General features: G+C 41.6%; 3 protein-coding genes and 1 long non-coding RNA gene across 4 annotated transcripts; 1 reads left to right on the forward strand and 3 right to left on the reverse strand.

The window, feature by feature from the left end:
• Positions 1–12559: 12559 nt before the first annotated feature.
• Positions 12560–23571, forward strand: LOC138958227 (proline-rich proteoglycan 2-like). The gene is made up of 6 exons (XM_070329331.1): positions 12560–13001; positions 14837–14907; positions 16123–16189; positions 17065–17216; positions 17500–17925; positions 22688–23571. Exons 1-6 carry the CDS (start codon positions 12672–12674, stop codon positions 22737–22739), a joined length of 1098 nt encoding a protein of 365 aa, XP_070185432.1. The 5' UTR covers positions 12560–12671; the 3' UTR covers positions 22740–23571.
• A 2570-nt stretch (positions 23572–26141) lies between these two features.
• On the reverse strand, positions 26142–40569 carry LOC138958228 (baculoviral IAP repeat-containing protein 5-like). Its single transcript, XM_070329332.1, has 4 exons — positions 40399–40569; positions 36412–36521; positions 34485–34602; positions 26142–33623 (listed from the first exon to the last, which is right to left on the reverse strand). The coding sequence occupies exons 1-4, from the start codon at positions 40507–40509 to the stop codon at positions 33537–33539; spliced, it is 426 nt and encodes a 141-aa protein (XP_070185433.1). The 5' UTR covers positions 40510–40569; the 3' UTR covers positions 26142–33536.
• Positions 40570–41115: 546 nt separating this feature from the next.
• LOC138958230 (uncharacterized) lies at positions 41116–44507 on the reverse strand. The gene is made up of 2 exons (XR_011453344.1): positions 43521–44507; positions 41116–43222 (listed from the first exon to the last, which is right to left on the reverse strand). It is a non-coding gene; the product is annotated as an uncharacterized lncRNA (long non-coding RNA).
• Positions 44508–44749: 242 nt separating this feature from the next.
• LOC138958229 (uncharacterized) lies at positions 44750–57590 on the reverse strand. The gene is made up of 3 exons (XM_070329333.1): positions 56689–57590; positions 48214–48366; positions 44750–46346 (listed from the first exon to the last, which is right to left on the reverse strand). Exons 1-3 carry the CDS (start codon positions 56924–56926, stop codon positions 46075–46077), a joined length of 663 nt encoding a protein of 220 aa, XP_070185434.1. The 5' UTR covers positions 56927–57590; the 3' UTR covers positions 44750–46074.
• Positions 57591–72089: the final 14499 nt, after the last annotated feature.

The following is a 72089-nucleotide window of genomic DNA, read 5'->3' on the forward strand; positions in this document are numbered from 1 at the left end:
CCCAGCTAGCCAAGTTGAGTGCCCTCAATAGCATACATTGAATATAACAGCACAGGAATGAATGTTTTCGTTTTGGTATGAAAATTGGTGCAATATATTTATTTTTGCACAGTTTAGGTAATCCACAAATTCTTCAACCCTGCCACCCACACCGTCCAATCATTCTCAGCACCAACAATACATGTATTGTTTGTTTAAAAATGTGTTTGTGTTAGTTTCTATTGCAAGAGAATGTCTTGTAGCATCAAAAATGCCTAAATACCCTTTTATTGGCGGCCATTTTGAAAATTGTAAAAAAACTACTGATTTCTTAATTTTTTCACGGTGGCTCTGTATCAGGTTTTGTTAAGCAAAAGCAAATGTCCATTTACGCCAAATTTGCTGTTAATCACATGAAGTGAAATATGCCTAACATACCCAACCGTTTATACTGGCGGCCATTTTGAAAAATTGTTTAAAAACTACCCATTTTTTTATTTTTTGCGATGGCTCTGTATCAGGTTTTGTTAAGCACATAAAACTCTTCATATTTGCTTAATTTGGTGTTTGTTGCATGATTTGAATGATTTTGCAACATAGGAGCCCCACTAATGAAAATGAGTTGGTTCTTGGTTTATACTTGAAACTGATTGATGTGTATAAAATAGATTTCTTGTCAGGATCTACCTAACTATTCCACACCTCATTCGCCTCACACGAGATGATCCTGGATTGGATCTGGTTTCAACGTATATCCCCGTCACTCGAGTCGACAAAACAAGCTGAATACGTATTGCTTTCCCCGTAAAAGAATAACACTCTATGTTTAAATCGAAACTGCACATGCGCTAATTTTATTCAGCACACGTGAAGTTTAAACTTACCTTTCAGCTAGATATGCGCCGTGGATTCTTGGACTTTTGGACAAGCCCGGGAAACAACAATATATTCCTGTTGACTTCTTCCGCGTTTCAAAATTTGGCATGCATGTGCTTGTTCGCATGAAAACCTTGAAAACACTGCTTTTCTTGAAGCGTCTCAGTGCTGTCATTTCTATACTCAATTAGGAATTTGACGAATACATGTAGACTTGGTGTTTTTGAAGAAATATAATTCTGTCCGTAGATTATGCCACATAACGGTGCTTCCTAGAAAGTCTATGGGTTTCTTTTTTTCATAATGTTTGGTGTTGTGGATATACATATTTGGTACTTGCTTTGAAAATCTCTCTCTCTCTCTCTCTCTCTCTCTCTCTCTCTCTCTCTCTCTCTCTCTCTCTCTCTCTCTCTCTCTCTCTCTCTGTCTGTATCTCTCTTTCTCTCTCTCTCTTTCTCTCTCTGTCTGTCTGTCTGTCTGTGTCTGTCTGTCTTTCTTTCTATCTCTCTCTCTCTCTCTCTCTCTCTCTCTCTCTCTCTCTCTCTCTCTCTCTCTCTCTCTCTCTCTCTCTCTCTCTCTCTGTGTTAACTCGAGTTTTGGTTTGATAATCTCTCCCTTTGTTTCTCAAGCAAAACAGACTCCATTTTCACTTTAAAACTGACCCTCCAAAAATACAGATTCAGACACCTGTACACGTATTTATATCATTTCATCAGAAATATTTATTTCATTATGATATTTGTGTATCGTTTCTGTAGATTTGATCGTTGCCTGCCTTTACTGTGATGGACAAAAATAAGTGGTATGTGTTACCTAGTAACTTGCAGTTGTCCCTAGTTATGCTTCCATGGTAAAAAATGTACTGCTTATTATTATGTAGAAAAAGTATCATGTATTGTTGAAACAGTTGGTAGCTGATTCAATTATTATTTTGATTATACTATTATGTTGATGAGCTGTTTTGTGCACAATTTGTTTCCATCATTTGCTCAGGGACAGATCTTGATGAGAATGTCACGTGGTGTTGAAATGTGTTAGCAATAATCCAAATACAGTTGGTTTGTTGGTTGGTGTGTCTGTAATTGTTGTTTTGCTGCTGAGATATTTACATTAATTATATACAGGGTGAACCCCCGCAAATGCCACCCACAAACATGCTAACTTTGTAACTTTATAAACTGTTCATCCATCATTGGAAGCTGATGTACACGAAATATGAAGTTATTCGCTTAGGCCACACACAAAAAAATAGTCTGTTTACGGTATCCCGACCGACCCTATTTTTTGGCGCGACCCTAGACTTTTTTTTTAGCATTTAGGAAAAAAAAAATTAAATAAATATAAGTTAAAAAAATAAAAAGTGGTTTTTTTGCAAAATAACTTAAAAATATGTTTTTTGGGGGAGAGAAACATTTTCCCGACCTACCGACCCTATTTTTTTTTTTTGCCTATGTTACTGTAAACAGACTTTTTTTGTGTGGCCTTATTAACACATGTAACAGTTATTAGCATTTGTGTGGGTGGCATTTTTTTAGGCTCGCCCTGGGCTGAGGCTGAGGCGCATGAACCGGAAGTTGTTGCCATCCAAACGGGAGAGAACAAACTGCGGGTTCTGATTCGTTGAAATCACAACACATCTCAGTTTCAACCAATCCAACACTGCGGGTGGCTCCCGTTTGGGTGGCAACTTTGTCGTACACCTCAGCCCTGTACTCCAGTCAGCGGAGTTTTACTTCTATGTTTGTTGTTGTAAATCACTCATGATAATCATATTACAATCATGTCCGTCGTATTATGTCCTTAAATGGTCTCCAAAATGTTGGAAAGTAACACATTCTCTCTCCTTTTCTCATTTTTTTTAATGGACAAATTGAAAGAAAAGGTCCAGCTTTACGTTCATCAAAGTCGCTGAAATTACATTAAAAGAGAAATGGGACCATCATTATTGGGAAGTATCTTCTAGTAGCTTCTTCAAGATATTCGTGACAGTGGTGGGACATGACTTACCACATTTTCGATAAATCATACTTCAGGCACTACAATCACGTTGTAAAATTGTTTTTATCCTGTCAAACATACTCTTTTTTGCAGTTAACAAAATCTGTTCTGCGGAAATTACATCATTCGTTCAATTTTCAAGTCAGCTATGATCTGGTTTTCAGTCAATCAAATGACATCTTTGTGAAGTTTATTGATGTGAAGTTACTTGGCGCATTCATTGTAATACATGTCCCATGAAATGAATATGTTTACATAATGTCAGACCAATTTGTGTTGTAATAAATGGAATTACGTGTGTTTGTTTAGCATTACCAATACTCTTTGCAGTCCTACATGTTCTTGCCAGTGGAATACCATCTCTTGATACTCATCGTATTCAAAAGCAAGGGAAACACACATCTTCCACTTGTAATTGTTTTTAGTTTGTTTGATTGATTGATTGATTGATTGATTGATTGATTGATTGATAGTTAACTCTGGGTGTTTATATAATTACTCCGCCACGCGTCATTAATAACATCAAATATCATTGTGTGCATGTTTTTTCAAGAACATCGCTATACCGTCGATTACTACTTTGGGATTCAACATTATTTTTAAATATTTTTTGAAGGCTCGCCAATAAAAGAACAGTTGCTTTCTACGTTAAAAAGTCACTGTACGCTGAGCAACAGCACCTTTCTCCATCACTATCTTATATATTTCATCCACTGCAAATATCCAGTGTTCATTATAGACGATGTTCGGAAATAACTCTGTCGGATTGGCGATACGAGTTGTGAAAGAGTGAATACTCTTCCTTGCATTGAGTCAAACTTTTCCACGTGACATTATAGGCTAGTCACTATGGGGGGGGGGGGGGGGGGGGATGGGGGGGCTTCGGTTTCCCGGTCCACGTCAATCATGCGGGGCGACTTAATTCTTGTTGCCAGTCAATCGTATTTTCAGAGGGACATCTTTTAGGTTAACATTGCTATTTCATTTTCAATGAAAATGTTAAAAGACTGGGGGGAGGGGGGGAGGGGGGGCTGGTATTGGAATGTTTTTTCTTGGGGGCGGGATTGGGGTGAGGGAAGGGATAACAGTTCTTCCTGCACCCCCCCCCCCAAATAAAAAAATATTAAAGGTCGTCGTCTGCATCAGAGCTTTTTTTTAAATTTTTTTTATCCCAAATTAGTTTTACGCGCCTATGATAAAATTCGAGTCATCATTTTTTGCTCACGTAAATGTAGCCTATGCGATGCTAAACTTTGTCTGTCTGTGCGTGTGTGTGTGTGTGTGTGTGTGTGTATGTGTGTGGTAGAAACTTTAACATTTGACTAAACACCGAAATACTAATTTTACCTGGTTATTATCCAAGCTGAACAGCTTCAAAATATTGAAGCAATGATCAACATTTCGTCGGCACGTATGTAGTTAAAGTGTGTATCCAAAGAAAACGGGTGGTGGGGAGGTTTGGGGGGGTAAAAACAGGTGACTGGTTTGTGTCGTGTGTGGTATGTAGACCAGGTCAGGGGTCAAGGTTAGGTCAGATCGCGTGAAGGATTGTGGTATAGATACAGTTATCACCGAGCTGCAGTTCGCCGATTTCACATTGTTCGGTTTCGTAGCTCCAGAAAAATAGATAAAGAAGATACCGAATGAGATTTCCTACAGGTTAATCTGCACAGCGTGTTTCCAGTGTCTGCGAGAGGAAGCGCTGTCGAAATCTGCACAGCGTGTTTCCAGTGTCTGCGCGAGGAAGCGCTGTCGAAACTGAGCGCAGTGTCGATCTGGCCATCTGGCTCGCACTCTTGCACCGTGTCATCTATGCTTACTGTGTGTCACACTGTGTGTATGCGTGACGGAGTGATTGAGTTTGTGTAATACTGTTTGTCGATTTCTTACGTGAGCCTTGAAGGCTTCGCCTCTTGTTCCAGATTATTTTCGGACCGATTTTGTCAGAAATTCGATACGACAGAAATAACGAATGCCTCGGGTTACTTATTTCACGATCGTCGGAATTCGCAGAAAAAGGGGGAGCAGAGTGATTGGATTTTAAATGTTGGACCCAACAGATCCCTTTGGGGTGGGGTGGGGGGGGGGGGGGGGTGGGTGGGCGGTAGTAGAAGGGGTGGTGGAGAGGAAGGGGGCACTGAGGAGACCCGATAAGGGGATTGACAATATTTGCATTTTAAAAAATACAATAATTATAATGGACACTTATTAATCGCCCCTTCTCCCCAGAGCTCACGGCGATGTACAATAGCAACAGCGTACACACACACACACACACACACACACACACACACACACACACACACACACACACACACCAAACACACACACACACACACATACACACACACACACACTAAATACAGATTGTGGCTAACAATACTATAAAGACGATCCTTAACAATGTAGGATGTATTTGTCAGTTTTAATATTCCTCTCTATCTCCAAGCCCCTCTCAAAGCCATACCCCTCCATCTCCCTCCCTCGGGGAGGGGGAGGGAGAGGGGGAAAATGGGGAAGAGACCCAAAACTGGGATTGTCATTTTTTTAAATTTTAAATATTTCGCCATTTATTGTTATGTTTCTATGTGCCTCCAAAACCCCTCTCAAAACAATACTATTTCACTAATAACCCCATCCCCTTTCCTCTCGGAGGAGCGAGTAGGTATGTGTGTTTGTTGAGTGGGGATAAGAGAGTGGGAATGACATTATTCACATTTAAAAAATGCTTATTTGTCGAATGTAGCCTATGCCCCAGTCTGCCCTCAATTTTATACCTACTCAGAATCATTCACCCCCGCAGATCTTTTTTATTTAAACATGCCAGTTAGCATGCAAAACGCTTTAAACTTCAGAGAAAAACTCCAGATGTCTTGCTTTTCAACTTTAATGTTCAGCGCCTGATGCTGCTGGTCGGAGGAGGAGGTGGGATGCAGAATATTGAGATTATGCTCATTCTCTCTTCTCTCTTTCCTTTCACGGACGTATTGTAAGAAAAGGACTGTCTTTAAAAATCGTAATCCCTATTACATATTAACTCCATCTCTCTCTATCTCTCTCTCTCTCTCTCTCTCTCTCTCTCTCCCTCTCTCTCTCTCTCTCCCTCTTTCTCTCTCTCTCTCTCCTTCACCACCTCCTTCGTCTTAAAACACACACACACACACACCTCCCCCCCACCCCACACACACACGAAGAGTAGGGCAGACAGCTACGTTTTTTTAAATAAAAAAATCTGCTTACATGCGAAACTCAGATCATTCAAAGAAAAAGAAAAATAGTTGCTTCATGGGAAAACGCCAGGGCTCACGCGGAATTGTCCAAGTTGACTGGCACTGCTTGCATAACATCGATGGGACCAGAATCAAATTGTGTCACTCCCAATAAAAGAGAGAGGAAAAAGCTCTCTGCGTTCGCTAACCGGAGAATGGGCCACAGAACCACCACGGCCGCGTCCCTTTCAGAATAGAACATTTCGCTCGTCTGAGGGAATTGGAATCCCTGGGTTTTGTAGTGTACAAAGACTCAATGATCTCAGTTCGTAAAGTTGTGGTGGTTTTCAATCCGCAGACTGCTTATTGAGGTTGTTCAGTCGCTGTGAATAAAAGAATGGTGTCTGCATTTTAAAATGTGCACTTGCCCATTCATTTTGAGATAAGAGAGAGAGAAAGAGAGAGAGAGAGAGAGAGAGAGAGAGAGAGAGAGAGAGAGAGAGATTCGTGTCCTTATCTTCGGGTGTTCAGTTATGATTCCCTAAAAGCAGAGACATAGCACAGGGCCGGACTAGGCGAAGAGGAGGGGGGGGGGGTTGCCAGTGGTGGTCCAGGGGGATGTTCTCCCTGACGGGGTCAAGGGGCAGAGCCCTTTGTGGGTGTCAGGGGGCAAAGCCCCCTGAAGCTGATGGGTAGGTCATATTCTGAGATAGGAAAATGGTCGCTCCTTGCATGAAACGGCATAAAATAAACAATAATAAAAAATGTTTTAAATAAGTGAGGTACATGTTTTGGCTAGGGCCCGGGGGGGTTGCGCAACCCCCATAACCCCCCTGGTAGTCCGGCCCTGTAGCACTCCGAACTGTAACACGGTCATGTGTGCTGAAAAGAAGTTAATCAAGTTCAGCGACTTCGTCTTCTTCTTCTGCGTTTGATATTTATGGCCGTCATATCGTCAGATCGGTGGCTGCCATGAAGTCCGCAGTCCTCAGCAGTTCGGCAGCGGGTCTCCAGAGCTTGGTGCCCAGCGACTGAAACTCCAACAGAGCTAAGATAACCTGCACTAATCATTTCAAAGCTACACGTTTGTGTCCACTTGCATCGTTCCTGAATAGCCATATTGGTACCGGCACGGTTGGCCTAGTGGTAAGGCGTCCCGTGATCGGGAGGTCGTGGGTTCGAACCCCGGCCGGGTCATACCTAAGACTTTAAAATTGGCAATCTAGTGGCTGCTCCGCCTGGCGTCTGGCATTATGGGCTTAGTGCTAGGACTGGTTGGTCCGGTATCAGAATAATGTGACTGGGTGAGACATGAAGCCTGTGCTGCGACTTCTGTTTTGTGTGTGGCGCACGTTATATGGCTCTTCGTGGTCGGCTGGGCGTTAAGCAACAAAAAAACAAAACAAAAAAAAAGCCATATTAGTTAAAGAGTCAACAGCCAACCCGACCGCAACCAACGTTTGTGTGCTTCTCTTCTCCGTTCATGGGCTGCAACTCCTACGGTTTTTACGAATAAATAAATACATTTGAAAATAAAGAAAAACTTATGGCTCAGATTGCACCAGATTGCTCCATTTTCCTTGATTTTTATCAACATTTTTCGGGGGTGGGGGGGGGGGCATGCCCCCAGAACCCCCTAGGAGCCGGCCTTTGTCTTCTAAGGGGCGGTTTGAGAAAGTACTTGGGTCACCAGATCGGTCAATTGGCTTTGTTTTGATCCAAATTTGATCTTAAATATACTTTTTGGAAGTTTCTTGGCTCAGATTGCAGCAGTTTGCTTCATTTTCCTTGCTTTTACCAAACAATTTCCGGGGGGGGGGGCATGTCCCCGGACCCCCCTAGGAGGTTCGAACGCTTCGCACCCTCAACTAAACGCTTCGCGTCGTCGAATTGTCCCTAAAAAGAAAATTGCCCCCCCCCCCCCCCTAAAAGTGATGTGATCCGCCCCTGCAAATAATATACTTGGTTAACCAAGCCTAAGTATTGGACACTGGACTCAATGCAGTGCCAAGGAAGACCCTTCAAAAGTACATCATTGTTTATGCCGCGATGACCTACTCGTCTGTGCCGTCCTAGTGCCCCTTCATTCTATTTTCAACGGTTTCGGTCGGTCGTCCATTTTCCCCGGAGGTCGGGCAATTCTCGGCGATGCAATTTATTAGCGAGAACCTTGGCGCGCATTTTCCCTTCCGGTTAGACAGCTTCAGCCAATCAGAAAGCGAGCTTTATACTGATAGAGACGCTGGCGCCGGCTAAACATTGGATTTCTTGGTGAACCTTGTTCATGTTGGGGAAAAGTTTCTTGTTGAAGTTGTTCGGTTTTTTTTTTTTTTTTTTTGGGGGGGGGGGGAAAACTGAAGACAGACTGACAAGGAAAGAGAAACAGCAAAGAGACACTGAGACGAACGACCAAACAGATTCGCCAAATCTACGAGAATTCATGACTGAATCTTGTATGACGTTGAACTTTTTACCATTTTATACGTAGTGCATGAAGCAACGACATACAAGCTCTCACGTGACGAAAATAAAGGCACGCGAACATTTACATAGACTCACCTCTCTTTCTCCAGCCGCCTCAATCCCCCCCCCCCCCCCTTCTCTCAGTCTCTCTCTCTCTCAGTCTCTCTCTCTCTATATATATATATATTTATATATATAGTCTTGCTCTCTTCACAGCCTCACAGACAAGAATCAACACAATCATATCGACCACTGTCTTGTTGCTCTACATCACGGACAGCACCCCACCCCCTCTCTCTCCGTCGTACGACCCCCACCCCTCCCTCTCTCTCTCTCTATCTCCACGGTCCTACGACAACAAGACTAGACTCCCCTTTAGGAGGCAAGGAACGTGTATAGGGCTTGATTAATCACATTCTGGGGCCAGGAATGGATGCCTTGGCTGCAAGGACTTGCGCTTCGGGGATCTTCGGGGTTGTGCTCTGCGGCGGTCTCAGCAAAAAGTTGCCCCAATAACGATTGTGACTGAGGGCGTAAGCAGCCACTAAAGGAGGAGGACGTTAGAAAGGTGGCGCTGGTGTGTGTGTGTCACTGTGTGTGTGTGTCACTGTGTGTGTGTGTCGCGGGGAGGGGGGGGGGTAGATATTTAAAGGTTGCAAAGCCATTTAAAGGTTATGAAAAGAACTTGAAGAAAACAACAACGACAAACTGAGTGACAGAGACAAGGAGAGAGTTCAAGTGTCAGTGTGTGAAATGGCAAAACTGTGGATGGGCAGGATGTTGGATAAATGCGTTAGAAGCCTTTAGAAAACTCTCCAGATTTATGTTATGTAAGATTCCTGTCAAAGAGCAAAATAGATCCAGGGGAAGAGGGGGGGGGGGTCAAACTACTGAACAGGAGCGTAACGTTTCGGCCTTTTATTTTCTTCAGCTGAGAGCATTAGAATGTATAGTGATGTGTCTGTCTGTTAATCGATCAATCAATCAATTAGACAACCAATCAATCGGTCAGTGCCGGTGTCATTCAGTGGCCAACCCATCGACCAAAGTGCTCGGTGGAATCTTTTAAACCCAGTCTGTAGGTCCGAAAAAGAACTGTGAAAGTTGTCCGGGGCTGCTGAAAAAGCCGCGGCCGGAACCGGAAAGGTGCTGTCCCGAAAGGATGGTGGGCGGTGGACAGTACAGTGGAACCCCCCTTTTAAGACCGCCACAAATCTGACAAAATCAGGTCTTAAAAGGGAGGAGTCTTAAAAGGGGGGTACTTTCTTTCTTTATTTATTTGGTGTTTAACGTCGTTTTCAACCGTTCAAGGTTATATCGCGACGGAAAAGGGGGGTACATATATAGAGGTTATGAATTGAAAGTCTAAGAAAACAGGGTCTTAACGGGGAGGAAGTCTTAAATTGGGGGTTCCACTGCAGTTGCTGAAAAGATGACAACACGCCGACAAAAATAAAAAGAACCTACTCTGAGCCCGGGATCTTGTCGAAAAGCACTTGTTCAGTCGCGGAAACCATGACTGGTGAAAGTACTTGCTTCTGATGTCCTGTCAAAATGCCACTGGTGTAGTTGTGGACACTTAACTGTGCTCCTGGATTCTCCTGTTTTTCAGTGTTTCCACCAACACCGCTGAGATGTATGTCGTCGGAACTTCTTTCACCTGGCTAAATGTCAGTGTACGTGTCAGCGCGCGCGCGCCTGTGTGTGCCAGTGTGTGCGTGCGCGCGCCTATGTGTGTCATTGTGTGTGTGTGTGTGTGTGTGTGTGTGTGTGTGTGTGTGTGTGTGTCTGTCTATCTGGTGAGTGTCTGTATAATGTGCTTGGCGGTGCAATCCATCCTGAACTCAGGTAAAATGAGTTCCTTCCCGTCGGGTCTCGACACTGAGCGAGAGCGTGGACCGATGATTATCAGAGTGCCGGTGTAACACGAGAAAATTACTCCCACGAGATTTTTACTCCGGAGTAAACATTTCGTACGAAAAAGTTACTCCCTTTACGAAAAAAGCACTCCCTCATTGCACGAGAAAATTACTCCCCAAGACAGGTGAGCTCCGAGTAAACATTTTGTACAAAAATGTTACTCCCCTGACGAATAAATAACGAATAAATTACTTCACCCCAACACGAGCAATTTAACTTCCCATGCCAGGTGTACGAAATTTTTACTCCCTTGTCCCCTGTTAGTCTTGGTGGTGGAAGGGGTGGAGGGAGGGTAGCGCGACATTCGTGTGCGCGAGATCACTTATTGGCATTATCCCTTCGCCCGCATCCCATTTTTGAATACGAGATTTTTACTGGAAGTAAAAAAAATGGGGAGTAAAAATTTCGTGGAGGGAGTAATTTTTTCGTGCCTTGGGGAGTTCTTTTCTCGTACGAAAAGTGTACTCGGAGTAAGAATTTCGTACGAAATATTTACTCCGGAGTACATTTTTCGTGGAGTAAAAATTTCGTGTTACACCGGTGCAATCGTGTTCGTCCGTAGATGCTTCTCACGATAGGTAATCAAAATCTGAAGTAGGTATGTTTGAATGTGCTGTCAAAAAATGTTTCTCAATGTTGTATAGAGACCTATAGCACTTCTTTAGATAGTATATATACTGCATGCTGAAACCTAATTTGTGATAGCAAGAGACGTACGTATAGTGTAGTCAGCTTCAAAATGTGTGCGTATAAATCATATCATCATATTTGATTTTTCTTTGAAAAGAAGTAGCATATTTCTTGTGCAATATAACTTAGCATTAATTGTGTCGTGCGAATCAGCTGTGTTTCTTAATTTAAATGTATGATTTATGGCTTTACATAATCGATATGATGTTATACGATTGGTTGTTGAGTGTATTTGGTTTCCTCTGAAGTGAAATCTTAATTGCTGGGTCGAGTTTCCTTTCATCACTTTGCTGTGTTGATTGTCTGATGTTTCATAATTATGCATGCAAGTGTTCAACTTTTATAACGCTCTGATGTTTTCTATAATAAAACAATCAAACTCTTACATTGTTTGCTTGTCACGTTTTGAGACGGATGGTTGGCTGGTTGGTTGTTTGAATGATTGATCGATGTGTTTGACTTTCTCTCTCTCTCTCTCTCTCTCTCTCTCTCTCTCTCTCTATCTCTCACACACACACACACACACACACACACACACACACACTCTCTCCCCCCCCCCCACTCGCAAACCCTTGCTTTTCGACAGGCCATAGTCCAGTGGCAGCGTGCGCGTGTTTTTGGAACCTAACTGATTCAGTCTAATCAACTGGATTATTTCAGTTAGTGGAACACCCATACAATTATTTCTCCGCGAGTTCAGTACGCAGAAAAAAATGTTCTTACTTATTACTCATTCAGTTGCTTAATTTTTCTTGTAAAATAAAGCTCGTCAGTTCGTTCGTTAGTTTGTTCGTTCTTCCAGTGTCCGTACGTGACACTGTCAATGACTCGAAAGAGATACTGAAATTGTCTAGTCAACTCAACCACCAGGTGCTGAGAGAGGAAATCTGGCCAATGCCGGAGTCCCTGCACAACAAGCTGTACGGGCCAGTGGCTGCGCTGCAGAGGACCACTAATTATATCTCAAGATCTGGACTCCAAGTCTAACCTTTTCATTTGCTAAAACAGCGGAAGTGAAGTTGTCACTGCAAACTCTTAAGATGAAAAATACGCGAAAAGAATGTTTCTCAAGTTGTTGCAAAGTAAGTGGAAAGCCTGTATTTCCAAAGCCAGTTTATGTAAATTAGTTTTGTTTCTGAAAAACGCATCGTACTTATAACACATACAAACACACAAATAAGTACAGCCTCAGTGTAAGGAAGAATAACTGCAAACCTGAAAAATCCGAGAATGCCAAGACAACGCACTTGTTTTCGTTCTCAATGGGCATCGTGCGATTCAAGGGAAGAAACTGCAGCTAAGCGACTGGCGTCAACAGTCCAAGGGAGGCAACTCCGCTACTGTCACACCTGAAGGAAAGGTGACAATCTCAGGTGTGTCCCACTCCGCATGCGCAGGTGATCCACTGGCCGCAAAGGTTGACGGGAAAGCAGGAAACGACCGCGACAACAATGCCAATGGCTTCCTAGCTCGACTAGGACAGCCTGAACTCTTACATTTCTTTTTAAGTTTCGAACCACAGAACCTCAGTCCAAAATGAAGGAAAAACTCTTGGACAAAGACACGATTGACGCGTACCATTCGTACGTGCAATCTCAGATCAGATGGGATTTGAACTCGATCTGGTTGGGACCAGGGAAGCTGCCGTGTCGCATCGGAATCGGCCTGATAACTTTCGGACTATGTAGTCTTCTGGTGGGGATCCTGCTGATCTGTTTGCGAATGCGGCACGTGTATTTCTGGGACTGGGAAGTGCAGTTCGTGGGGCCCTTCTTCATCATCCTCTTCCTCCTGTGCTTCTCAGGGGCCACCTACCTTATCCTCCTCGCCACGCGTCGCTCCAACCGCTTCAGGCGCGAGCTCTACGTGAGTGTGGGGTGGCCAAACCCGGAAATGCTGTTTATTTAACTTTATTTCAGACTGTTTTGAAGTTGAGAATAAACTTTTATCAGTATTTTGCCGCACACGGTCAACACTAGTGTTTATTAAATTAAGTGTAAACCTATTATCTGAAAAATGTGGAATGAATTAATTGCATTTGCAATAATACATACAATGATACAATGTCATGTACATTTTTGATGTTTTTCTTGGTCACAGAAGGAACTGCAGTAATGTCAACCCTAGAACTGTTATTTTATGTTAATAAACATAAGTTTAAATTTAGAATATAATTTACGTTGGACTTTGAATTTGATAAATAATCATTTGAATACTGATCAGAGTTCAGACCGCTTTTGAATAATTTCATTTTCATCAAATGGAATGCAGTCACTGACTGAGTTTGAATGTTTTATAGGCAGCAAGGCCTAGGCTAGATACGGAGAAAGAATAAGAAATGTTAATTTTTAAGCAAAATCATTATTAATTTGATGAAGATAAGATAAGAAAACTTTTGGTTTAAATTTAATGTCCCTTTTCATTGTGTCTAAACAAAGACATGTTTCTATTATTCACTGATTCGGTGTGCACTGCCACTGAGGTAAGAATGTGGTTTGGGGGGGGGGGGGGGGGGGTTAGCTCAGTAAGTCAGTTGGTAGAGCACTGGACTTGTGATCCTATGGTCGCAGGTTAGAATCCGGGCCGGGCCGGACACGGGTCAACTTGTTGTGCAGACTCAGACACGGTATCCATGTTCCACTTCTGTGGCACGTAAAAGACCTGCGTCATTCTGCCATAAGTGCACGTGGCTGAATACACCTAAACAACACGCAGACACATGGGTAGCGTAACTCAGTTGCTGCTAGCTTTCCACTGGGAGGAAGCGACCCAAATTTCCCAGGGATGGGACACTAAAGAAATAACAAGTCGCGTAAGGCGAAAATACAATATTTAGTCAAGTAGCTGTCGAACTCACAGAATGAAACTAAACGCAATGCCATTTTTCAGCAAGACCGTATACTCGTAGCATCGTCAGTCCACCGCTCATGGCAAAGGCAGTGAAATTGACAAGAAGAGCGGGGTAGTAGTTGCGCTAAGAAGGATAGCACGCGTTTCTGTACCTCTCTTTGTTTTAACTTTCTGAGCGTGTTTTTAATCCAAACATATCATATCTATATGTTTTTGGAATCAGGAACCGACAAGGAATAAGATGAAAGTGTTTTTAAATTGATTTCGACAATTTAATTTTGATAATAATTTTTATATATTTAATTTTCAGAGCTTGTTTTTAATCCGAATATAACATATTCATATGTTTTTGGAATCAGCAAATGATGGAGAATAAGATAAACGTAAATTTGGATCGTTTTATAAATTTTTATTTTTTTTTACAATTTTCAGATTTTTAATGACCAAAGTCATTAATTAATTTTTAAGCCACCAAGCTGAAATGCAATACCGAAGTCCGGGCTTCGTCGAAGATTACTTGACCAAAATTTCAACCAATTTGGTTGAAAAATGAGGGCGTGACAGTGCCGCCTCAACTTTCACGAAAAGCCGGATATGACGTCATCAAAGACATTTATCAAAAAAATGAAAAAAACGTTCGGGGATTTCATACCCAGGAACTCTCATGTCAAATTTCATAAAGATCGGTCCAGTAGTTTAGTCTGAATCGCTCTACACACACACACACACACGCACAGACACACATACACCACGACCCTCGTTTCGATTCCCCCTCGATGTTAAAATATTTAGTCAAAACTTGACTAAATATAAAAATGATGCTGACATTGACAGGTGTAATTTTGTTTCAGTTCCAACCCCTGGGTGACTATGGCATTGCTGCTGTCCACAAGGATGATCTCATCCACGAGCAGGAACTCAAGTGAGTTCTCTGTGTGTGGAGGACGGGGTGGGGGGGGGGGGGGGTCTGTCTGTCTCACTCTCAGTGTTTGTTTATGTTATCAGTGTGCTTTTGATCAAACGATTGATGGTTGCTGTCTTAAGCTATGAAATAAAGAATACAAAAACAAGAAAGGTAAGTTGTTGGAACGTTTGTTATTGACAAAACAATACATTACAGTCACAGATATTTCGTTGGCAGTCTCTTTGTTTTTGGATTGGCTCGTCTTAAGCTATGGTCACACCTGCAGTACAATCTATTGCATGCCAGACTTCCAAATAAACCGTAAGCCGTATCCTGTCACATGGCGCAAATTCATTGCGTCAGCTACCCTGCCCTGAAGCAGATTTTCAAACTGTTGTGGCAAAATTCAATCATCGATCTCACTTTTTCTGAAATGTATTTCAAAAGAATGAGAATAGTTAGATGTCAGGTGTGACAACGCAATCAGCAGTTTGTAGAGGGTTGCCTTATAGAATGAGATTTATCATTTAGATACAGGGGAACATCCTCCCCCCCCCCTTTTTTTAAGACTATCTCCTTTTTAAGACCCTGTTTCCTCAGACTTTCTGTTCATTAGGCCAAAAAAAAAATAGGTGTGGTTACGGTAACATAGCCAAAAAAAATAGGGTAGGAAGGTAGGCAATCACTTTTTTTTTTTTTAACTTTTTTTTCTAATGTGTACAAATTAAACCTACTTGACAGGGAAATAAGTGTGCGACTCGGGCGATTTCGCTTTCATTGCGTTTTCTGCACTCTTTTTTTTTTTTTTTTTTGGGGGGGGGGGGGGGGGACAAATGTAATAAAAAGTTATAGGGTCGGCCCCTAAACATAGGGTAGGTCGTTTTACCGTAACCACACCTATTTTTTTTTTAGGCCTTACCTCTGTACACTTTAGACTCCCTCCCTTTTAGGACCCGATTTTCTCAGTTTTTTGGAGGTCTTAAAACTACCAGTGTACTACAGAAACTAGCGAGAAAGGTTCTTATTTTCTTCATTTTTGTTTTGTTCCTTTTAGTGTGTTCTGAGTGTGTTGAATAAATGGTTTGGATGGTAATTAAAGCAATGTATTTCAAGTTTGTGGTTTTATGAATTTAGTCAAATTAGTGTTTGCAACAGAATTATATGCATTAGTCAAAACTCATTAAACTTCTCACAGTCACATTCAAATAATCCGTGATTTGCTTTCACTTTCAGGCATGACTTGAAATCTGGAACCACCCCACACAAGAACATCAAGCCCCGTTCGGAGGCTTACTCACAGGTAAAGTTGACAAACCCTACTAATTTTCTCTTTGTGTGAAAAAAACCAAGAATGGTTAGTTAATAAAAATGTTTAATTTTTGACAAAACAATAAACGTTCCATTGATTAAGTTATCCAGCCATTCCTGTATTTTTTTAATTCTGAATTTTGGAACGTTAGCAGCTAGTTTATCTGTTTTTGGAAATCTCTTCATGAGATCTGTAAATGCACCTCTGTGTTGTTAAGAAGACTTGCTCCATTATAAGACCTAGTTTTAAAAACACTATTTTTGGAGGTCTTAACCTTCGCCCGTCCGGGTTATCGACTACACACGGAAGTCATCGTGGGGCCGTGCGGACCCATGCTTCTCATTTCCTTTTTTGAGAAACATGGGTCCGCACGGCCCCACGGTGTTTGTAGTCGAAATATGACCTTTTTTTTTTTAATTACTTCTCGCTGAAATTTTAGGACATGAGCTTTTTAGATGCCTGAGGCATTCTTAAAAGCTCATTAAAAAATTCCAACTAGTTTAACTCATTGTCTCCCAGGTACGGATATATCCGTACCCACTCATATGGGTCTATCTGACCTGGTACGGATATATCCTTTCACACAGTCACTTCAGTCGCTTCCTGTAACGTCCATCTAACGCCTGCATTCCAGCATGTTGATACACAGTTACTACAATTCTGAGGTACCTGCTGCAGCACAGCTGGTCTCGGCTAAAAAAAAACTTGGTCAACATAGGTGGGGTAGAAAGTGTTAAGACAATAAGAGATATTTGCAATTAAACACCCTTCTGGGACCTATATTTTTTCCATATATAACTCTTGCTTACTCGATTACCTTTGGATATTGATCATTGTAAACATGTTTATTGTGATGATGTTCTCAGATGAACTTGCACAAGCCAGAGAAACGGAGCGGACAGAACAACCAAGCCTACCGTCACGGACCGAGCGACCCCCATCGACGGCCGCCAGATGGCCGCAGACCTCCTCACCCTGACGACAGACGCGGCAGGGGAGCTCCTCCGTCTGATGGGAGGTGTGTTATCATTGACCTGAACATCCAATCAACGGCCTTTGCTTTGACAATCCACGTTTCACCTGAAGCTCAAACCCATTCACTTCTTGGATTTGTCAAATTTGAACATTTTTTGTTACCCGGCTTGTTATGAATGAAAACTCATGAAAATGATGACAGTATTTTTAGTTACCCAGCTTGTTATGAATGAAAACTTGTGAAAATGATGACAATTTATTTTTCACTTATAACCAATGCATTACTGGAAGTTTCCAGTGAACACAAACACTGCTTAATGTTCCAGGAGAGGCCCACCCAGATACTCAGACGACCGACGCGGGCCACCACGTGGACCACCGCCCCCAGGTGAGTTCCGCAAAGGACCACCCCCCAACGACCGTCAACGCGATAATCGTGATCGCCGAGGACCTCCAGATGATCGTGATCGCAGAGGACCTCCGGATGATCGTGATCGTCGAGGTCCGCCACCAGACGGCTATAGAGGACCTCCCCCCGATGGCTACAGAGGTCCGCCCCAGAATGGTCAGCGAGGTCCCCCTCCCAATGGTAACCGTGGCGATGACAGACGAGGACCTCCACCTGATCGTCGAGGCCCACCTCCTCCCGATGACAAAAGAGGACCCCCTCCGAGCGACAGACGTGGATCCCCTCCTGACGACCGCAGACCTCGAGGTGTTCCGCGTTTCAGTGAAAGGTCACCGGATGATAGGTGAGTTGATTTTCATTGTTCAACAATGTTTCTGTCTTGAAATTTGCATCTAAGGTCAAACAAAAATACATGTTGGTTAAGGGTAACCCGACCGACCCTATTAACTTTTTTTTTCATTTCTTACAACAACAAATTTTTGGCACATTTTGCGAGCCATACCAAGACTAAGGGACGTAACCTCCTTTAAACTCGACTATATTTTTTAAAAAGCCGACCTACCGACCCTATCTTGTTTGGTCACGTTACCATAAACCAACATATAATTTTGTTTGGCCTAAAGAAAACAACTTTTGGTGCTGTTCACTGGATAAGAACTACTTCGGGATAGGGGGGTGGGGTCTGTATATCCCCAAATCAATGCTCAGTGCAGACTCTAAGTCTTACTGGAAACTTACCACCCTCATGTGAAAATGCATTCGATTCAAAAAGACAAATGCGTCTGAAAGATCCAGAGTTTTCAGCGAAAGTCTAGGGACTAGGAAACACACAGGTATCCAACAGCAACACCCTCAAAGACGGTGTCATGCTGCTCACATGGCAGGGTAAAAAAGAGTGTGGCACAAAAAGCTCTCACCATAAGGTGACCCTATGGTTAAAAAAAACTAAGGAATGCAGAAGATGAATTAATTTTGGATGTGTTTTGAACAATGAAGGGAAATGGGTACAGTCTTTTTACATTTAGTCAAGTTTTGACTAAATGTTTTAACGTAGAGCCACTAGAGAGGGGTCGCTTGCCATCGTAGCGCGCTGTGGGCCGGCTGGGGGCGGGTTGCTTGCGAGGGCTGTATTTTGTACATTGATTATTTGATACATGTATAATTATTAAATGCGTCTCCAGGAATATGTTTAGTTTAAATCTTGTGTCGATACTATTTAATTCTGCCTCGCTATTAGCCATTGAGTAAAACTGTTTTATCACCATTGCTTTATTGTTGTTAATTCGTCTCCAGAAATATGTTTTGTTTTAATCTTGTGTCGATACTATTTAACTCTGCCTCGTTATTAGCCATTGAGTATAACTGTTTTATCACCATTGTTTTATTGTTGTTCTTTGGCCATTTACGTTGAATGACTTGTTATACATTGACATTGATAGTTTTATTCTTCTTCTTCTTCGTCGTTCGCTAGATAGTTTTATTATAAGAACCTTTTTTTTTTTTTTTTTTTTTTTTTTTTTAATTCCTATTAACTCGATGTTCTTTAACTATGTTTGTAAATTGTTAGAGGATCTTTTAGTAGAAGTGTTTAACTGTCGAAGCTGCTTTTACCTAAGAGACCGACTGTATATTGTGCTGTTGTACTTGTCAGACTTGATTGTACCAAGTCCTTCACATGTTGTAATGCGCTTAGAGCCAAATATTTTTGTTTTTTGTAAGGGATAGGCGCAATATAAATACACTTTATTATTATTATTTAGAGGGGGAATCGAGACGAGGGTCGTGGTGTATGTGTGTGTGTGTGTGTGTAGAGCGATTCAGACTAAACTACTGGACCGATCTTTATGAAATTTGACATGAGAGTTCCTGGGTATGAAATCCCCGAACGTTTTTTTCATCTTTTTGATAAATGTCTTTGATGACGTCATATCCGGCTTTTCGTGAAAGTTGAGGCGGCACTGTCACGCCCTCATTTTTCAACCAAATTGGTTGAAAGTTTGGTCAAGTAATCTTCGACGAAGCCCGGACTTCGGTATTGCATTTCAGCTTGGTGGCTTAAAAATTAATTAATGACTTTGGTCATTAAAAATCTGAAAATTGTAAAAAAAAATAAAAATTTATAAAACGATCCAAATTTACGTTCATCTTATTCTCCATCATTTTCTGATTCCAAAAACATATAAATATGTTATATTTGGATTAAAAACAAGCTCTGAAAATTAAATATATAAAAATTATTATCAAAATTAAATTGTCGAAATCAATTTAAAAACACTTTCATCTTATTCCTTGTCGGTTCCTGATTCCAAAAACATATAGATATGATATGTTTGGATTAAAAACACGCTCAGAAAGTTAAAACAAAGAGAGGTACAGAAAAGCGTGCTATCCTTCTTAGCGCAACTACTACCCCGCTCTTCTTGTCAATTTCACTGCCTTTGCCATGAGCGGTGGACTGACGATGCTACGAGTATACGGTCTTGCTGAAAAATGGCATTGCGTTCAGTTTCATTCTGTGAGTTCGACAGCTACTTGACTAAATGTTGTATTTTCGCCTTACGCGACTTTTTTTTCTCTTTTTTTTTTAACTTGACTAAATGTAAAAATGAAAAAATTAGGCAGAAATAAAACCACGAGGAAGGGAAGCACGCAAATTAAGTGCGGGAAATATAAGCAAGTTCAATTAAAATGAGAAAAAAATATTCCCGCGAACCGGTACAGTCAGAATTATCATTCTATGTCTGGAAATGTCTAAACGAGTGAGATAAAAAAAAATCTGTTGTGGAAGGTAACTAAAGGAAAAGGTACTTTTTGAGATGTCTGCTTGAACAAGAGGGGGTCTGTTGTGGAGATTAGTACACTGAAGACTACTTCATAACGTTTATGTTAGAAAGATGAAAGTTGTTTTGGGGACATTGGTACTGATACAATGAGTGCTCCTTCTTGAGATATCTGGTACTAATGATAGAGTGGGTGAGCTTCGGTTTGGAGTGAGCTACTGCAGTATTAGCCCTTACACTGGTGCAATTCTGTAACACATGTCACATAGCCACTGGTGAATTAACAGAGAGAAAAATAAAGAAAAACGGTCATATAGGTTTTCGCATCCATGGGAGGTAATCGGAACCGACCAAACAGACTGAGCCAGTAGCGCGACATATGTCCTGACAACCAGGTGACAGTATACATAAAGTAGCGCGACATATGTTGCAACAACCAGCCTAAGGGTTAATGATGGCGTCTGGTAGAGAGATTAGGCAATTTTCACAGCAGTCTCCTAAATAACAGAGCTGCTTTGGAAAAAAACTTTTCATAGGATGTTGGCTGTTTTGTGGTTTCCCATAAAAGCTTTCCTTTACTGGAGTTTCAATTATTCCATGCCTTTTGGTACTGGTACTTATGTTTGAACGTATTATACAACACTCTTGATGGGCATACAATGATTCTCTTTTGTACTGCTGAAGAGTGGGTTTCTAAATCAAATGTGTGTTCATGTTCTGTAGTTAGTGTGTTCATCATGGTCAACTTGTCAATGTCAGTTGTCACTGTAGTGGGAACCAAGTCTCTTTTGATTACTACATTGGAACCCCCCTTTTAAGACCCCCCCCCCCCCCCCAATTTAAGACTTCCTCCTTTTTGAGACCTTGCTCCATCCGTTTTTAAGACCTGATTTATTAAAGATTTTTGAAGGTCTTAAAAGGGGGGTTCCACTGTATTAAGGTTTAAAAAATATATATATATATATCCCATGACCTCCCTTCTTTGTCTCTGTTACTTCAGTATGGGTATATATGTTGTATTTTTATAGCTCAATAAATACATCATGGACTCCAAAAAATATATGATAGTGCAGATTCCGATTTGGGCAAAGGACTACTTTCCTCCCGACCTTTGACCTCGCGCCGAACAATGTGACACATTTGTATGAAGTTCTAAAATCGTATTGCACGGCTCAGAAAACCATATCAGTTGCACGCAAAAATGAATCTCAGAACTGATCTGATGTATGAGATGCAATAAGCAAAAGTTTCTTTCATTATGAAAGCAATGCAGGTCGAAAAAAACGAACATTCAACTTACAAGATAACCAGATGCTAGCGAACCAAAACAAAAACACGAGTACCCTCCCCTTGCATCGTTAGCAGACGACTTTTGAGAATCTGTCGGTAGTGTGTTTTGCCGGTGTGCGCCTTCAGCTATCAAACATCGGCTGTTTCACGTGTTTTGCGAGCAAGTCTACTCTTTTGCCTGGCTCTGCAGTAAGTCCACATATTTTTCCGTAATCCAGTCATATTCCTTCAAAATGCAATCAATCGGCGGTGACAGACGTGTCGGTCGCGTTTTCCTCTCACCCATACCAGTTTAAGTTCATCCATGCAAACACACTCGCAAAACAGTTTATCACGTAGATACATTTCAAATAGGGAGCAAATGGTTAAATCTAAACCTACATATTTGTTCCCTAAGATTTGCTTCTCTGTCAATAAGCCTAATTACACACGTTCGAGAAAAACAACGTGGAATCAATTCTGAATCGAGTAAGCCAAATGGGTCCCAAACCCGTTTCGCCCGTTCTGCCGACCTGAAACGCAAAACAAAAGAATTGTGCGCTTCAACTAAATTAATTTCTATTCGACTTCATTACTTTCTTGCAACTTATGAACCTTTACTTAAAGCTTTTAAATGGTCTGAAAGTAGTGTTACCGCGTACTTATCGATGCACTCATTCGTTTTATTTTTTCAGCGACGGTCACTTAGTTTAAGGTTGCAAAAGGGCTAAGTCTCGCTGGCAACAGTTTTACCCTGCACAGATCGCAACAGTGCCGCTAGTAGTCTACACTTTGTGTTTGATGGTAGAATGGGATATACAGATTACAACACTCGTGGTTTTTTATATGGCTTGTATTTCAGTCAAGACCCAGCGGGAATATCAATCGAGAGACACTCGCCAGAGGCTCGTGTCTCCCGATGATATTCATCCGCTGGGTCTTGACTGAAAATTGAAATACAAGCCATATAAAAAACCACTCGTGTTGTAACCTATACACATATATATATATATATATCTGTTAATTTGCACATACATGTAATTGTTTTTGTTGCAGTTTGGGCAAGGTCAAACTGGAGGACAACAGGGATTCGGAGTCAGAATTATAGTCATTTTGTTCTGATCATGAACCAAGTCACCTTGCATGACACCTGCGAGTTTGACATTTTCAAAGTATGATCTGTCAACAGGATAGCTGCTGCATTTGTATTTGTAAAGAAACATTGGCTGACTTATTGTGGCTTTCTTTGATTATGCTGTAAATAGGTCTATGGATGATCAGCAGACATATCACTATATTTTTACATATCAAGGATCATTGATGAACAATGCTACATATTTCTTGATCTTTAACTCCCCAGATGACAGTTGTTTGCTTTTACACACATGCATGTAGTTTGCTTTTGTCTTAAAAGTTTTATTTAGAAAAGAGTTGTTGGTGCATGGCTAACTGTAGCATCCCATTTCGTTAATTTTAAGTTCAGGTCACATGCAAGCACACAGACATTTTGAGCCTGCCCTATTTGTAAATAATGTACCTGTACAAAGAAATGTATTCTTCTATTGCATTTTATTGCATGTAAGAAAGACTGCCATCTTCATATTTCAAAATTACAATCATTAGTTATTTAGTACCTGTCTTTTTTTCCTTGTCATAATTTTGAAACGCGTCATGTTCTAATCATTTTATTTTATAGAATTTTTTTACATTCCAAAATTGTTAGTATTTTTGTGGAGACAATATTAAATTTCTAATTTTTATCCCGTTTCATTCATCAGAAAAAAATCTCAAAATAATGTGTCTACTTTTGGGTTGAATGTAAGGTTGTATCTCAGTTCAAAAAAATGTTTTTATAATCGAGAAATCAACATATGACATGTATTTTTTTGTTTTAATTAACAGATTTTTTGATACTGAAAAATAAACTTTTGTAAACAAAACAGTCTTTGTATATGTTTGAGTATGGTATGTGTGTGTAAACCATTTTCTTTGCATTTTACATGTGTGTGTGTTATGTGTGTGTTGAGCTGTCTGCTTAAAACGTCATCAATAAATGTTGCCCTGAACTTAGTGATGACCACAGATTGAGATTTTCAGAACTAACAAAAAGTAACATGTGCTTACGTTTTCCTGATGAAGTTCTACTCTAATAACTGATGCTCTGAAATAGCATTGTCTGGATTTTCAAGTGCTGTGACAGAGTTGCACCCTCGACAGCGAGGCAAGCTGACCAATAAGATACACTGTCGTGGCAACTGGGTAACTCGTATGTGTATGCTATGCATTTGGCTCCTGATATAATACCCTTTTTATTTGAAAATATGCACAGTGGAGCCATGATTCGCTGCCGATTGCTTGCAGTGATTGCTAAGCTCGTGTGTTTTCTTAAACTCACTTGACCTCAAGCTAACCCACCTGACCTCCGTCGAACACGCCGTCAGCGATCACTGCGGGCCAGCGATCATTGCTTCAACGAACTGTGAACTCCGATGAGTAGAAAGGGTGTCATACTGAGTGCACACTGCATAATACATACATCAGTAAGTTTTAGCCAGTCGGCCATGTGCCGTCGCTTGCCTCACTCGTCTCACTGTCTTAGGTGAAACTCTGCTTCATCGCTTAAAAATCCTGACAGTTTTGACACAGAAAACATCTATTCTGATAAGAAAAAGACTGATTGAGTTTCCAACAATCGAATATATATATATTAAGCAAATACTTCTTTACAGAGCTCTTCTGCACCCTAAACCGCCTGAAAAATGTAGGCAACTTCTACTATGTATTTGCTACAATTTGCTTTTCAACTGTAAATTGAGTGCATAAAAATTATGGTTAGTGGGTCTCTCCGCAAGTGCAAGAATTTAAGTCCATTCACTACACAATCAAAAAACAAGAAAGGTAGGTTGTTGGAACGTTTGTTATTGACAAAACAATACATTTACAAATATATCGACCCAACGGTCTTTCAAGTGCACAGACAAACAATAACGAAAACTCATCTGGCTGATTTTTCAAGCGAATGAAATTCATTCACTACACTGTACACACACCTTAACCTTTGCCGGATGCCGCTTTTGACTACACACTCCCGACGATGCGGGTTTGTCTGAACCCATACATTTGAAAGAGGGTTTTTACCGTTTATTCCTCTAACGACGATGCGGGTTTGTCTGAACCCATACATTTGAAAGAGGGTTTTTACCGTTTATTTCTCTAACGACGGGGTGGGTTCAGGGAAACCCACAGCGCTACTTCAGTGGGTGCATCGAGTTTCTCCCTTCACCGACCTCTTGCAGGGGAGGGAGAGGGGGAGGGAGAGGGGAGGGAGAGACTGAGAGAGACTGAGAGACTAAGAAAGAGAGAGAGAGAGAGAGATTAACAAAGAGAGAGAGAGAGAGAGAGACTAAGAAAGAGAGAGAGAGAGAGACTAAGAAAGAGAGAGAGAGAGACTAAGAAAGAGAGAGAGAGACTAAGAAATAGAGAGAGAGAGAGACTAAGAAAGAGAGAGAGAGAGAGAGATTAAGAAAGAGAGAGAGACTAAGAAAGAGAGAGAGAGAGACTAAGAAAGAGAGAGAGAGACTAAGAAAGAGAGAGAGAGACTAAGAAAGAGCTAGAGAGAGAGACTAAGAAAGAGAGAGAGACTAAGAGAGAGAGAGAGAGAGACTAAGAAAGAGAGAGAGAGAGACTAAGAGAGAGAGAGAGAGAGACTAAGAAAGAGAGAGAGGGAGACTAAGAAAGAGAGAAAGAGACTAAGAAAGAGAGAGAGAGACTAAGAAAGAGAGAGAGAGAGACTAAGAAAGAGAGAGAGAGAGAGACTAAGAAAGAGAGAGAGAGAGACTAAGAAAGAGAGAGAGAGAGACTAAGAAAGAGAGAGAGATACTAAGAAAGAGAGAGAGAGAGAGAGACTAAGAAAGAGAGAGAGAGACAGAGAGAGAGAGACAGAGAGAGAGACTAAGAGAGAGAGACAGAGAGAGAGAGAGAGAGACAGAGAGAGAGAGACAGAGACAGACAGTCAGATAGACAGACAGTCAGATAGACGGATAGACAGATAGACGGATAGACAGACAGACAGACAGAGGAACTGACAACAGACATACAGACAGAGAGATACGGACAGACAGACAGAGAGACAGACAGTCTCTTGGAGACAAACAGGCTGACAGACACTGTTCTGCCGCTTTTGGTAATTATGGGTGTAGCAGAACCCACGCCGTCGGCAGAGGGATAGTTACAATCACTACTACTCTTTAAAAGTATGGGTTTGTGTGAACCCGCGCCATCGGTAGTGTGTATGTAAATTATCATAATCAATTAATTTTAATGTTTTGTCATGTACACACTAAAAATTTGCAGACAGAGAGCAAATTAGGTGTGTGAGAGATACTTAAAATTTCAAAACGATACCTTTAATGGTTCCAGAGTTACAATGATTTTAGTGTGTCTCTGGGTACAGGTGAACCCAGGAAGCACGGCAAAGGTTAAGTAAAGGCACAGGCATGAACATCTGACACAGTGTCTGCATTGTTTATTTGTTTGTTCATCAGAAATCTAATATCAATTCACAGTTTTGATACACATGGATTTACATTAAAAGCAATCATATTTAGAAATTAACACGAGTTTCTTGAGTATGAACTTTGATGCTCAACGGGTCACAACCGTGTACACCCCATATACCACTGAAGTTTATCCCCGAGTACGCTAGTACAAGGGTCCAGCAGACTTTAATTGTGTGTCTGTGTGTGTGTCTCGACTTAACAGCTTATTGCTGGGAAACTACTGGGCGCAGTTCGTTCAAAAGTTGATACACTAACTTGATAATAGGTCCAATTGATCGTATTAAAACTTCATAATGTTACCTGGGACCTAAATGCGAAATAAACCACAAAAAAATGACTTGGCGGTGGGAGGAATTCGCGGTGCAACAGCCAGCCAGGCAGTCTGATAGAACGGTGCAAGGTCTCGGCAAACCAAGACTATGCCATACTCGTAGCAAAGCCGCCGAATGGTACCGTAAACCAAGAATAGTGACGTAAGAAAATAGAATGTCGTCTTTTGATTTGGAACGTGACGTGTTTTAGAATGGAGATGTGGTAGTGTGTGTGTGTGTGTGTGTGTGTGTGTGTGAGAGAGAGAGGGAGAGAGAGAAGGAGTGAGGGAGAGAGAGAGTGTGTGTGTGTGTGAATGTCTGAAGAGTACTCGGGTCCAGCGCGAGCGTTTTTTATACTTAAACGGCATCAAAGTAGAGGCATTCTCTTTGAACACAAAGGTACAACAAGAAAAAAAGGAAAAAAACATAAATTCCCACCAGAGATACTTTGAAATTTGTCTTCTTCTACACTGCACACAAAGTCACACTTTCAAATGCAAGAGCCATAAATATGGTCGGTCTGAAACATCTTCTGCAAGCGGTTTAGTTTGCTCAAATATGCTGAGACCTAAAGCACACAATACAAAATTTTATAAGTAAATTTTAATTTAATTAATATACTTACCCAACTCACATATAGCAATTAACTCTAGTTCAGTGCTGGTTACGCTGTACGCGTCCCCTTGGTAACAAGGGAGACCACTCTAAAAAAGAGAGTGACCAATCCCATAAGGCCAGACCAACTACCGGTCCGACTTCCGTATGCGTGCGCATACGCCGCCATTTGTATCATTCCATCGAAGCCCAACTCACTCCCTTTTTTAGTCCCAAATACCACCACAGCGGGGAGGCGGGAGGGATTAAACGATGTGAGTTGGGTAAGTATATTAATTAAATTAAAATTTACTTATAAAATTTTGTATTAAATTACATACACTATACCCAACTCACATATAGCAGATTGCTACTATAGGTGGTGGGTACTTACCAAAATTCAACCACGCAGGACTTGCCCCGCGGCTACCATCGCTGGTAGCGCAGAGCTGCCATCCTGCCTCAGTGAAGCGACGTCCCTGAGGTAAAAGTTTATAAAAACATCCTCTGATCTCCAGTATGCTGATTCTAGCACTTCAGCCAGACGACCAGACTTGAGGACGGCCAAAGAGGCCGCCCAGGCTCTTGACTCATGAGTTCTTGCAGAGGTGAGAGGCAAGACAGCCCTAGACTCTCCTGACTGAGCCTCCCACCAGGCATAAGCCTGCTTGATCAGTGTAGATACCCACTTGGTCAACGTGACCTTCGCAATATCCTTATCCCTAGCTGTGTTTAAGGAAATAAAGAGCAGCTTTTGGGTTTCTGAGCGAATATGCCGAGTTCGTGACAGGTAGAGGCTGAGCGACCGGACGGGACAATTAGCTAGATCTGGATCTCCAGGAGCTAAAACCGTGCTTAACGGCAAGATATGCAAAACAGGCGAAACATGACCGGGCTTCTGATTCTTAGCGAGGAAGCCGGGCATAAATTTGAGAGACAACGAACCATCCTTTTCAAAGGAAATGTCTTTCCCTAGACCGGACAAAGCATGAATTTCGCTACCTCTCCTTGAAGTAGCAAGCAAAGTTAAAAACACGGCCTTGCGAGTCAAATTAAGCAAAGTAGCCGAACGGATGGGCTCAAACTCCCCCGAGGCTAAGAAACGTAAAACCAAAAATAAATCCCAGGCAGGGAGGTGCGATTTAACCCGAGCGGCTGTAAGGGAAGCGCCCTTCAGAACACTAGAGATCACCCCGCCAAGTGAGATCTTACGCCCCAACTGTAAAAGAGTTGAGGATATCGCCGACCTCCTTACTCTAAGGGAAGAGGGAGAACCTCCCTGCTCTGCCAACCACGCAAGGTGGTTGGCTACCTGCATGGACCTTGGTGCAAGGGGATTAACCCCGTTAAGCGCGCACCACCTAGCCCAAGCTGCCCAGTGCGAAGAGTATACCGAAGTTGTAGACTCTCTATGGGCGTGGCGGACGAACTTTACAGTAGACGCAGAGGCCCCCGCCTTAAGCAGAGCGCTTCGGATAGAATCCAGGCGTGAAGGCTCAAGAGCCGCGGATTTTCGTGGGGGATGCCTGACCGAGGCTGCACGAGGTCCCCCTTTTTCACGGCGAGAGGGATCGGAGGCCGAACTGCTAGACGCAGTAGGTCGGGAAACCAGTGCTGGCTTGGCCAAAACGGAGCGACCAGAACCAGCGCTGGCTTCTCTAAGTCTACTTTTCTGAGGACCTTTCCGAGGAGGCAAAACGGAGGGAACGCATACGCTGTCAGGTTTGCCCAACTGATTTCCAAGGCATTCACCCTCCAGGCCAGAGGATCTGGGAAGGGGGAGACAAAGAGAGGGAGCCTTGCTGAAAACCTCGTTGCGAAAAGATCGATCACCGGCTTGTCTATCTGCAACCAGAGACGATCCAGGGATTGGTGTGAGAGGGTCCACTCCGAGTGAACCACCTTGTCCCCCCTGCTCAAACTGTCCGCCAGGACGTTCAGACTTCCCTTCAGGTAAACAGCTGAAAGAAGGATGCCATGAGAGTTGCACCACGTCAGAATGAGGCAGGCTTTGTCTGACAGACTGGGAGACCGTGTCCCCCCCTGCTTGTTCACATACGACGCCACCGTCGTGTTGTCTGTGTGAATCCTGACATGTCTGCCCTCCAGCAAGGGCCTGAACGCCCGCAGAGCCAGAGAGACTGCCTCCAACTCCAGCAGATTGATGTGAAGGGAGCTTAGTGTTGAGTCCCACACCCCCGACACCATCTGCCCGTCTAGATGAGCCCCCCACCCTGACAGAGAAGCATCCGTAAAGAGCTCCTTCTCTGGCTGAGGGCACACAATGGGAACTCCCTGAAAGAGCACCGGGAGCAGCCACGCGCGAGTGGTCTCCAGAAACCACACCCCAAGAGGGATCTGAACGTTCCAATCCTGGACTGACTGGTCCCACCTTGACTGCAGAGCGACCTGAAACGGCCGTTTGTTCACTCTGCCCAGCGGGATAAGAGTTGCCATAGACTCCATTTGCCCCAGCACCGACGTAAGAACCCGAGCACTGGCCTGATTCTCTCCGTCGAGAGAGCGTATCAGTGCCTGGAGTTTGTCCACTCGTCTCTGAGACGGGCGAACTGACCAGGCCCGCGTATCGAACTCCATGCCCAGATACACAAAACTTTGGGATGGAACCAGTTCCGATTTTGTGCGATTGATCGAGAATCCCAGCTGCGAAGCTTGACTCAGAACCGTCTGAGTATGCAGATCGCAGAGATCCTTTTGCTGGTGCAGGATTAACCAGTCGTCCAGATAGGCTCTTAACCGGACCCCGTCCTTCCTTACAAGAGCGCACAGCTGCCGCACAACCATCGTGAACACCCAAGGGGCTAGCGACAGGCCAAACGGCAGAGCTCTGAACTGATACACTTTGTCCCCCCAGGGGAAGCGTAGCCACTTCCTGTCCGAAACGTGAATGAGGATGTGGAAGTACGCGTCTGTTAAGTCTACAGACGTCGCCCAGTCCCCCGGACGCAACGCCTCCCGAACAGAGGTAGCCGTCTCCATGGTGAACCGTATTGTTCGTAAGAACTTGTTCAGAGAGGAAAGATCCAAGACCGGCCTCCAAGCCCCCGAGGCTTTTGGTACTACGAACAGCCGCCCGTAATACCCCGGAGACCGCAGATCTATGACCTCCTCTATTGCTCCCTTGAGCAACAGAGCAGTCACTTCCTTTTGAACAGCATCTCGTGCTTCTAGATCCTTTGGCGCCCTGCAGGGCGGGATTATCCTGACCAGAGGAGCCTTCTCCTCTGACCAGAGCAGCCGGAACCCCGAACGCACGATCCCAGTAACCCACTTGCTGTCCACTAATTGTAGCCAGGAAGTGAGGGCCCTGGACGGGCCGCCCGCTACAACAAGCGCGGGGGCTACCGGGACGTGCTGTTCGGGGAAGTTTCATTGGGGGTGAGGCTTGCGCCCCGACCCCCTAGAGCCTCCAAAAGACTGCCCCCTCTTCTGATAGGGCGCTCCACGGCCCCTACCCCTAGAGGCAAAGGACTGTTTATGCGCCTTGCCACCCCCAGAAGAGGAAGCCTGAGGCTTGCTGGCAGCCTGAGTCTGCGTGCTGGACTTGCTCTGCGGCTTCTGGAACCCGTGCTGCGCGATGCGCGCAATCGCAATGTCTCTCGCATCCTGGGTCTCTTTCCGGAGAGCGTCAAGAGAAGATTGACCCAGCAGAGCACCCTCCGAAAAAGGCGAGACCTTCAGACCCTCTATGGTAGCCTTGTCCGAGATCTTAGAACCCGCCAAAAAGGCTGACCTCCTAGACAACACCGCATGGGTGTAAAGCCTTGCCGACAAAGCCATCTGCTCTCTCGTCACTTTAGCCAAAGTAGACAGGAGAGTAGTAGCCACAGCAGGAGAAGCGTCGAACCGAAACTCAAAAGGATCGAGCGAGGACGCAATAGATCGAGAGAGCGACCTCTGTAACGACTCAGAGACAGAGGACAACTCTAGAAGAGACCTACCGGTCTCCTCTATGGCCAACAGAGAACTTTCAGTGCAAGGGACAGGCTTGTCCTTCCTGTAAGCATCCTCTCTTAGACTGGCCAGTTCCGGTGAAACCGGAAGTGCACAAGATGGCAAAGCAAAGGATTCGATCAAGTTGACCGGAAACGGATTCAACCTAAAGCTGTGCGAAGAGGAAGCAGGACGATCCCCCTCTTTCACAACCCAAGGCAACACTTCCTCCGGAACCTCACCATGCTGAGCTAGCAGAGGGACCGGAGCATGCCGTTTACCCTTCAGGGTAGATGCCATCTCAACAGCAATAGTCGGCGATTCCCGAAAGCGGAAGTGAGGCTTCTGCTCCCTCGCACCCCGGAAATCGTCCAGTGCCGAAAGGGGTGGGGCAAGATTCATCTTACTTTCCACCACCCCTTCCGGGAAGAACTTAAACGCCGCTTCCGCTGCCAGTGCCACCATGGCTGGGAGCTTGAAGGGCAAGTTCAGTTGGGTGTCCCCCGGAACGGAAGGAGCACCCTCGTCAGTATCCCCGTCCTGCTCTTGAAAGCAGTCCGGAAACCGACCCTCGGACACACCGTGTTCCGACCAAGGATCGTCACCGACAACTTCCTGCCCCCTGGGCGGAAGAGGACTCAGCACCTCGCCGGCACTCTCTATGAGTTGCGGACCGAGAGCCTTACCCTTTCGCTGATCAGGGCCCAGACCCGCAACCGACCCCCTGTCACAGCAGGAGGGGCCAGCCGCGGTATCTGAGCTTTCGCGGTGCAACTTTCGTTGGCCCGCTACTCGCTCCTGACCACGCACACCGCTTTCGCCAGAGAACCCAGCTACTCGCGGTGTCAACATACCTTTGTCAAGTGCGGGCACGTTCAGCAAAGACACCCAGCGTGAGCCACCATCCTGCGGAGCATGAACATCTGCCTGAGTCACAGTAGCAGACGGCCGGGCGGAAGTAGAGGAGGAAGTCAAAGGAGACGACCCGATCCTGGCAAGAGAACAAACATCCGAAACACCGGACGGGAGGGAACGAAGTTCCTCCCTAGTAGAGGAAAGCTCCGACGCTAATGTCGAAACTTGCGCACTAAGTGTCAACAACAGAGAAGCTACCTCCGCATTAGCTAAACCTGGGCAAGGTGTGGAATCCGAAACACCGGAGGCCAAGCCAGAAACATTAACTTTATCTAAGGCAACTTTAGACAGAGGAGGGCTAACATGCTTGTCAGCCAAAACCGGTGACTTAGCGGAAGACGAATCAGAAGTCAAAGACGCGTCAAGTCCAGCGCTCTTACTAGACTTACGCGAAGATTTCCTAGAAGGAGTCGCATCAGCCGAGACCTGTCTCGAACTAGGCTTCTTCAACGCACTATCTTTGAGTGCCGCTTCCGCCATTACAACAACAAACTCACAAAAATTTTCAGTCAAAAAATTTATAAGTTCGAAAGCAGCGACAAACGTCGCTAAAGTTGCGATAAATCAGAAAGATCTCACCCCACACAGCGTAGGAACAGGTGTAAAGCTTCAGGCGGTACCAAGGGGTGCATCCGAAGTCCTAAGACCAAGGTGTAAAGCTGACAACAGCAGGAGCGTACATAAAACGCGACCAGACCCTTGGATCGCTGAGAGTGGAATGATACAAATGGCGGCGTATGCGCACGCATACGGAAGTCGGACCGGTAGTTGGTCTGGCCTTATGGGATTGGTCACTCTCTTTTTTAGAGTGGTCTCCCTTGTTACCAAGGGGACGCGTACAGCGTAACCAGCACTGAACTAGAGTTAATTGCTATATGTGAGTTGGGTATAGTGTATGTAATTTAATAGCACCTTTCATAAGAGTACAGCCTATGTACTGGCCACGTGTCCTTTCATGGCACGGACATGGTAACAGAACAACTAAAGATGTTACTCATCGAAGTTTAATCATACAGCAGGGCTTGAAAGACGAAAAAGGGAGACAATTTGGTGTGACCACTAACAAAAAAGTGAAACAAAGCAGAGTTGGAGGCTCCTTGAAATTTAAAAAAAAAGAAAGAAAGAACCAAATCTACAGGCTGATGTGCATGAAAAAGTTACCAACCAGGTGGGAGCTAACTTCTGGGTTGTATTGGCTAAAATCACAAACAAACCTCATTTTCAACCAATCCGACGCCACAGCTGGCTCCCATCAGGTTAGTAACTTTCTCGTGCACATTAGACACGATGCATCCTCTGCATAACTTTTGAGTGACACGGGTACAGTCTTCAGGTATTTTAGGAGGCATAAAGCCGGCTTTCATCGGAGAAACCCTTAACAAGGAGAAGGATTTAAGCCCTGATGCAGGTGTCCTCTCATCAAAGGAACCTTAAGTTAGAGTTATACTACAGGCACCACCGTACATTCATGTCAAAGAAAAGGGCATAGATTTCCCCCACTGCCTTGTTGCCTGCAGATAGTCTGCATATTTACATTTTGGGGCGAGTTTTGTTCAAACTGCCTTGTATTGTCTAGGATTGTAAGAAGGTCTCCATTTCTGAACGTACAGCTTGACTTTGTTCCCTCAGCTCCTTGGCCTTTGCGTCAAACAGCTTATTCTGCAAATGAAAAGAACAATGTTGGAGTCTGCAGTACAGTGAAACTCAAATTTTAAGACCCCCACAAAATCAGGTCTTTTTCTTCTTCTTCTTCTTCTGCGTTCGTGGGCTGAAACTCCCACGTACACTCGTGTTTTTTGCACGAGTGGAATTTTACGTGTATGACCGTTTTTTACCCCGCCATTTAAGCAGCCATACGCCGTTTTCGGAGGAAGCATGCTGGGTATTTTCGTGTTTCTATAACCCACCGAACTCTGACATGGATTACAGGATCTTTTTCGTGCGCACTTGGTCTTGTGCTTGCGTGTACACACGGGGGTGTTCGGACACCGAGGAGAGTCTGCACACAAAGTTGACTCTGAGAAATAAATCTCTCGCCGAACGTGGGGACGAACTCACGCTGACAGCGGCCAACTGGATACAAATCTTTAAAAAGAGGCAGTGGTAAAATGGAGGTAAATTTACAAAGGGTATAAAAAGAACATCTGAAAAAGTCAGGTCTTATAACAGAGGCAGTCGTAAATTGGGGTGGGGTCTTAAAAGGGGGGTTCCACTGTATAATGTTGTAAAATTAAAAAGTGAGAGGATACGAACTACCGCCAAAAAGCAAACCACCATGGCATTTTGGCAGCTAGCTCTGCTGCACTTTGTGACAAAGTTTTATCCTTCAAACATGTGAGCACTATTTTCCTGTATGAATTCATTTTCAGCTCTGATGGAAGTTTTTAGCAGCGTTCGTTTTAGGAGTTTCAGGGATTTTTTTCTCTCTTAATTTTAAATCAGTCTAATCTGTGTCTGGTACCTAGAGGTTATGAACAGAAAATCTGAAAAAGTAAGGCCTTAAAAAAGAGGAAGTCTCACTATTTTGCAGGTCTGTCTTTTGATCTCCAGTTTGAGCAGCTCCTGTACTGACAGTTCCTCCACAGGCACACCAAACTTGAGGAACGGACACTGTGCCGAGTGCTTCTTGTGCTCTGACCTGCAACACAGTGGGATTTCACTTTACACAATACACAATCTTCACCAAACTTGAGGAACGGACATTGTGCCGTGTGCTTCTTGTGCTCTGACCTGCAACACAGTGGGATTTCACTTTACACAATACACAATCTTCACCAAACTTGAGGAACGGACATTGTGCCGAGTGCTTCTTGTGCTCTGACCTGCAACACAGTGGGATTTCACTAAACACAATCTTTAATTGCCCAAGGTTGGGAATTTGTCTTGACACTGCGGTTAAGAAACATTCACTCCAACCAGACACACCCAACAAACGCATCTATAGAAACTGATCAACCACATCAATTCAATTTAAATACGACACTGGACAGCAATTAAAAATATGTTACTTGCACTAAAACAACCAACATACACCCTAAAGCTTCTTGACCTCATGTCAGATACACACACACAGCAAATGCAAACTCTCGCACAGGCGGACTTGAACAAATTCAAACACTTGTACCTTAAAGTGTAATTCACCAGCCTACATGGGCAAGAACAAATACAGGACATAATAAGAAACGAGAATGAGAAACTAAAAAATTGTTGGTAAACTGAGAGGTAATCACAAATTTTGTTAAAAGTTCTTATTTTTGTCTTGTTGGTTGCTTGGTACTGGCACAAGAAATGACCAGTCGACCGTGAGTCAATGATCTAACGATATTTCTGAATTGGTCTTGTGATCTGTTGCAAGAATTCCTGATATTTTAACTGAACGTGAAACTCATCAAAGTCTTCAAGTCCATTAGTTTTGATCCACACATCAAAAATAAATTCAGCGCAAAACTAATCTTTCTCAAGCACAAACAGCTAGACAAGAACAGACAAGTGTTTCTTTAAGGTGAGACATGCTTGCGGAGCTAGGAAGCGAGAGTGTATATGAAATGGTTTGATGGCTAGCTACGCAAGAATTGATTTAAACACCATTGGTTGATACCGAAAACGTTATCTGCACTGGTCGGTACACAGCCATGGACAGCCAATTGGATTTGCAGCTTCGCAGCCGCCATTTTTTCTCCGGTAGTGAGTGTGTTCAAGACATGCTAGCCTTCCCTTGCCAAATCCTAGCCTTTCTCGCAGCAAGAATTGCCCAAGAAACGGTACTTGCTCGCCCCATACGCCAATTCTCGCGTTAAAGAAACGGGTGTCTGATCACGATGTAAGCTCTCCTGATGACTCACTGTCAGTGTCACTCGCTCAGGAACCCCCTTTTTAAGACCCCCCCCCCCCTCCCCCCCCCAATTTAAGATTTCCTCCCTTTTAAGACCCTGTTTTCTTATACTTTCTGTTGATAACCTGTGTAAATTGACCCCCATCTTAAGACTCCCTCCTTATTAAGACCTGGTTTTGTCAGATTTGTGGAGGTCTTAAAAGGGGGGGGGGGTTCCACTGTACTACCAGCAAGATCTAGATGTGGCACTTTTTAGCACGTGTACCGGGTAACGTCATCAAATCTAGTGTTTACGTCACACGTTTGCCAAGATCTGCAGTCTTGGTGGGAGCAAAACAACGTATGATTTGGAACATTGGAGAAAAAAAAGTGAGTCACGGGTGACGCAAGATCTACACGTACGCGTACAGGTCTTTGCTACACGTTGGATCATCTAGAATACTGTAGTGTCTCACCAAGGGTCATCTAGAATACTGTAGTGTCTCACCAAGGGTCATCTAGAATACTGTAGTGTCTCACCAAGGGTCATCTAGAATACTGTAGTGTCTCACCAAGGGTCATCTAGAATACTGTAATGTCTCACCAAGGGTCATCTAGAATACTGTAGTGTCTCACCAAGGGTCATCTTCTGGTTCCCATCCGTCGAGCTCCTTGTAACAAGCAAAGCAGCGGGTGGCATCAGGGGACTGGTCACTGGGGATGTGGTAAAACCCTGCATCAGCCAGCTACAGTACAACAAAAGACATGTACATTATTTTGAAAATAAGTTAAATCTTGTTTACCATTTACCATTACCCACCAGGGTTTCATTGTTCTGTCAGAAAATCAACTCACTCTGTCACAACACATGTGAATTGTGAACGTGACGACAAGTGCACACCCCCTGTGAAAAAAATACAGTGTAAATTCATGATCCAATGATTCATAAAGTAACTTTAAAAAAAATCTGACACCAAGCATGTTTGGCAGACACAAATTTACATTATCTAGTTTTAGTACTGCAAGTTGTAACAAGTTTAAAAAAAACTAAATTACTCAATTTCCTGGCTTTGGCATTGGCAGCCCGAGGTCCAACAGGCCAGAATACCCATTTCAGTGACCGACAGGTCTTAAGTTACCTAGTCTGGTGGATGCAGTGGCCAAGGCATTCCGCTTGATTAAACAAGCCAACAGCAGACTGCATACCTCGCCTTGGTGTGTGTGCCTTTCTTGTGAACCTCTGTAAAGTCCCGTTATGTGTGTGTGTGTGTGTGTGTATGCGTGTGGTATTCACCTTTTTTCTGACGGTTATTTGGAAGCATTATTAGTTGCAATAATTTATTCCCACTAGCAATAAATCCTCTGAATGCAGATTACACGCACACACATGACACACACGCACACGCCGTAGCATGCGCGCGCGCATTTGTACACTTGTGCAATACAACTGAGCACATGGTGAAAGTTATGCAGTGCCATGCACTAACGCAACCGGTCAACCCAACTTCGTGTTGTAGACTGGAGAGTAGAAATACCCTCTCTCTTGGTGCAGAACCTGAGTGGAAACTCGCACCAACAATCGGATGCCAAGAACTTGAGGGACCATCTACAGAGTTAAATGTGTCACTGCTTTCTGTACATGCATGTTTGAATGTTTCACCCAAGACATTGGCGCCACTATGTAGCTCTGTGTCTTGGTTTTACAGTTCCCAAGGTATCAAGGTCGGTACCGTTTTCAAGACGAGTAGGTCAGTCTAGCCGGCTTTTGGAACAGTGGAACCCTTGTTACACAAACCGACTGCATTCTCTGAAGAAAATATATTGACCATTGTCTTTGCCATAATAAGCCAAATGTAAAGCCTGTGAATCTAACAAGTTGAAACTGACTTGTTAGACACCCTTATTTTGAACAAAAGATATAGTTTGCGGTTGTTGATTACGCATGTGACCGTTGGCTTCAGGTCAAGTTGACCAGTAAATCCAGATACATAACGGCAATGTGAGCGTGCATTTCGCTCCCCGAGCCCACATGTTTGGTTTTGTCTAAGACTAACTAGGTTACCAAAATTTGCGGGAAGAGGAGAAATTTGGTGGGAAAACTTGCATTTAGTCAGTCAAGGCATGGTCTCGCGTCGTGTCCGGAGGAAAACAGCTTTGTGACTAATAAATGTTTAATTAAATAGCAGAGCATCATTATTGCTGGATGTTGATGAATATGATATCTGTGACAGACAGGGATTACGACATTTGCTGCAGAGTCGCCTGAAGAATGGTGTTTTAGTGTGTGAAAAAGCGAAGAAAGTGTCTTTCATGAGTCATGAGTGCCTGGTTCCAACGTGCATGACTGTGATACGCGGTGTTCTACCGGAAACATCAAGCAACGCGTATACAATTATTTTCTCTGGAAAAATCTGCCATAAATTCAAGACATTGGTACCTAACTCACGATCGTTTTCATCCACCAAATAACTTCAGCTTCCCTTTTCAGCCCAAGAAGAAAACTTTTTTTTCGGTTGAATATGTTTCACTTTAAAAAAAAAAAGTAATAAATACCAAACTAACATTTGTAAAGTGCAGACTATCTTTGAAACGATTTATTACTTACAGAACGATTATTGAAAGTGTTTCACTCTCTGGCAGATTAGACAGTGGTGTCATGTAGCATCCATGGCGGCTGCAATAGCGCGGAGTGACCGGAACTTTGGGGTCAGGCAACATCTGGTAAACGTTATGTGGCGAGTGTGTGTTGCCGAAAAGGAATGAGCGGTGCGGGGACATTATCTTTCTCGTGTCTTTAGCTCCGCCCAGTCCACCACGACTGACAGCCGTTTGATTTTGAATTCAAATTTGGCGAGTGAATTTTTTTTATGAAAGTACGTTATCCAGGGGTTATTATAAACACTTTTTGGAGTGCATGTGTGGTGTACACCTTCAAATGTTTGCTTGACAAAAATGGTGCTTTTGAGTTTGGTATAGACAGAGTATTTTTGAAAATAATATTTCAAGTGAGAGCTCGTTTCCTGAAAAGGGCTGGACATTAGACTGAAGTGCCACGCGCCGCTCTGCTTTTATACCCGACCCTCGGCCTTTAAAAGAATAAAACACAAGCACCCTTGTTGTAAAAACATGCACAAATGACAAATACAGGGGTGTCGTTTGGGTCGGCCCTTCGGCCAATCGCCGATTTCTTTTTACTTTGGCCGAAACTTTTATGTCCCTATCGGCCAAATGTCCGAAGAGTATTCGCCTGAATCGGCCAAAGTTTGTCCAGTTTTTTGTATTGTTCAGGCTTTGATTGCTAAAACTGCTGCCGATGTACTTAGTCAACTGACTGACGTTTATTTCCTTCGCGAATACTAAAAACGAAACATCGATGATTTGAACGGAAGCCATTGACAAAAATTATAGATGCCAGAGTGGTTTCCCTTGGAAAACGGAAACCACACTCTCAGCGTTTGCGTACGCCAGTTCGCGATAGTTTATCAGTCAGTCAGTGCTTTCGATTTGGATTTGAACATCATGTCGCAACCAAAACATAAAAAAACTAAATTGGCCAAGGTTTGATACCCTTCGCCAGGGTAAGTGATTCCCGACAAAATGACAGGAACACCGCGAATATGGACAAAGTCAGTGTGAGTGGTAGTAGTGTTGTCGAGTCAATCGAAGCAGATGACATAGCAGACGATAGTCATTGCGAATCGAAATCTGCTGAGCCAGAGAATGAAAAGCGTCCTCCAAATCGTGGTTTCCAAGCAAAATGGCTCACCCTACACGGTCTTTTATTGGTGTTTTACCAGTCATGTTTCCCAAGGCTTGTCAAGATTTGCACAAGATTGGAAGAGTTTTACTTTCAAGAAATTAAAGTCAAAGGTTTGAAAATTTTTCAAAGAACTGGTGTCTGTTGTAGTTAAATCAGCACAGCTGATTGTTTCTGTTGCAGTATGCAACATATAATTCAGGGGCGGATTAGGGGGGGGGGGGGTGTTACGGACCTCACCTCCCACCCCCCACCTCCCCCAACAACAAAAAAAGATTCTGTTTGTGAATTGTTTTTCTTTTTGTTCTGTCTGTAAAGCTGGGGGATTCACAGTATGCGACAAGTCTTCCTTCTAACCACACTATATCATGATGTCGGGAGCAGATATCAGTGAAGATAGATTGCCATTATTTAATACTAACGATAAAACATTAATAGAAATAATGAGTGGCTGCTGACACCAGTTGATCATGTTTAAAATCAAGGATAAGCCACAATTGTTTATAAAATAGCTAATTTTCTTCAGCTTTAGGGGGGCTTAGCCCCCCAGACCCCCCAACAGGACCCTGGACCCCAGGTTGTAACGTTTTCTGACAGTTTCGGCCAAATGTCCTAACATGAAAATGTCTAGCAACACCCCTGAGATACACGTGTACACTGTGCACACGCAGACACGTACACACGAATCTCACATGGGAATAAATTGTGAGACAGGCTGAACGATTTTACCAACAACAACTATGGCGGCGACACCCAAGTCAGCAAGTCCTGCAGTGTACTGTAGTACACAACGATTCGAACGAAAACCAAGTGCAGACATTTGAGTGGCAACTGTTGCTGAGTGAGCGTGTTATTGTTAGTGTTACCTTTTCAGCATTGCAGTTTGCGTCTTCGAAAGGCCAGTCTTTAAAGGATTTCAAGCGCTCTTGTCTGAAATGCATACTGTAGTCGGAAACGTGTTCAAGATCTGCCATCATAACAAAGTAGAAGCTTGTAGATTTGAAATCAACTCCGAAACGCGGTACCGGTAGCGGAAGTTCAATTCATACGTAAGAGGAGTACTCTCCCTTGTTGTATGACCAGCAACCGGCTGAGCTGTCGGGGATACACAGAGTGGGCTGGGTCCTCGATGAAACTGCTATACCCGCACGAGTGACACTGAAGTAGTTTTTTTTGTTTTTTTGTTAAGGAAACAAGAGAGTTCTTGTGCAGCGTGCAGAGTAAAATATCATGGTAAAGTGCCAATTATTATTTAAAGAGCTTTTTGGAGTCTACCTGCACGACCTTTTATCTTATATAAAAACAAATTTCAATCAGTTTTCTGTGAAACATATAAATGAATGACAGGAGGTGAAAGTCTGAGAAAAATAACAGTTTGTCATCTGGTTTTAGACTTTTTTTTTTAATGATTATTTTGTGTGGTGGGAGTACATGACTAATTTATTGTTTTTATTTTGAGTGTTAATGTGTGCAAAAAAAAAGAAGTTTTATTCTGCAAAAAACACGAGTGTACGTGGGAGTTTCAGCCACGAACGCAGAAGAAGAAGAATACACACACACACACACACACACACACACACACATGTATTTTTTCTTTTATTCTGCACTCTGGCAAGAGAGAATATTCTTTGTTCTGTGCAAAAAGTAACAAATATGTAAAATAGCCGTATATACATAAACACTGAAAACAAACAATACCTGTAAGTACACTAAACACAAACAATAACCTCTGGAACATTTTTTTAACTTTCATTTCTGCAAATTGTACATGCGCTATATGCACACATGACCATGTGAATTTTTATCTAGCAATAGTGGCTGTACTGATTTAAGTACAGTATGAAACAGAACCTGAGTTTCCAATCAACACAATGTTGTTTTTTCACAAATATCTATTCTGGGTAGAAAAAAGTAAAAAAGTTGTGATCATTTCGCTAACTTAACAGCAACTTTTCCTTTATATCCAAGGAGGCCTAAACACATACAACAGATCTAGTCACTCCATCTATATATCTAAAAACCAGAACAGCAATATTATCAGCATCAGCGGTACTGTAATTGCAAGAGAGATCATAAGCCACTTTGAAATCGCAACAGCAAAGCAAGTACCAACAACAGAGATTCAAAGGCAAGCGATAACTATATATATACATAAACTGCATCACCAGCAAATGAAAATACAGTGGAACCCCCGTTTTTAGGACCCCCCCCCCCCCCCCCCCATTAATACTTCCCCCCTTTGAAGACCTTGATTTTTTTGTTCTTCTTCTTCTGCGTTCGTGGGCTGAAACTCCCACGTACACTCGTGTTTTTGCACGAGTGGAATTTTACAGGTATGACCGTTTTTACCCCGCCATTTAGGCAGCCATACGCCGCTTTCGGGGGAAGCATGCTGGGTATTTTCGTGTTTCTATAACCCACCGAACCCCGACATGAATTACAGGATTTTTTCCGTGCGCACTTGGTTTGTGCTTGCGTGTACACACGAAGGGGGATAAGCCACTAGCAGGTCTGCACATAAGTTGACCTGGGAGATCGGAAAAATCTCCACACTTAACCCACCAGGCGGCCACGGCCGGGATTCGAACCCTCGACCTTCCGATAAAGAGGCCGACGTCTTACCACCCCGCCACAGCGCCCGTCAGATTTTCTGTTCATAACCTCTGTAAATCTACCCCCATTTTAAGACTCCTTCCTTTTTAAGATCTGATTTTCTCAGATTTTTGGATGAAAAAAGGGGGTTCCGCTGTAGTTTAAACTCTTTGGTAAAGAAGTAAAAAATATAAGAAAACTAATAATTTTTTTCACTCAGAAATGGGCAGCTGCAGTCCATGCACAAATATGTAGTTCTTCACAAAGGCAACCAAAAATGATTCTTACTGTCACAAATAAAAATGTTGAAGACAAAGAAAATGTACTGTATGATTTTGTTACACCCCTTTAGCAAAAAAAAAAGAAAACAAGTCGCGTAAGGCGAAAATACAACATTTAGTCAAGCTGTCGAATGAAACTAAACGCACTGCAATTTTCACCAAGACCTCGTGGCGTCGTCAGTCCACCGCTCGTGGCAATGGCAGTGAAACCGACAAGCCAGAAAAGCGCGGTAGTAGTTGCGCTGAGCAGGATAGCACGCTTTTCTGTATCTTTATTCTTTTTAACTTTCTGAGCTTGTTTTTAATCCAAACATATATCTATATGGTTTTGGAATCAGGAACCGACAAGGAATAAGATGAAATTGTTTTTAAATCGTTTTCAGAAATTTAATATTAAATTTTCATATTTTTAATTTTCAGAGCTTGTTTTTTATCCGAATATAACATATTTATATGTTATTGAAATCAGAAAATTATGAAAAAAAAAGATGAAATTGTTTTTGGATGGTTTTATGAAAAAATAATTTTAATTACAATTTTTAGATTTTTAATGACCAAATTCATCAATTAATTTTTAAGCCTCAAAGCTGAAATGCAATACCAAAGTCCGGCCTTTGTCGAAGATTGCTTGGTCAAAATTTCAATCAATTTCATTGAAAAATGAGGGTGCCGCCTCAACTTTTACAAAAAGCCGGATATGACGTCATCAAAGACATAATTATGTCAAAAAAATGAGAGAAAAAAACCGTCTGAGGATATAATTCCCAGGAATTCTTATGTAAAGTTTCATGAAGATCGGTCCAGTAGTTTACTCTGACTAAGGCCTAAAAAAAAAATAGGTGTGGTTACGGTAACCCAACCTACCCTATTTTTAGGGGCCGACCCTATAACTTTTTATTACATTTGTCAACAACAAAAGACAAAAAAACAAAAACGAGTGCAGAAAACGCAATGAAAGCGAAATCGCCCGAGTCGCACGCTTATTTTCCTGTCAAGTAGGTTTAATTTGTACACATTAGAAAAAAAAGTTAAAAAAAAAAAGTGATTGCCAACCTTCCTACCCTATTTTTTTGTGGCTATGTTACCGTAACCACACCTATTTTTTTTTGTTTTGCCTAAATGTAAAAAGAAGAGAAAAAAAACTCAACGTCTAAGCTTGAAAAAAGTAACATAACATGATAGAAACAAAAACAACACCAGGTCGTGTCTCATTTCCCAGTTTTTAAAACAATTTTAGCAAAATAGCAACACTCAACCCAATAATATCAGATCAGGGCTAGCAGACATTTCTGTGTCTTACAATGTCAAGTTGTCATTTTCTGCTTCTTTAAAACTATAAAGCCAATAAACAAAAGGGTTGATATGGCCTACAAGCGTTTATTGAAAAATGTACATGTAACATTTCTTGCTAATTACATGGTCCAACCGACTCTAGCCTTGTAAATCAATCACAAATTATGCTCTGGTACATGTAAACAAAATCCAATATAGAAAGTAAATTCGATACAGTTGTCATCCTCAGACCATTTTCAATTACTGTGGAACTCATTTTCAGACCATGCACCTCTGTTTCAGACCTTTTCAGACCATAACCTCTGTAAATTTACCTCCATTTTAAGACACAATCATTTCTAAGACCTATTTTTCTCAGATGTTTTTATGTCTTAAAATGGGTGTGCCACCGGGCTAGTGGTCATGATTGCTTAAACGCCCAGTCAACCAGCCATACACAGAAAGTGTCACTCATGAATGAACATCCACACTCTACTGCTCTGCAGCGATCTCATCAAATGAAAAGCTGCTAATTAACACATCTTTTTTTGATGTGTGACCCTATAATTCCCCCTCAAAAGTATAAGCGATTTAAATTTTTGTGCCTTGATTTGGGCAGACCGGTTTGCAAGGTGATTGCAGATTCGGGCTGTGGGACCTGACATTACATTTGCTTCTGTTGATCACTGTAAAAACTGCCAGCCAGTTAAATTTTAATCATGTCCCCTAGCTATAACACCTCATTCCCTCCCCTCGCTATAACACCTCATTCCCTCCCCTCGCTATAACACCTCATTCCCTCCCCTCGCTATAACACCTCATTCCCTCCCCTCGCTATAACACCTCATTCCCTCCCCTCCACACAACACACATACAGCACAACTGTATGTAACTACAAACACACTCTTTTCCAATTTGTGACCATTTCTCCGCTCACAACAAAAGCAGTTTACATACAATAAAATATATACTCAAGGACGATCTGAACAGAGCAGTAACATGTACATGCAGGCATGGGAATTCCAAATTAGAAAAAACTCTGAAAATAGGCCAGGGGGACCGGGGGGGGGGGGGGGGGGGGGGGGGGGGGGGGGGGGTGAAGCCCCCCGGAAGGAAAACAAATTTTAGACCAATATTTTAATAGTTCTTGGGTAAGCAAATAATGGATAGAGAGACAATAGTATACATATAATTTAATTTACCTTTTTTTTGCCGCGGACAATTTTTTATTTTCGCTGAATGTTATTTCCTTTTCGATTTTGCGGACAATTCCCATGCCTGACATGGAAAGCCTGCTGAAACAAATGGTAAGTCCGCTAAACGAGTCTCAACTTGTGAGAACTCAGCTTCCATTACCATTTCTCCTGTTGATCGTAAAAAAGAACTGGTGGCCAATCCAGTAAGTATTGAAAAAAGTGCTGACAATGCTCCAAGCCCACTCACACACAGAACTAAACAGAAAAACTGCACACATGTACGCTCTTTTCCAATTTGTGACAGTATACATCCCCCCTCACAGCAAAAGTATTCAAGTGCGATCTAGACTGATCGGAACAGATGGCCAACAAGATCTGTATGTTCAAACTCAGTCACTGGCTGTTAAATACTCAACTAATACCCCCACCTGACCTGGGAACCCCTGTTTTGCACTTGTAGTATTCTCAAACAAACTTGGGTGTACTTTCAGAAAAATGAGCGTACTCCACACAGCATTTGAACATCCATGATTCCAACATGCTTTACATGCGGCCGTCGCACCGTTATTTAAGTTTACTAGTACATTTAAAACAAATGCTTCTTTCTGTTTACTGACAAAAATGTCATTACTTGTACTGTATGTGTAAAACTACTGGATCGGCCCTTGTGAAGAAAAGTAGTCCAGAATTTTTCTTGTTGTATTCTTTTTCACTGACCGTACTGATCGTATTCTAGACAATCATGCGTACAAAATACGGCGAAATCGAATGGGTTCCAAGGTCTGCGCTACCCTTCCTCACCGGAAAACCCTCTGACTATCTCTATAAAACGCCCTGTGGAAGTAACGTCGCATACCGACAGAAGAGTGAACATTTTGATATCCGTTGAGCAAGGCGTCGAACCACACATAGGGCTTATTCTGGAGATGGAACTTCCACACAAAGAAAGTTCCAACCATTTCCAGCCCACTCACACAAAGCACATAACTATATATGGCAGAGAGGAGAGAGACACAGACAGACAGACAGACAGACAGAGACAAATCTAACACCGCCCATGTTGTGAGAGCCACCAAAACAGACGAAATCAGCCCATCCAGGCTTTATGAACTCAATTAAACGGTGCTGATTTTTTTTCTTTGGCTGATCACCGGAAAAAAAACCTCAGTCTTATTTCCCCGACAGGATAAGATACAGAGATCTACACTGCCATGTTGCGAGACCCACCGAAAGAGACCGAATCATCCCATCCCCTGGCTGTGGGAACGGCAACGGCAGCGCTGACCAAAATGGTCAACACCGCAGACACAGCCTCCAGAGCAAAGCTGTAGCCCAGGTGTGTGTTTTCCTGCAGTATCTGGGCCAAGGCAGACAGGTCTGGGTTGTCATCACCGCCAAACATGCTCATCTGGTCTTGCATCATCATGGTGTACTCTGCTCCGTAGACAATCACGCCGATGAGAAGAGTGATACCTGAGATAGTAGAAAGTTGATGTAATATATAGGGTCACAAGTTGAAAAAGAGCGTATGTGTTTGCAGTTTTTCTGTTTAATTTTTTGTGTGATTGGACTTGGGACATTGTCAGCATTTTTTTTTTTAATGATGCGAGTGTAATGTTGTGTCTATAAATAGTGTATGCCAATGGCAGAAGGGGGCTTGGGGGTGGAGGAGTGTGGGTGAATAGGTGTGGGTGTGTGTGTATGTCTGCTTGTGTTTTGGGGTGGGTGTGTGGGTGCGCTTTTATTAAGATCATTTTCAAGAAAAAAGTTCACAGCTTTAAAAAGATTGTCTAGTCTAGGCCAATGGAAACAAATCAACCATGAGTAACAATAGAGAAATAAGTCGAAGGCTTAACTACAGGTTTATTTCATACTGAGCAATTTCTTCAAGACTAATTACTTAAAGGCTGACATATAGTCCTATTCAATTAGTTTAATTACTTCCAGGGCTTTTCCCATCGTTGCGGGATGTATAAATTAAGCTTCCTGCAAAGTTTTAGGTTTGAAGTCCTTACCAATTACGAGAAATAATTAATTCTTTATTGCTATGTTTAGCAACAGTTCTCCAGGACTTGGGCTATTTTTAGACCGTCAACACAGACAGTACAGCTTCGTCAATCCCCGCGTGAAGGAAATCGCTCACCTTCCACGTGCAAAACGTAGTGATATTGACACGCCAGATTAGCGCGGTAGCGTATTGTGCTAAGCAGGAAAGCGCGCTTTTCTGTATTCTTGTTAACTTCGCAATTTCCGGAAAACATCCACTTTCACTTTGAGACTGTTCTGTTTACATTCGACACTATCAACACCACTTTGCAATACTGAAATAATTTTTTCTGTGTTTGAAAGCTACAGCCAATCGTTATTATATCCCCTTAGGTACAGTTTTATAACATTATTGGCACATGTAAACAATATGAATTAATTAATGAACGCTACGTATATGGCAGCCTTTAAAAAAAGAAACCACTTCAAAAAAAGGACAAACAGAAAAGGAAAAGAATAAAACCCACAATAGACAATATTTACATTTTTTGAACAAGAAGAGCAAACGCTCGATCGAGTCACTTTCGCAGTTCTGAATATTATATGAGGCATCAGATGGACAGGAAGAAATTGCTATTCACAACACAATGAGTCACGTTCACATAAAATTTGAGCCCGGTCACTTTTATAGTTTCCGAGAAAAGCCCAACGTTAAGTTGTGTGTTGCCGAACAGAAAAGGCTAGTTATCTCCCTTGTTTTTCTGATAACGTTCGTAAAAGGCTACAGATGTAAATACTTTGATGTAAAGAATAATCCTACAAAGTTTCAATCACATCCGATGAACTTTGTCAAAGATATAAAATGTCTAATTTTTCCTTTGACGCTGACCTGTGACCTTGAAAAAGGTCAAAGGTCAACGAAACCATCGTTAAAGTGTAGAGGTCATTGGAGGTCACGACTAAACAAAATATGAGCCCGATCGCTTTGATAGTTTCCGAGAAAAGTCCAACGTTAAGGTGGTGTCTACGGACGGCCGGCCGGACGGCCGGCCGGACAGACTAACACTGACCGATTACATAGTCACTTTTTCTCAAGTGACTCAAAAAATATGACATTGGACACACTCAAGGCCATGCTAAATAACATGTTGGTATCAATCCATTTTTAGTTACTATTAATGTTATTTTTATGAGGCTCGACGGCCACCTGAGTTAAAGTTGCACTGGTACTCTGATGCCACAATTGCATGGCTCAAGAAAGGGAATTCCAACATTCAATTCATTAGTCTGCATGCAGAAAAGACACCGGCTGTTACTATTTGTCTCATGGATAATTAAATAAATTCATTCTTACCAGAGGCAAGGCAGATTCCTGCAATGATGAACGGAAGCAGGCGTGCGCGGTCTCCTTTGCTTTCGCCAAAACAGTTGTAGATCATGAACGCCAAAGCTACCACAGCCATGATCAGGGACAGGATTCCAAGCGCCTGTACTGCCTTCATCCAGTCTGCACATCAGAAGGAAACGGAAGTCAGAAGGAAACATAATGTCAGACTTTTCGTTTAATCATCCGCCAAGATCAGACCATCTTTTAATCATTAAATTAATTCAATCCAGGCGTTCACATTGGATTAGCCTCGCCATGCACTTGCAACCAGACCCACAATCAACAGCTGGGCTACGTTTTGCATTGAACTGGACATTTTCTTCTGAATCATATTTGTGAAATACAGTGGTACCTGTGACGTAAGGACACCCTTGGGACCAGCCAAAAGCGTAGCTAACATTGCAGGTGTCCCTTCGTGACAAGTATATTTTAATCAAATTTATAAACAAAGAGACAACAGAAGGTGTCCTTTATCGGGAGGTGTCCTCTCATCAGAGAGGTCTTACATTTCAGGTGCCAATGTATACCAAACTTACCCTACCAGCACAAGACATGATACGCAACATATTTCGATTAAAGTTATACAGTCGAGAAAATTATAGCAATATTTGTAATTTTCATCTTCATGCTCACATAATACAACCACAGGGCTCCCCACAGACACTACACCCAGAGACACTACACCCAGAGACACTACACCCAGAGACACCACACCCACAGACACCACACCCACAGACACTACACCCACAGACACCACACCCACAGACACCACACCCAGAGACACCACACCCAGAGACACCACACCCAGAGACACTACACCTACAGACACCACACCCACAGACACTACACCCACAGACACTACACCCACAGACACTACACCCACAGACACCACACCCACATACACCACACCCACAGACACCACACCCACAGACACTACACCCACAGACACCACACCCACAGACACCACACCCACAGACACTACACCCACAGACACCACACCCACAGACACTACACCCACAGACACTACACCCACATGCAGACACTACACCCACAGACACCACACCCACAGACACCACACCCACAGACACTACACCCACATACACCACACCCACAGACACTACACCCACAGACACTACACCCACAGACACTACACCCAGAGACACCACACCCACAGACACCACACCCACAGACACTACACCCACAGATACTACACCCACAGACACTACACCCACAGACACCACACCCACAGACACCACACCCACACCCACCACACCCACAGACACCACACCCACAGACACTACACCCACAGACACTTTGTGAATTTAATATCGACTTATGGAAGGGTTTTTTTAGCCCTTCAAAAACATCCATTGTTATAAAAATTTATATATCGGTTAGATTCACTCCGTAAATTTTGCGTTGGTATAGACGTGGAAGAACACTTTCTGAAAACAGTACCAGCAATTATGCATGATAACATATGTAGTGTAAGGGAACCCTCCACTAATTTCTGATAATTCAGCTTCTAATGTATATAGAATCCTATGGTTTCAGCAGCCATCCATGCTCTCTCTCTCTCCCACCCCCCCCCCCCCCCCCCTCTCTCTCTCTCTCTGGAGCATGATCTTATTTTCTTTGTTTATTCTTTTTCGTTTTCTGTGCTAAATTGACTTTTGTGCATTTTATATATGAGAGGGAAAAAAAGGTGTGGGGGGGGGGGGGGGGGTACTGGAAGAAGCCTTTCAGACAGTGCTGGGATGTCATCTGTAGGATTCAAAGATAGTTACTGCATCAAACCCATGTGTACACCATGTGGATCAATTGTACTGTTTCACTCTTGCTCAGGTTATATTTGACACATACCTCATTATAAACAGGTATACCCTAATTACGTGCTTATAACTTGTCATTCTGCCAAGGCAGACCTACCACTTCACCCTGAGGCTATAATGATAAACCTTGACTTACATTCTTTGGCTGTAATTTATGGGTGAGAAGACACCAGCAATAATAGAGTGTACCCTCTCATCATGATTTTTTTCTGAGCAAGAAAGGTTTTGTTCACACACAAGGCACTACCAAGTTTGATTGGTTGCAGTCAAGTCTAACTTATTGGAAGGTTAACTGAGTACAATGGAACCCCCCTTTTAAGACCCCCAATTTAAGACCTTCCCCCTTTTAAGACCTTGCTTAGGGCGGGGATGTAGCTCAGTCGGTAGCGCGCTGGATTTGTATCCAGTTGGCCGCTGTCAGCGTGAGTTCGTCCCCACGTTCGGCGAGAGATTTATTTCTCAGAGTCATCTGTGTGTGCAGACTCTCCTCGGTGTCCGAACACCCCCATGTGTACACGCAAGCACAAGACCAAGTGAGCACGAAAAAGATCCTGTAATCCATGTCAGAATTCGGTGGGTTATAGAAACACGAAAATACCCAGCATGCTTCCTCCGAAAACGGCGTATGGCTGCCTAAATGGCGGGGTAAAAAACGGTCATACACGTAAAATTCCACTCGTGCAAAAAACACGAGTGTACGTGGGAGTTTCAGCCCACGAACGCAGAAGAAGAAGAAGAAGACGACCTTGTTTTTTTCAGATTGTCTCTTTGTAACCTCTGTAAAGTTACCCCCATTTTAAGATTCCCTCCTTTTTAAGACATGAATTTCTCCGACTTTTGAAGGTCCTAAAAGGGGGGTTCCACTGTATAACGTTCGACAGTCGATGGACATGTCAAACTGCCGTGAATTCAAACCTTACTGAGTCTTCACAGTTAAAAGAGTTGATGTGGGCAAGCTTGTGCATGTTTTGTTTTTGTCTAGACGTTCCATTACTACCAATTTTTCTTTTTTTGAGAGCTGAAAGAGCAGTTGCTAATACATGTAGACAGTGTCAGTTCAGTATCATTCAAAGAAAAAGCAGTTCATTTAGTTTAAATGAAATGGGCTAATCAAACAGTGCAAATTACAGGGATATCCTGTAAATGTTCATACAAAGTGTATTCACTATTGTACAGTCATATCCCATGCAGAAAAGAAAAGCCAAAGCAAGGTCGCAGCGACCTCGCTGCGATCTAAGCAGATCACATCAGCAGGATGTACGTAGTCGCAGCTTCCTGTGATGATCATGATGTTGCCGTGACTTGGAATAACCCGTGAATAATGTCATCATCCGTGAATAATGTCACCATCCGCTAAGGATAGCTGGGAGGGGGGAGGGGGGGGGGGGAGAGAAGTGAGGTCATCATTCTGTCTATGTTTACGGAGGACTATGGAAAGCTAATGAGGAATGTTGTTAGACCACCAAACCCACTCCATGGAATCAGAATCAGCAGCACACCCTGTGTGCACTTTTGCTCCTAACCCTTCATTCCCAATCTGCTTAATTCCCAATCTAAGTTCTTCGCTGAAGAAGTGCTGCCAAGTTTGAATGTCTGTGCAGAGAGAACAAAGTGAGGTCAGGGGTCAGGGGTCAGTCAACAAAAGGCCAGTGTCCTGTCCTGGCCCAGCTACAGTGGAACCCCCCTTTTAAGACATTCAACAATCTGAGAAAATCAGGTCTCAAATTTAAAAAGGAAGGAACTTGTCTTAAAATGGGGGTAACTTTACAGAGCTTATGAACAGACAATCTGAAAAAGCAAGGTCTAAAAAAGGAGGAAGTCTAAAATTGGGGGGGTCTTAAAAGGGGGGTAACTTTACACAGCTTATGAACAGACAATCTGAAAAAGCAAGGTCTAAAAAAGGAGGAAGTCTAAAATTGGGGGGTCTTAAAAGGGGGTAACTTTACACAGCTTATGAACAGACAATCTGAAAAAGCAAGGTCTAAACAAGTCGCGTAAGGCGAAAATACAACATTTAGTCAAGTAGCTGTCGAACTCACAGAATGAAACTGAACGCAATGCAACGCAGCAAGACCGCATACTCGTAGCATCGTCAGTCACCCGCTCACGGCAAAGACAGTGAAATTGACAAGAAGAGCGGGGTAGCAGTTGCGCTCAGAAGGATAGCACGCTTTTCTGTACCTCTCTTTGTTTTAACTTTCTGAGCGTGTTTTTAATCCAAACATATCATATCTATATGTTTTTGGAATCAGGAACCGACAAGGAATACGATGAAAGTGTTTTTAAATTGATTTCGAAAATTTAATTTTCATATTAATTTTTATATATTTAATTTTCAGAGCGTGTTTTTAATCCAAATATAACATATTTATATGTTTTTGGAATCAGCAAATGATGGAGAATAAGATAAATGTAAATTTGGATCGTTTTTTAAAAAAAAAATTTTCTTTTCAATTTTCAGATTTTTAATGACCAAAGTCATTAACTAGTTTTTAAGCCACCAAGCTGAAATGCAATACCGAAGTCCGGGCTTCGTCAAACATTACTTGACAAAAATTTCAACCAATTTGGTTGAAAAATGAGGGCGTGACAGTGCCGCCTCAACTTTCACGAAAAGCCGGATATGACGTCATCAAAGACATTTATCAAAAAAATGAAAAAAACGTATGGGGATATCATACCCAGGAACTCTCATGTCAAATTTCATAAAGATCGGTCCAGTAGTTTAGTCTGAATCGCTCTACACACACACACAGACAGACACACACACACACACACACACGCACATACACCACGACCCTCGTCTCGATTCCCCCCTCTACGTTAAAACATTTAGTCAAAACTTGACTAAATGTAAAAAGGAGGGAGTCTGAAATTGTGGTGTCTTAAAAGGGGGGTAACTTTACACAGCTTATGAACAGACAATCTGAAAAAGCAAGGTCTAAAAAAGGAGGAAGTCTAAAATTGGGGGGTCTTAAAAGGGGGGTAACTTTACACAGCTTATGAACAGACAATCTGAAAAAGCAAGGTCTAAAAAAGGAGGAAGTCTAAAATTGGGGGGTGTCTTAAAAGGGGGGTAACTTTACACAGCTTATGAACAGACAATCTGAAAAAGCAAGGTCTAAAAAAGGAGGAAGTCTAAAATTGGGGGGTCTTAAAAGGGGGGTAACTTTACACAGCTTATGAACAGACAATCTGAAAAAGCAAGGTCTAAAAAAGGAGGAAGTCTAAAATTGGGGGGTCTTAAAAGGGGGGTTCCACTGTATTTCTTCAAGTTCAACTTCCACTCAGGAGGCTCACTGCTAGTGTGAAGAAAGGTGGGAGTGGTATGGAGCAGTGGAGACTGTAAACAAAGCAAGGAAAACCCCATTGTGTAGTCTAGTCTCATTATGAGACCAACTAACTTAACCAAAGGCCTCAAAAAGGTTAGGCCAAAAAAAAAAAGGTCTGTTTACGGTAACATAGGCCAAAAAAATATGGTCGGTAGGTCGGGATTTTTTTTTTTTTTTTTTTCCCAAAAAACCATATTTTTACGTTATTTTGCAAAAAAAACAAGATTTTTTTTTTTTTTTTCCCCAAATGCCAAAAAAAAGTCTAGGGTCGCGCGAAAAAAAAATAGGGTCGGTCGGGTTACCGTAAACAGACCTTTTTTTTGGGGGGGCCTTAATGAAAATACTAGATTGCAGGGAAAAAAATATGTACATGTAGCTGGAGAGAAAAACACCAACCGAATATCAGTGAAGCCACTGAAGGGCACGCTTGTTTTGACTGTTTATCAACCTCTACAAGTTGCCCCATGTGAGCTCTGTAATTGTCACACTGATCTAATCTTTACATTTTCGTTCTTTTTTCAGTGATAACACACCCACAGGCCTTTATTTGGAGCATGTCATCAACTTTTCACCGTTTTTGTTGTTTGTGAGTTTTTTGGGTGTTTTTTTTCCCTAGTGTTTTTCACTACATTGTACACCAATCGATTCTCAGTAAATGGACTGCCACATATGTTGCAAGACCACTTTTATTTCACTTGCCCCCCCCCCCCTCCCCCCACACTTTTGGATTTCTAGGCTGGAACCCCAATGATGCTTCATGTTTCACCACATGTCATCAGAATGATCAGACCAAACAGCCAATGGGCGAACTAGCCTTTAGGGTTAACCTGCTTTCCGAGAATTATCAGATCTTGGTGCAATTTTCTAGATGGGAATGCGGTTTTCCCAGGATTGGGTTCTAAAAATGGAGACTTAGGTGTACTTTTAGTAAGGACAAAATAAAAATCCTTGACATTGAGGGTCGAACACAACCAACCCTATTTTCTTCTGCCGATCCCAAATATTTTTTTCCCCACTTTTGAAAAAAAAAATTAAGTTCATAAACTAATGGACATGATTCAAGATTGTGTGCTGCCTTTTTACATTTAGTCAAGTTTTGACTAAATGTTTTAACATAGAGGGGAGAATCGAGACAAGGGTCGTGGTGTATGTGTGTGTGTGTGTGTCTGTGTGTGTGTGTGTGTAGAGCGATTCAGACCAAACTACTGGACCGATCTTTATGACATTTTTCATGAGAGTTCCTGGGTATGATATCCCCAGCTATTTTTTCATTTTTTTGATAAATGTGTTTGATGACGTCATATCCGGCATTTTGTAAAAGTTGAGGCGGCACTGTCACACCCTCAATTTTTCAATCAAATTGATTGAAATTTTGGCCAAGCAATCTTCGACGAAGGCCGGACTTTGGTATTGCATTTCAGCTTGGAGGCTTAAAAATTAATTAATGACTTTGGTCATTAAAAATCTGAAAATTGTAATTAAAATTATTTTTTTTATAAAACGATCCAAAATTACGTTTATTGTATTCTTCATCATTTTCTGATTCCAAAAACATATAAATATGTTATATTCGGATTAAAAACAAGCTCTGAAAATTAAAAATATAAAAATTATGATTAAAATAAAATTTCCGAATTCGATTTAAAAACAATTTCATCTTATTCCTTGTCCGTTCCTGATTCCAAAAACATATAGATATGATATGTTTGGATTAAAAGCACGTTCAGAGAGTTAACAAAAATAGAGAAATAGAAAACCGTGCTATCGATATTCTCCTCGGCGCAACTGCTACCGCGCTTTTCTGGATTGTTAATTTCACTGCCTTTGCCACGAGCGGTGGACAGACGATGCTACGAGTGTACGGTCTTACGGAAAAAATGCAATGCGTTCAGTTTCATTCTGTGAGTTTGACTGAGCTTGACTAAATGTTGTATTTTCGCCTTACGCGACTTGTTTTTTTTATTGCACTGAACATGACAGTGTATGAATCAGCAACCACAAATAAGTGTACTTAAAAAAAAATTATATATATATATATACATGTACAGTGATGTACATTTTTCTAGCAGCCTTTAGGACAATTGTCCTGAAGACTGAAAATCAATAGGACACAGTGTCCTGAGATTGCAATTTCAATAGGACAAAAACACGACTCGTAAAACCGCATTTAAAAAGATTTTTCAGTTTAAATTCTTCCACCTTCCGCGACTGTCATGACTAGATACTCAAAGGATTGAATCACATTTCAAAGTTATTTGAACAGTTGTCGGTTTTTTTTCACTGCCCATCTGTCGACAATGTTTTTCAGGTAGGCATCTGACCGTTCTGCGGGTCCCTCAAGTTTTGCTTTCAGGATCATATGCATGTCCTGGGTTTTGACACACAATCGGTTTCTTCGAGCCGTACACACCAAGTTCTGTACACTGAATCCTCTCTCAATGATTTATTGCTGAGCCAATGAATGCACTCGAGGCAACATATGGGTTCGGTTTTCTTTTTTTCTTCTTGATCCAACTTGAGGATAAATTAATTCAAAGAATCAGATCCTATATGGTGCCTCGTTCACTCAACAAACTAATCACACGCAGTGCATACTTTCGCTTGGCAAAACCGAAACCAGCTTTCCTCACGCAGTGTTTACTTTCACTTGGCAAAACCGAAACAAGCTTTCCTCTTGAAAATTGAACAGTCCGCATGTCCGCTTCATTGTCAAAAACGATCGGACCCTTGACCACTTCTTCTGTAGGTTAATCGGACCTGTGTCCTGCTGGGGTTAAAGCTATAGGTCCTGGGGAAATTGGATCGGTCAGAGACCGGAGACCGACTAAAATGTACATCACTGCATGTATAATACATGCATAAGCTGATATATAATCATATAATATATATATAATATATCATACATGATAAATATATATATAAAAAAAATTGTAAAGGTCATGTATCATGAATTCTGTTTCAAGATGTTTCCTTCATAATCATGTAGGCTTACTCAGCAGCTTCAACCCCAGTACATGAAAAACCAAACTGCGGAATTACATTAATTTTTAGTGTGTGCGTGTGTTTTGCCCAGTTGTTCTTTTTCTGCGTGTTTTTTTCCTTTCCCAGTCAATTGCTTGGTTGTTGTTGATTGGTTCGTTTTTTGTTGTTTTGTTCTTTTTTTTTGGGGGGGGGGATGATAAAAAAAAATCGTTTTGTTTTGTTTTGTCAAATTTAACGTTCCAACAACTTACCTTTCTTGTTTTTTGATTTAATATGATAAAAACAAAGCTTCCTACCTGGCACAGAGTCAGAATCCGGTTTCAGACAGAAGGAAGAAGCGCTGTAGAAATCGTCGCCCTGACCACCCGGAGAGTCCGACTGTCCGCTCTGGTCAGCACCACCCTCCCCCTCACCGCCCAAGTGAGTGGCACCGTCCGGAGGGCCGCTCATCTGTCCCGTGTTGCGTTTCAGGCAGACCTTCCACAGTCCCATTCGGATACTCATGGCCATTGGACCGTGGGTTTGCAGGGACATCCACGCTGATCCAGTTGTGTGTCACGAAACCTACCACGTGTAAAACTACCGCTACCAGCAGAATGCCGAAGCCTAATACTCTGAAGACGGCAACCATTTTTGTTTCGTTTCAAGTTAGTTTGTTTTTTTGGGTCGATTTTCTCGGACGTCCAGCTCTCTGGAATGACGCAGAAAAACACACCGCCTCAATTCTCCGAGGGATAGAACTCAGCAGGCGACTGATAGTTTTGTTGTCAGGTCACTGAAAACTGAAAATTCCTTATCTGTCGCTGTATTCTTGTGTCTTGATTCTTCACGGTGAGCACAAGGATGGGCTAAGCTTAGTGTTTTCGTGCGGGTGCAGGTCAGAATACTGCGGCGGCGCGCTTTGAAAGCGCTAGCCAATCATTTCACTCCGCTAAAAGTGCGAGATTTCTCAGCAATGCATTTCTCCGCGACGCATGGGAGAGTCAGCATATGTAGGCACATGAACTTGACAATTTTCGGAAAACGTTTGTTTTGAACAAAACAACAAGTCGCGTAAGGCGAAAATACAATATTTAGTCAAGTAGCTGTCGAACTCACAGAATGAAACTGAACGCAATGCCATTTTTCAGCAAGACCGTATACTCGTAGCATCGTCAGTCCACCGCTCATGGCAAAAGCCGCATATGACGTCATCAAAGACATTTATCAAAAAAATGAAAAAAACGTTCGGGGATTTCATACCCAGGAACTCTCATGTCAAATTTCATAAAGATCGGTCCAGTAGTTTAGTCTGAATCGCTCTACACACACACACAGACACACACACGTACGCACATACACCACGACCCTCGTTTCGATTTCCCCTCGATGTTAAAATATTTAGTCAAAACTTGACTAACTTGACTAAATATAAAAAGCAACAACAGACAAGGGTAATGTATCAATGGGTTAAAATCATTACTATACACCAGTTGGTTATGCTGAGGGTTGTGTTAGTGTCCTTTTTTGTACTTCTTTATTGATGTGTATTAATTTTTTCTTTCATTTGCCGAGGGTTGGGCGTGAGGTCAGAGAGACAGTGGAGTCTACTTTATGTAATATGGACCTTTAAAGTTCTGACGTTCTACATTTTTTTTCTAAAATTTGAAATTTAAAATACCAATTTCATCACAAATGGCTGTACATGTGACCAACTGGCATGCATCTCCTATCCTATTAATGAATAGCATGAAAATAGATTTCTTGGATCAAAGACTACAGAGACAATGCGATATAGTGGAAGAAGAGAATTTCAGGTGCCTATGGGTTTGCGCATAACTGCTCCGCGAAACTTGATTGACCCCATGCTCCCAGGTCATCAAGGGAAACCAACGTGACCGGCATTGGCATCATTTGGCGATGAGTTGTTTCCCTTCCACTGCGGCACCAAACCACTGAGTTATCTCAGTGCACCAAACAAGCGCATTTTGCTTTTGACAGCTGAAGTTGAACTGTCCAGTTGCATTTTTTGCTTTTTAAGAAAATAAGTTGTTTTCTTTCTGATGGTTCATTCTTTGTGTGTGTCTTTTCACACAAAATGTCAGCCAAGGGTATATACACCTGTATACTGTCTACAGAAATTAAGATTCCTAAATGTGAACCAAAAGATTGTATCATAGACCTATATCCCTGATTGTATGTACTTCTTACACTAGGAGTATTATTGAGTCTGTTGTAACTTTTGGTTTTGTTTGCTGGTTTGTGCACCCAAAACAGGAATGTTCTGGACAGAGAAAGGGAGAATGTACGTTCTGGCTCACCGATTCCGACAGACCCTAAATATTAACGCACAATAGGCTTCTGGACTAAACTTTTACTAAAATGAAACATGCGACAAAATCAGAAAAATACTGCATAAATCCATACAAAAAAAAATACAGTAAAGTAAGGTTGTTTTGAACCAATGCCGGGTCTGTCGGAATCGGTGACCCTGAACGTACATTTCCCCTTTCTCTTCATACAACGCTAAATTTCCATAGCAGACGATACGATGATGCGCGCGCACCTTGCCGGCGCAAATTCTAATAAAATACCTTTCTTTATATATCTACCTAACTTCTATCTTTCAAAGTCCCTTTTATCTTTGATACGGTCCTAATTATATTTAGGTTTGCATAGAAGTCACTGATTAGGCTGGATGGCTGCATATTATTGTGTTATTTACGATAATGCTTCGAACTGACCAAAGCGTCACTCTGACCTTGACCGGTTTTCATGTATCGTCGAGAGAAATTGATTCTCACAAACTCATCTTTGTCTTTTCAATCATTATTTTGTCATTTTTGTATCACTATTACATATCCCGTACTTATGTTGCATATGATTTTAGTTTGTTTATAAGGATTTGGTTGTAATGAGTGATGCTTGGTTCCTCTGCAAAGATTGCTAATTTATGCAGACAGGTACTCGCGCAGGAATTTAGCCGATTCCATTTACTTTTGGACTTTACCGCTTCGTACTAAGTCAATGTATAATTTTCCCCCAAGTAACGCATATCATGATGTTTGTCTAGGGTTCTTCTTTTTATCTGTATGATTTATGAGTTTGTCCATTATTCCAGTTTAGAGAGTTTTGTAATTTTCCGCACTGAAGTTGGTTCAGTGCCTTCACTAGGACCATTGTTTTTGCATCCTACTAAATAAATATAAGTTTTTCCGAAATGTTATCTATTGCAATGGAAAGCTAAAGGTCGTAGCTTTAATTTGATGTATTGTTTGTTAGGATTGGTTATGTATTTGTTTAAATAACGTAGGGTAAAGCAAGTGTAAGAAACACAGATTCCGTGTTTCTGGCCGTATTCAGGCGATTTTTATTCTCGGCGGAAGGCGCTTTCGCTGCAGTCCGCGCCGGGGCTATAAATACAGGCCGGACACCGGCAATAGCATGCATTTGCTCTTAGCAGCTGAACACGGCACTACACTTGCTTTGCTGTCTACGGGTTTCGCCTTCGGTCTCTACGTTTCCTTGCATTGTTTTCTTGAATAAAAAGTTGAAACAAGACGCTTGGACTTGGGCTTCGTGTATCTACTACCCTTCCACTCCTCCACTACAATCTAGCAACGGGGCTTGGTCACAGTGGTTGTGCTGTTCAGACTTGTTGGAAGCGGTGGCAGTTTTCTGTGAGAGAAGTGTTTGACTTTGTGTTTCTGTTGATTAATATCATGTCTCAAGACAGTATTTCTTCACAAGAATTAGCTCAGGAAATTAGTGAAGCGCAAGCAGCTAACCAAAAACTGTTAGATTCAGAAAGTATGGCTTTTGAGCAAGCTCAGGAAATTCCTCTTCCACCACCAACACCATCAGAATTTTGGACAGAAGAAGAGAAGAAAACTTTGTTAGAGAATCGGAAGTATTTTGAAGAAATGGTGCAAATTGTAGATAAAGCTGTAAAAGAAGGGCCGATAGAATTACCTAAAAAGCCGAAAAGAAAGATTGAGCAGTTGTTCAAAGAAAAAACAGGAGTAAAGAAAAGCAGAAATGATCTCACAACTCCACAGGCATTACACAATTATCTGATTTCTAATAAAGCTGATATAAAAACAACGATTTCCAGAGAAGCTGCCTTTTTCTGAGAAATTATTTGAAAACCCATCAAATGAAGACGAAATGGTAGAAAGATTAAACAAAGGAGTGAGAAATTTAGCTAGACAAGATGCACAGACTATGATGATTTACATTCAGTTTGGCAACTTTTTAATTCTGTGTAAAAACTGGCAGGAGAAGGAGAGGAAAGAAGGGAGAATAACAGAAACTTGGGCTGACTGGTTGAAAGCAAAAACAGGCTATTCCGATGTTCATGCACGGAAATTACGAGCCGTTGCAGGTGTTCTTTATGGATATCCTGGATTTTTTGCTGTTGGTCTCCCCTTTCGTTTTATTTACAGCAAGCTAAATAACATTAAGAGCATGCTGCAAGTGCCAGAATTTGCTTCCATCTGGAAACAAGATCCTCATGTACCAGAAACAAGCCAGCTCCAACATTCTCAAGAATTCTAGGATTCTAAAAATAGTACCGTTCACGCGTGAACGGTAGGTCTTGCTGGTAAACCGGCGGCTTGGGTCACTCTGTTTCAACGCTTCGCTTCACTACGCTTCAATATTTAGGCTGCCTTCGGGCGGCCGCCGAGTGTTAACTTATTCAATTGACTTGTTTATTGAATCAAGCTTTGACAAGTGTACTTGGTGGCTGCTTTGAAACTCAACAAAGCCTTCTCCCCTTTCACAAACACTCCCCTTTCACAAGCAACGTCCTTTTCCCCGCTGCAGTCAAAACAAAGCTGTCATAGCGGGTTTTCCCGATTGACAAAAATTCTTATTACACACTCAGACTATTTGCGTTTGTTCTCCAGTGCCCAATTGCATAAGAATATTCTGGTGATGAATAAACGCGCTTTGTGTCATTAGCATCTAAAGATTTCTTGTTTACAATAGTTGTGTTGATCTGATGAAGCGCGGAACTGATCTTAGGGTTGTCATGGTGAAACACTCGCTTCTGAAACAGTGCTTCCTTGTAGTTATCATGCGATATGCTCGACTTTACAACCTGTTTGCTTACACCCTTTGCTTTTTTAACCACCCCTTTCTCACTTGCAACACTGTACATCTTTGCACGCAATCCAACATACTCCTTAATTATCTTCCCATTCATTTCATCTTTCATCTTTCCAATAACCTTCTTGTTAACATTTGAGTGCAATGGTGATTCTTTAGGGTAGTCGCAAGTGTCATAAAAAGAATCTTTTCCTTTTACTGCAGGACTTTCAGCTTCTAGATCTTTGTAAATGTCATCCGCTGGAATGTCAAGTAAGAATGAATCTGTGTCTGTGTAAAGTACTCTCGATTTGGGATATCTTGGTTTCAAATAATCATACAAAAACTCAAGCATCAACAGTTTTGACAACTCTAGCACAGTAAAGCCTATGAATACTGGTTTGTCAAGCTTGACTACAAGTTTTTTCATTAAGATACCATACAGCTGTTCATGAAAGTATTTAAAGTCTTGATACTGTGGTTTGGATGTCAGCTTGATGGCCTCATTTTCTCTTGTAACAAGTCTAACATCCTTTCTCTTGTGTGGGTTTTCCATTGTCTTACCAAAGCAACTGTTGTTCATCAGTTTAAAAAAGTCTTTCTCTGATGCATCAGCGGCTTTGGTTCTCAGTTCTGTGTTTTTCATGATGTAAGGTTTCATAAACTGTTCTTGATCAAATAAAATTATACGATGAACAGCCTTCAAAATTAATCCATGTCTAATGTAAAACTGTAACAGTCTGTAGTGACACACATACTTCTTTTTGTGAAACAGATTGGGCACCAGCTTTGGAGGTTCTCTTGGGTTTACTTTTAACCTCTCAGCCGCTAAAGGATAATCATTATGTAGATCATGAAGTGATAGTGGATAGTCTAAGTCAACTTCTAGTATCCATCCCTTTCGACTGTCTGGGCCTGCTTTTAATATTGTCAGCACAACACATTGTGAAAATGGTCCTGAATAGATCTTAAAGTTCCGAAGTGGAAGCGTCTGACACATTGCCCAACCATACAAATTGTTTGCATCTAGATACATGATGTAATTAGAAGGTTTCATAGGATTAAAGTCGTCCAAGTATTTGTTGTTGGCTTTGCAGTAATTGTGTGAAGCCATACTGATTCCTCCACGTAGTCCATTTTCAATCATCTGAAGTGTAGGTAGATCTGATAGCAAGTCAATCTTTACTCCTGTAAATCTAAGAAATGCATCCCAGCTCATGCCTGGTGCAGATATGTAATGTGAAGGATCTAGATTGTAGTGCTTCATACATGTTCTTCTGTAATTCTCAAATATATCTGCAAGTAAACAAACATCAGCCAACAAATATTGATCATGATAATCACCCATTGTATTACATCCTAATTTATTCCATGCAGTCTTAGCGTGTTCATAGTCTTCGTCACTTATACCTTTACCCTTCAGCCGTGAGAAGTAAGCATCCTTTGGTGGTAACTCATCTTCATCAAACCTCTCCCACGAATCCATGTATTCATATGGATAGACTCCCTTTCTAACTAAGTCACTGTCAAAGTACTTACATGTGATTGGGAAAGCAGTTAGTGATGAAGATAAAGACTCAAGTGTTCCCATCAGATGTTGAGCAGAATCGTAGAAGTATAAACTATTCAGAGTAAAGGCCATGTACTTTTCTGAAGACTGCGCAATGCATCTTGCTTTGTATTCATCAGTTACTGCCTGCATGATCAGATGTGAATCATAACCGCGCAAGTTATGGAAGAAGATTGGAAGCTTCCAAGTCTTAGGATCAAACTTTAATTGTAGATTACATTTGCTGTGGGCTGCTCCTCGGAACTGCCCACTTACATGATCATGATCTCTTACTATTGGATTGTCTGTGTTTGGTGTTAGACTTTGTTCGCATATCCAACACTGTGTGGTAGAGTTAAACTGTTCTTGGTCTTCAGGTTTCATAACAATGTCTGAAAGATTCAGTTGTTTGGAGCAGTCATTTCGCACTTGGTTCATTTGCTGTAAGAAGTTCTTTGCTGCATTAGGTCCTCTGTACAATTGCGGTTTAGAATGTTTACCATCTGAACTAACAACAATAAATGCATATGAACAGACTTGATGATTACTTAGAGTTACTGTTTTAGGTAGGTCTTTTGGTAAAGGTCCTTCATATGGCACAATGATAGATTCAAAGTCAGCATAAACAACATAAGGACTTTTCTGTAGTTTGCATACATTCTTAAAATACACTTTGCTGTCTGGCGGTGGTGTTGTTAACTTCACAACCGCATCATCAACGCTCTTACAATGTTGCTTGTGTATAAGTGCTGCATGAATTGATGGAATACGCAAGAGACATCGCCTACAAAAGTCTTGTTTACTATTGTGATTGCTTGTGCTCGCCATCAGTCTACTCATTGTACGAATCAAAGTGTAATGATATTTTACACCATCAGTCATTAGTAACATGTCAACATGGTTAGTATCACAATCACCAATCGTTGGTGAGTTCTTTGATATTCTGACTGGTTTCAGTTCATCTTCCTCATCCCACGTGTAAACATTTACGGTGATGGGTTTGTTTTGCTGTTCAAATTTGTCAATGCTTGTAATGCCGACAGGAAATTCAATACCAGTAAAGTTTAGTTTATTTCTGTATGCATGATAGTTAGACACTCTTTCTGCATTTTTCTTTACACTGTACAGTCTTGCCAGAACACACCACATAAAACATTTGTCATCATCATTCTTTATGTTCAGCACAGCACGTTTTTTGACAAGAGCAGGAGGTAAAGGTATGTAACTTCTACCTCTGATGGGGGCAAATTTACTTAGCTTCAATTCTATTTTTAGAATTTCACCTTCTGACCATCCGGATCCTTTCATCTTTGCATCCTCTGCAGCTTGCTCAAACCGTTTCATCATTTCATCTGCCCAGTTTCCATTCAATTCTGCCATAGAATTAAGTGCTAGTTGTCTGGTTGAAACATGAACTTCTAGCACCTCATCACTGACTGTTTTGTATTTTATTAAACTGACTATCTGCACTTTTACTGGAGGTTCAATCAACAAATTGTTTGGAATTTGTTCAATGGCGTCTTGCACACTGGACTGCACATTTTGAGGATCCGTTACTTGTAATTCAACGGTGTCAAATACTGTCGATAAAGATTCTAATACAGAGTCTTCCATCGCTGTGAGTTTGATTTTATAACTCAAAATAAAAATATAAATTAAAAAAATGAAGTTGCTTAGAATTCTTTCTCAGAGCTTCCATTTTTGTTAACACTATAAAATCTGAAATAAAAAATCATTTAACATTTGTACCACGTGGAACTAATTGTAATTCCTCTTTTACAAAGGCTCTTTGCGGTGCTGGTTCTCTCAAGTAATATATAGGTGGATTTGTCTCTACTACTCTCTTGATTTCATGAATGTCAATACTCCAGATTGGATCCGTTGCACGCTTCCTGCTGTCACCCTCAGCTTCACCGGGTGCATATAAATATCTGACTTTCTGATTGAAAGGTAGTAATGCCACTGGTGTTGTTGACTTTGGAGCAACAGGTATTGTTTTCTGTTTGATTGCATCAACTGGTCTTAACCCTGTAGCTTTAAATACCTCCAGATTCATTGCTCTAAGTACTGATGGTAATCTTTTGACCCATTCAGTGTTACGCAATTTACTTTCTGTGTCCAAAAATTCCTGATGGTACTGATATGAAAACAGTTTTTCTGCCAACTGTTTGTTAAAGCTCTCAACAATAGCCTGTGACCTGTGGTTTCCTGGAATACCTCTCTTCACTGTAACATGATGTTTTAACAGAAGCTGGTTGACAGCTCCTTTAAACTCCTTACCATCATCGCACTGAATCATTCTGGGATACTTTAGTGGTCCACGTCTGTAAATTTCTTGCAGGGCAACAGCTGTAGCTATAGCACTTTTCTCTGTCAACGGTTCAGCATCTTTGTATCTTGTTGCAACATCAACTACAGTCAGTGCATACTTATATTTCTTCCTTCTGACTGTGTCATGCGGTAAATACAGCAGGTCTATTTGATGAGTGTCATTCGGTTTAATGTTAACAAAGTGTGGTCGTGTAATTTTTCTTGGTGCAGGTAAATAGATCTGCCAAACTGCCTGCTTTGACAACCATTTCTTTGCTGTATCTTGAGAAACACCTGCTGCGTCACTGAGCTTGTCAATAGCAGTTCTTCCTTTCCAGTATCCTTTTGGGGAAATATATATTTTAGATAACAAAGCATCACTCATGGTTTTTTAAATGACAGAATATTAAGATTTGACAGCACGCGCAATAAAGTAAACAACAGCCATACCAATAACAATGAAAACAATCTCGCCCACCTTCTGCTCTTCTGAAGGCTGATAAAAGTCACCCAGTTTTGGAGGAGCACTTGTCTTCATTTTCTTTCCAGTTACAAGATAGTATTCTTGAATGGCTGCATCAACATTGGCAAAGGTTTTGTTTGCATGTCCTTGCTGCCTGAGTTTATCATTCATAAAGTCTAACTGCGCAATTCGTTTCTTCTCGTATTCATCCTGTGCTTTCGCCAGTTGTTCCATGGCTTTGTTGTGCCTTTCCCTCTCTTCACCATTTTGCAGTTTAGAAAACAAATAGTTGCTGCCAGAAAATGCAAGCGCATTTACAATCGCACCTCCCACCATCATAACCAAGCTAGCCATTTTATTGTCTTACATGTTTATATTTTCTGGAATAATTCCTTGCTTCACCAAAAAGTCTTTTGTTGCAAAGGAAGCTGTCACAACACCAATTAGTTTAGCACCGTCTTCGAAGTCTAACTTTCCCAAGTCGGCTGGTTTCATTCTGAGGAGACTTTTACCCAGCATTGTGTAACCTACACTCAAGCCTCCAATCACTGCAGCGTGATAAACTAGATTAACTATTGTCTTTTCAGAACTCATTTTTATGTTATCAAAATTAAAATATTAAAATTATTCCATATGAAATGAATCCACTGCAGGTACTACTGTGGGCTTTTTTATTGTTTGTACTGCTTTGTTTGTTGGTTTTGGTGTTTCTGATTTTGGTGTTTCTGATTTTGGTTTTTCTGACACTTTATATTTGCCTTGCCAAAGTTTGTAAAGCAAGTATCCACCTCCTCCAACAACAGCTGCTACAGCTACTTTTCTGTATGATAGAAATGAAGATTTTAATTCTTGATCAGTTTGTGTGACCTTAGTCACTTCAGGAATGTTTGGTGTCTGCTCAACTTCAGACATAATGTTCTGCTTTGCCTTTTGATTTAACTTTTTTTGTCTGTTCCATTCGGCTAGTTTTTTTCCTGCTTCTACTCTACCAGGTTTCTTTGTCACTGTGTTCACTTCTGGTATTTTCGTCTGCTCCACTGTCTGCTTCAACTGATCCGTCATCTTTTTTATTCTGAAAATTAATGTGTTTGAAAGTAATTAATCCAGCAACAAATGGTACTAATAAAGCACCAAATCGATAATACAGGCCACAGGCAAGAGATTCGAGGGACTTGGAAACAACAGGGTCATGAGTTAGATCATGTGTTAAGTCTTCCTCCGAGTCGAGAGGTGTAAAATGTCCAAAAATCTTTGTGTACAAACCTATAACAGTCTGTCCAATACTTCTAACCATCTTAGAACCAAGCACTGATTCATACCGTCCATGATACTTTTCTATATCTTCTGAGGAAAGATGTTGTACTTCTTCCACAGTTAACTGCTGCCCAAGGTAGTGTTTTGTTTTTCCACAAACAGCAAGTGAATACAATCTTTCTTTTTTATCAGGTATAGTCCTACTGTCACAGATTTCAATATCTGTAGCAGTCTGCATCAGCAATTCATCACAGTTCATTTTATTTTGATGCAGAATAAAATTAAAATCTAGTAATTAAACTTGAGTAAGAACTTAGGTAGGAACTTAACAAGAACTTAGGTAGGAACTTGAGTAAGAACTTGACAAGAACTTGGGTAAGAACTTGACAAGAACTTGTGTAAGAACTTGAGTAAGAACTTGACAAGAACTTAGTAAAAACTTGAGTAAGAACTTGAGTAAGAACTTGACAAGAACTTAGTAAAAACTTGAGTAAGAACTTAGCAAGGATTTCTACAAACATACATACTGAACTGGTTGATCAGTTTTTAAAACCAGTTTCGAGTGCTTAGAAGATTTCAGATTATTCTTTATTCTTTCTCTCTCCTGTTTGTTTTCAATGACATCATTTTCTCGAAGACACTCTTCAAAACTGTCACGGTCCTTTGAATAGAACAATGTTATTGTTTTGAGTTGCTCTCTAAAGTCTTTCAGAACTGCATTGTATTTTTGTGTTAATATCCAAACTGATATTAATGCATGTCGTCCACTGAATGCAAGCTTTGCTAGTGCACTTTTCTTTCTAACAATGTCACGTTCTGCTGCACAGTCATCAATAATAAACAGTGTTGGCGTGTTCTGAAAAAGATCGAAATAATGCTCCAAGCAAACATTTAGACGATCAGAAGGATTTACAATAAATATATTTTGATCAGACCATATGAATTTTCTCTCCTTGTATGTTCTGTTATGCTTTATGGTTGGACAGAATATGACTATGTGTTCAAAGTGATTTATGTAAACAGTCTGTAATAAATCCAAAATATATCTTGTTTTGCCGCAACCTGTTGCTCCACAAATCAAAGAACAGTGTGGATCTTTTGGAAGAAAATCTAGATACTTCATTTTAACACGTTCAATAAACAATATCCTGTAATCTGCTTTCAGAGATGTTTAACTGCGCATCTGACACAACAAACACGTAGATCTTAACTGATTTACTACTACTCCCTACTTCCTTTTCAATTTGTATTGTGATTCCTTCTGATCCGTTTTCAATTCGCCTTCCACTTCCATGCAGTTTGTTGTCGTCAGTTGTTCTGAGATCCAGCCATAACGCATATTTATTTGTCAAGAAATCTTCTACGCCAACACCGTGTAAATGTAGATCTTTAGCCACAAGATCAGATGTTGGGTCTTTCAATCTTCCTCCAGTAAAGTACTTTCTTGCTTCATCATAGTGTTGGTATGGCAGCATGCCAGATGCAAATATTTGGTTTGGCTGCCCTTCAATTGTGCAATATACTCTATTGATTAGTGGATTGTAAAACTTTTCTATTTGCCTTTCATATGAATCTTTTGGTTCCTCAAACAACATAAGTATTCCCTTCATTGACCTAGCTGGTGTATTCAAGTTAATGTTCCAGATTGGATCAGCCTGGCTTTTTGAAAGTGTACTGTGATTCAACACTCTTTCATAATAGATAGGCAGCTTAGAACTGTACTGATTTTCTATAAGTCTAGCCAGTTCAGGATGGTTTACAACATCAAACTCTAAAGAAATTCCAGACACCTTATACTTTGCTTCCGGGTCTTGTGAAAGCATAACACGATCATAACTATTGAAAGTCAGGTCGTATGACAGCCTGTCACGCAATGCTCCTTGATAGAAGGGAGGATGTGAATTTATGAGTTCAAAGTCAAGTGGAATACAAAATTTGTTTCCAAAAGCAACATTGACAGCGTTATCTTTTTTGTTGTCAGCTTTATCTCCTGCTCCTATTCTAACTTTTATCCCATTGTCTGACTGAATCCCTTGAAACACTCTGTTTTTCTTTTCATTGTCAGTCAACCAATTATCTGCATAAACTAAAAATACATCTGCATTATTCAATGACATCACTTCCCGCCCTTCCAGTTTGACAGTAATCTTCCTCACAATTGCTCTTCCTACATTATAAGCCAAAGTCCTATTTTCATCTGAGCCAGATTCTAATTCTAATTTGAATGATAGTCTTACAGTGCCTGGTACAATAACATCGTTCTTACCTAGATTAGGAAACCTAACAGTAAGTATTTCATTCTGATCAATAGTAGAAGGATTATTTGTAACTATAACTGTTTGCCTTATTCCTTTTACCCCGAGAGGTTCTTTCAGCCTTCTGTAAGGATCAAGAACAGAACCGAACGATTGTGCCATCTTTTTTTATTTTCAAAATAAAAAATAAGTTACAAATGGCAGAAGGTGGATTTGAAGATTTATTTGAGCCAGCGGACGACATGAGCGAAGCAATCCCTTTGGTTCCCTATCATCATTCACTGCATTATGAGGTGGCACGACATGAACTTCTGGAAGGTAAAGTTAGAGATTTCTACAAAAGTTTAGGAGAAGAACCTGATGTTTTAGATCCAAACCAGTTCAAAATGGAAGCAAATCATTTATATACAACTAGCGATAAAGGAGAAAAAGTCCAACTTACATATAAATCTAATCCTGCTAAGTTTCTATCAAAAGTTTCACTAAAACAAAAACTTACTGCTAATCGACTTAGGCAATTAGATATTGTGCCTAGCACAAGGTCATCACCTTCCTATGTTGTTTCCTTACTTCAAAAAGCAGAACTAGGACTACCAACTGCTACTCAAATAGAATCTGTTCCATTGCAAGATCTTAATAAACTTGCAGATGAGGCTGATCAACTTATACAAGAGATAGAGACTTCTTTTTCTGAGGAAACTTCACTGAAGACTCCACATGAACTATTACCTATGAGAGAAATAGAAGCCCTTAATCAATCACTACAAACCATCAGAGGTGAAATAGCAAATAATCTGTCAAAACTAGGTCAGCTGGATGAAGATATAAACAAAGAGAAACAAAAACTTGCTGATGCTGATGATTTGAACCTAGAACAAGAAGTAAAAAACAGAATTTCTAAGCGTTTAAAAGATTTGCAGGAGGAGAAAGCCATAAGGTTAGAAGTTCTAAGTAATAATAGAGAACAACTGAGAACACAGGTCAGCAGAATAAAAAATACAATTCAAAGAATCCTTTACGAAGACACAACTCTTGCTGAAAGAATTAGAACGCTTTTCAGAGAGCAGGGAATCACAATAGCTAGTATACTAACTGCGTTAGGATTTGCAATAAGCACATTAGTGTTAACACTCACAGGTGGCACTGTCACACCTCCACCTCCACCTTCACCTTCATCTCCATCTGATCCGGGATGGGTAAAGAAACAACTCAAACACATTGCAGAACTATTAAAGAAACTAGCAGCAAAAGCTTTGGATGCACTTCCAGGAATCATTGGTTCAATTGTTAGCTGGCTGTTATCTTTTGCAGGTAAAGTTGTTGGTTTCATGGCTGAACATCTCTGGACTCTAATAGTTTTAATTGCAGGTGTTCTGCTAACGAGAATAAAGCAAAAGTAAGCCTACACCCACTCCACCAATTACTAGAGCAGTCTTCTGCGATTCATGATCATCACTAATACTAACAGCTTGATCATCACTAGTGACAGAATGATCTTCACCTGCAGCGTGATCTTCACTTGTCACGCTTTGTTTCTGTTCATTGTGATATGGCTGTAACATCGTTCTGATTTCTGAATTCAGTTCTTCACCCTTTCCAAGCGGCTGGGTGTCACTAGCAATAATGATTTCATTGTTATAATTTGTTATTGTTCCAATCTGCAGCTGGAGATCAGAAGGTAACATGTAAAGGCAGTTACCAACAGCAAAGTCAACTTTTGATCTTGCATAACGGAGAGAGTCTTGATACCTTTTGATGCTGGAAGGCAGATCAACTGCAGAGTTTATGACATCTTCTAAATTTGATAACAACTGTTTCTGTGCACCAAACCCTGTGCTTGTTCTCATTATGTTTGATCGTGTCTGTGCCTGCGAGCCTAGCAAGCACCACGCATATGTTCGGATAGATTCATTGATCCTTTCAACACCTGATCCAGTGAAACCTTTGCCGGTGTCTAATATAAAAGTAGTCCATGCATTGTGGTGCTCTTGTTCTATTGATCCTAACTGTACCTGCACATTTGAAGAAAAAGATGTATGACCTGGCCAGTAATCAAAATTATACCTCCTGTGGACACCCCATAAATATAGTGTTCCCATGCCATGGTTTTTGTCTTGCTTTTGCCTAAAGTCGGTCTTAAAATCTATATTGAATTCATTGCAGAGACGCTCATACACTTTCATGTTTATCCTATTGTTGAATGGGTTCCAGCTCTTTTCATGCGGCATTGGTGCCTGAAGTTCAGACAAGATTCTCCTGCACTGATAGTAAACGTGAAATGTGTACACACACTTTGTCAGTAAGTTTGAATTATTCATGTGGTCTGCATAGGACACTCCACATCCTGTGGTTGCACAGAATATTGCAAAGTTTAACTGATTCTGATAGAACTGAATTGGGTGAGAGTTCCACATCTTTGGAACACTATCATTTTTGATTGGGGGATTTAGGTAAGAATGGAATGGGTCAGGCACTTTAACGCGAATGGATTCTGTTTCTGTTACAGCAAAGTCCAACTCATGGAAAGAAATAGTCTTTGGATTGTAATATGGTCCAGTTTTGTATTTAATGTCTTTGTTGAATTTATACTGAATCATTTTTGTTGTTGAATAAAAAATGTTTATCACACTAACAAATGTGAAGACTAGTGTGCCAGTTAAACTTGCAAACCCTATCAACAATCAAAATGGAGGAATGAAAGTTGCACTGCATGAAATTATGTACAAGGTTACTTGGTATAATATCAGTAAAAAAAAGAATAACAACTGGGTTAGAATTAATGGTAAAACACATTCT

Source organism: Littorina saxatilis, linkage group LG2 (assembly GCF_037325665.1).
Source record: "Littorina saxatilis isolate snail1 linkage group LG2, US_GU_Lsax_2.0, whole genome shotgun sequence".
Classification (NCBI taxonomy): domain Eukaryota; kingdom Metazoa; phylum Mollusca; class Gastropoda; order Littorinimorpha; family Littorinidae; genus Littorina; species Littorina saxatilis.

Coding starts and splice junctions, on each gene's coding strand:
- LOC138958229 (XM_070329333.1), bottom strand. CDS start 56,926: ATGTCCCTGCAAACCCACGGTCCAATGGCCATGAGTATCCGAATGGGA. Junction 48,367..56,688: donor GGATTCTGACTCTGTGCCAG/GTAGGAAGCTTT, acceptor TCTGATGTGCAG/ACTGGATGAAGGCAGTACAG. Junction 46,347..48,213: donor AGGAATCTGCCTTGCCTCTG/GTAAGAATGAAT, acceptor CTACTATCTCAG/GTATCACTCTTCTCATCGGC.
- LOC138958228 (XM_070329332.1), bottom strand. CDS start 40,509: ATGATGGCAGATCTTGAACACGTTTCCGACTACAGTATGCATTTCAGA. Junction 36,522..40,398: donor CAAACTGCAATGCTGAAAAG/GTAACACTAACA, acceptor GTTGTACTGTAG/CTGGCTGATGCAGGGTTTTA. Junction 33,624..34,484: donor AAAGACAGACCTGCAAAATA/GTGAGACTTCCT, acceptor TTTCATTTGCAG/AATAAGCTGTTTGACGCAAA.
- LOC138958227 (XM_070329331.1), top strand. CDS start 12,672: ATGAAGGAAAAACTCTTGGACAAAGACACGATTGACGCGTACCATTCG. Junction 14,908..16,122: donor ATCCACGAGCAGGAACTCAA/GTGAGTTCTCTG, acceptor TTTCACTTTCAG/GCATGACTTGAAATCTGGAA. Junction 17,217..17,499: donor GCTCCTCCGTCTGATGGGAG/GTGTGTTATCAT, acceptor TTAATGTTCCAG/GAGAGGCCCACCCAGATACT.